A 69,983-nucleotide genomic window follows, 5' to 3' on the forward strand; every position below is an offset into this window, starting at 1 on the left:
TGAGCGTGTGCGACTCTCGGTAAAGGTACCGATCGGGCAGGGAGACGGGAGCGAGGGCCACGCTGGTCTTCCTCAGCAGCGTGGATCTGATGACCGATCTGGCATGTGAGGCATACCGGAGGAATCGACAGTGTCGGTGTCTCCAGACGGATCGAGCCGAGCAGCATGTCTTTCTGCACTAGAGGCTCTCATGGTGTTGGCGGTGAGCCACTCGGGTCGACCCACCGCCCTCCTGACTCACCCTCCGTGTCCGGTGCCGTGTTGATCGTCAGCTCAGAGTCCGTCCTCCGGCCCAGTTTACTCGAGTTCTTCGTCCACCATCTGGATGCAGGTTTCACGGCCACCTCAAAGTCGTCCTCCTGCTCCTCCGTCCTGTTGGCTCCTCCCGGGGAAGGGAACGCGCCGCTGCCCTCCATGCTGTCCAGAATGTCTTTGCTGGACGGCTTCCTGGAGAACTTCCATCCGGCCCACCCCTTCTTGTCCTGCGTGACTTTGACGGGCTTCTTGAAGATCTCGCCCGGGTCTTCTGAGGGCAGCGGACTCATCCGGTCCTGCTTCAAACTGCTGGTCACGCGTGGCCTCCCCGGGTCCATCTCCTCAGGAACCTCAGCCAGAGCCGACCCTCTCGTGGGTCCCGGCTCCTGCAGGGACGCCGGCGGCCGTTGGACGTCCCCAAACGCCAGTGAGTACTTGGGGTTGTAGTATTTGTGCACCGGCACCTGGATGGCTTTACGCGAATCCCCAAGGCTCACCTGGAAGCGGGACGTGGTCGCCGGGAGCGGCGGTCGCACGGTGCCCACTCTGGGGCGGAGCGGCGCGGCGGCGGCGGCCGGCGGGTCCACGTGGAACTCCTTGTAGAGGTCCAGCTTCTCGGAGACGGCGTAGAGCTCGCGGAAGTCGCGGTCGAAGGACTCGACCACCTGACCCGTCATCACGGTGATCATGTTCCGGTCCATACGGGACGTACACCAGGAGAAACTGGGGCGGAGACAAGTTCAACAACAGTTCACTGGAGTCCGAGTCCTGATCCAATACATTTACTAAAGGTCCGGATGTGGAAATACACAAGACCACCGAGGCATGCGGACCAGGAGGGTTCCGTTACTAGCTTGGATCAGTTAAAGGATCTCAGGGACTCTTTGCTCGGTTCAGCGAGGATCAACCGTTAACACACACATGCAACACGTTGTATTCACATGCCAGGGAGGCAGGCGGGATGACATGAGGAGGCCTCACCTGTACGAGCCGAACACCACCGTGTCCCCGTCAACCAGCATGTACTTGTTACAGAGGGAACCGGGCAGCCGGCCGAAGGACAAACCGAAGCCAGTGCCCTCCAGAGTTCTGGTTCGGATGTTCTGCAGCCACAGAAGGTCACAGTGAGAACACGGAGACCACAACGGCCCAGCAGAACCAGCAGAACCAGCAGAACCAGCACATTGAGCTACGATGCTAATGATGATATGTTGATATGTACGACGAATGTCAGGACACCTTCGCATAAAACATACAGGAATTGCCCTGATGTCTAGACGGCAACCTCTGGTTGTATAGAAGTATATGCCTCATGTGTTAACGCTGCATTCTCTCTCCTGACCACCAGGGGGCGACTCCTCTGGTTGTATAGAAGTATATGCCTCATGTGTTAAAGCTGCATTCTCTCTCCTGACCACCAGGGGGCGACTCCTCTGGTTGTATAGAAGTCTATGCCTCATGTGTTAACACTGCATTCTCTCTCCTGACCACCAGGGGGCGACTCCTCTGGTTGTATAGAAGTCTATGCCTCATGTGTTAAAGCTGCATTCTCCCTCCTGACCACCAGGGGGCTCCTCTGGTTGTATAGAAGTATATGCTTCATTTGTTAAAGCTGCATTCTCTCTCCTGACCACCAGGGGGCTCATCTGGTTGTATAGAAGTCTATGCTTCATGTGTTAAAGCTGCATTCTCTCCTGACCACCAGGGCGCTCATCTGGTTGTATAGAAGTCTATGCTCATGTGTTAAAGCTGCATTCTCCTCCTGACCACCAGGGGCGGCTCCTCTGGCTGTATAGAAGTCTAAGCTCCATTTGTTAAAGCTGCATTATCTCTCCTGACCACCAGGGGCTCATCTGGTGGTTGTATAGAAGTCTATGCTTCATGTGTTAAAGCTGCATTCTCTCTCCTGACCACCAGGGGGCTCCTCTGGTTGTATAGAAGTCTATGCTTCATGTGTTAAAGCTGCATTCTCTCCTGACCACCAGGGGGCTCCTCTGGTTGTATAGAAGTCTATGCTTCATGTGTTAAAGCTGCATTCTCTCTTCTGACCACCAGGGGGCTCCTCTAGTTGTGATGGTAACACTGATTTCCAGCTTTAACCCTTTCCTGAGTCTCTGGCTGTAAAACCCGAGTTCAGACACGAAGTGAACAAACTGCTTCAGCGACATTCTTCTGACGTACTTGCTCTCGACTTTGTGGTCGAGCCGTGTGGTGTGTAGTGTGTGGTGTGTAGTATCTAGTGTGTAGTATGTGTAGTGTGTAGTGTGTAATGTGTAGTGTGTGGTGTGTAGTGTGTGTGGTGTGTAATGTGTGTGTAGTGTGTAGTATGTAGTGTGTAGTGTGTGTAGTGTGTAGTGATGTGTAGTGTGTGTGATGTGTAGTGTGTGGTGTGTAGTGATGTGTGGTGTGTGTAGTGTGTAGTGTGTAGTGATGTGTAGTGTATGGTGTGTAGTGTGTAGTGTGTGTGTGGTGTGTAGTATGTAGTGTGTGTGTGTGGTGTGTGTAGTGTGTGGTGTGTAGTGTGTGGTGTGTGTGTAGTGTGTGTGTGTGTAGTGTGTAGTGTAGTGTGTGTGTGTGTGTGGTGTGTGTGTGTGTAGTGTGTAGTATGTAGTGTGTGTGTGTGTAGTGTGGTGTGTGTAGTGTGTGGTGTAGTGTGTAGTGTGGTGTAGTGTAGTGTGTGTGTGTGTAGTAGTGTGTAGTGTGTGGTGTATGTAGTATGTAGTGTGTGGTGTGTGTGTAGTGTAGTGTGTAGTGTGTGTGTAGTGTGTGTAATTGGTGTATAATTATAATTATTATAGTGTAGTGTGTGTAGTGTGTGTGTGTAGTGTGTATATAGTGTGTGTAGTGTGTATAGTGTGTGTGTGTATAGTGTGTGTAGTGTGTAGTGTGTGTAGTGTGTGTGGTGTGTAGTGTGTAGTGTGTGTGTGGTGTGTAGTGTGTGTGTAGTGTGTGTAGTATGTAGTGTGTGTGTAGTGTGTGTAGTGTGTGTGTGTGTGTAGTGTGTGTGTGTGTGTGTGTGTAGTATGTAGTGTGTGTGTGGTGTGTGTAGTGTGTGGTGTGTAGTGTGTGTGTGGTGTGTGTGTAGTGTGTAGTGTGTAGTGTGTGTGTGGTGTGTGTAGTGTGTAGTGTGTGTGTGGTGTGTAGTGTGTAGTGTGTAGTGTGTGTAGTGTGTAGTGATGTGTGTAGTGTGTAGTATTCAATTCAATTCAATTCAGTTTATTTGTATAGCCCAATTTCACAAATTACAAATTTGTCTCGGAGTGCTTTACAATCTGTACACATAGACATCCCTGCCCCAAAACCTCACATCGGACCAGGAAAAACTCCCAAATAACCCTTCAGGGGAAAAAAGGAAGAAACCTGCAGGAGAGAACAGAGGAGGATCCTCTCCTAGGATGGACAGATGCAATAGATGTAATGTACAGAAGGACAGATTTAGGTTAAAATACATTCAATGAATATGACAGAGTGTATGAATAGTTCATAGTAGGCATATTCCACGATGGAACCTCCACGATCCATCAGGCAGATGGCGGTGGGGAGGAGGTGGGCGGAGTCTCAACAGGACAGTGGCGTGGTCATGAGCAGGAATTCCACGACCCAGGCGATCCATCAGGCAGATGGGATCTATGCCGTCTCATAGGGTCCGATGACCCCATGAGGCGTAAAGTCAAAAAGGACTTCGGGAGAAAGCAGAGTTAGTAGCGTGTGATTGAGAGATGAAAATTCATCATAAGGAGAGAAAAAAAGAATAGGTACTCAGTGCATCCTAAACGTCCCCGGCAGCTATAAGCCTATAGCAGCATATCAAGGGGCTGGACCAGGTGAACCTGATTCAGCCCTAACTATAAACTCTGTCAAGAGGAAGGTCTTAAGTCTACTCTTAAGCGAGGTGACTGTGTCTGCCTCCCGGACTGAAATTGGAAGCTGGTTCCATAAAGAGGAGCTTGATAACTAAAGGCTCTGGCTCCCATTCTACTTTTAAGACTCTAGGAACTACAAGTAGTCCCGCATTTAGTGAGCGTAGCTCTCTAGTGGGGCAATATGGTACGACAAGCTCCTTAAGATATGATGGAGCATCACCAATCAAGGCTTTGTAGGTTAAGAAGAATTTTAAAGTGATTCTTGATTTTACTGGGAGCCAGTGCAGAGCAGCTAGTGCAGGAGTGATGTGATCTCTTTTCTTAGTTTTAGTGAGAACACGAGCTGCAGCATTCTGGATCAACTGGAGGGACCTAAGAGATTTATTAGAGCAGCCTGCTAATAAGGAGTTGCAGTAATCCAGTCTCGGAAGTGAGCAGCGTGAACCAATTTTCTGCATCTTTTGAGACAAGATGTGCCTGATTTTTGAAATATTACGTAGATGAAAGAATGCAGTCCTTGAGATTTGCGCTACGTGGGAGTTAAAGGACAAGTCGATCAAAGATAACGCCAAGATTCTTTACAGTGGTGTTGGATGCCAGGGCAATGCCGTCTACAGAATCCACATCACCAGATAATTGATCTCTGAGGTGCTCAGGCCGATTAAAATTACTTGGTTTTGTCTGAGTTTAACATCAAGAAGTTGCAGGTCATCCATGTTTTATGTCTTTAAGACATGCTTGAATTTTACAGAGTTGGTTGCTCTCCTCTGGTTTTATCGATAAATATAGTTGAGTGTCATCTGCATAACAATGAAAGTTTATGGAGTGTTTCCTGATAATATTGCCCAAAGGAAGCATGTATAAGGTAAATAAAATTGGTCCAAGCACAGAACCTTGTGGAACTCCGTGATTAACGTTGGTGGTTATCGCGGCGTCATCGTTTACAAATACAAACTGAGATCGATCTGATAAATAAGTTTAAACCAAATTAGTGCCGTGCCTGAAATGCCAATCGACTGCTCCAGTCTCTGTAACAGGATGTCATGGTCAATGGTGTCGAATGCAGCACTAAGGTCTAACAAGACCAGGACAGAGAGGAGTCCTTTATCTGCTGCCATTAGAGGTCATTTGTAATTTTCACCAGTGCCGTCCCGGTGCTGTGGTTTTTTCTAAATCCTTATTGAAATTTTACAAATAAACTATTATGATGTGAAAAGTCGCACAACTGATTTGCGACCACTTTCTCAAGGATCTTGGAGAGGAAGGGAGGTTAGAGATCGGTCTGTAGTTAGCCAATACCTCTGGATCCAGAGTGGGCTTCTTCAGGAGAGGTTTAATAACAGCCACCTTGAAGGGTGTGGTGCGTGGCCTGTTAGCAGAGACACATTGATAATATCTAATAGAGCCGCCAATTAAAGGCAAAACGTCTTTAAGCAGCCTCGTCGGGATGGGGTCCAAGAGGCAGGTAGGCGTGTTCGAAGTAGAAACCGTTGAAAATAATTGGTCACGGTTGATAGGACAAAATCCCTCAAATATACACCAGGGCATACAGCGGTTTCCAAGGCCATTCCACTTGAGGACAGATTGGCACTGGTTATGGGCAAGAGATTATTAATCTTGTCCTAATAGTTAAAATCTTTTCATTAAAAGAAGTTCATAAAGTCATTACCACTAAGGTTTATAGGAATGCTCGGCTCCACAGAGCTGTGACTCTCTGTCAGCCTGGCTACAGTGCTGAAGAGAAACCTGGGGTTGTTTATTTTTCTATTATTGATGAGTAATAGGCTGCTCTGGCATTACGGAGGGCCTTCTTATATGTTTTAAGACTATCTCGCCAAACTAAGCGGGATTCTTGAGATTAGTTGAGCGCCATATGCGTTCAAGCTTTAAGTGACGTTTGCTTCAGTTTGCGGGTCTGAGGGTTATACCAGGAGCAAACCTCCTCTTCCTCACTGTCTTCTTCTTCAGAGGGCTATCGAGTCCAGTGTCATTCTCAGAGCCTATGGCACTATCGGCAAGATGATCAATCTGGGACGGACTAAAGTTAGACCAGGGGTCCTCTGTTATATTGAGGCGTGGTATCGAATCAAATACAGAAGAATCGCTTCTTTAAATTTAGCTACAGCACTATCAGTTAGACATCTAGTGTAGAAACTTTTGACTAACGGTACACTCCGGTAGTATAAATTCAAAAGTTATGAGGTTGTGGTCTGACAGAAGAGGATTCTGTGGGAAGGCGTTCAAATGCTCAATGTCAGCGCCATAAGTAAGAACAAGATCAAGCGTGTGGCCAAAGCTGTGAGTGGGTTTCTGTGCTCTCTGACAGAAGCCAATCGAGTCAACAAGGAGATGAATGCAGCACTAAGGCAATCATTATCAACATCCACATGGATATTAAAATCAAAAACCAAACTTGATATAAATTCTGAGAATTCAGATATAAACTCTGAATATGGACCTGGTGGCGGTACAGAATCACAAATCGAATTGGCTGTAGTGTTTTCCAGGTTGGATGTGAAAGACTAAGAACAAGGCTTTCAAATGAGGTGTAGTGTAATTTTGGTTGAGGATTAATTAATAGGCTCGATTCAAGATGGCTGCTACTCCACCTCCTCGACCCGTGCCTCGAGGAATGTGAGTATTAATATGACTTGGAGGAGTCGATTCATTCAGGCAGACATATTCTTCATGGCTCAGCCAGGTTTCAGTTAGGCAACATAAATCAATGTGATTATCTGATATTAAATCATTCAGTAACACAGCTTTAGATGACAGAGATCGAATATTTGGAGACCATTTAATAGACCTATTTTGTTGCACTGCTGAAATAATTGTGTTAACTTGTATAAAGGTTATTGTGTACGACTCCTCTTCTGCTTACTTTTGATTTATTTAATTGAAGTGGCCGTGGGACAGACACAGTCTCTACTCTAAAGTCATGGGTGGGTAACTGCTCGAATGGAAGAGCAGAGAAGGGTGTTAAACTACAACTCTGCTCGGTTCCTGATCTGAACCCTGGGTTGTCATAGATTAAGTCCGGTGATCAACTTGGTCATATTCGCAGAAATGAGGCGCTCCGTCCAAAGCGTGGGATGAATGCCGTCTCTCCTCATCAGATCAGGTTTTCCCCAGAAAGTCTTCCAGTTGTCTCGTAGCCCACATTAAGCTGGGCACCACCTCGACAGCCAGCGGTTGAAAGGCGACATTCGGCTATACAATTCGTCTGTCTGCAAATTTGGGAGAGGGCCAGAGAAAATTACGGTGTCGACAACGTCTTGGCATAACACACCGATTCACATTAATTTTAGTGACTTCCGTCCGACGGACTCAGGCGTCATTACCACCGGCGTGTATTACAATCTGACTGTATCTCCGCTTATCCTTAGCCAGCAGCTTCAAACAAGACTCACGTCGCCCGCTCTGGCCCCGGGAGGCCTGCGACTCTGGTCCGTGGCCGCTATTTTCCGTTCTGACTATAGAGCTCCCGATAACCAGGGTGTGTTCCTCAAAAACCCCTTCCCCCCTGCCCCGGGGCACCCTCTGGTTGTTGAATTAGTTCGGGTTTAAAGCTCTTTTCCCCTTGCCCCAGGGGGTCCCTGGGAAAAGTTACTAGTGTTGCTCCCTTTTTCCCCCTTAAACCCCCGGGGGGCCCCTCTTTTTAAAATTTTGCCTCAGGTTTTAAAAGCCACTCCCCTGCCCCCGGGGGCTCTCGGTGAAAGAAGTCTATGCTTCATTTGTTAAAGCTGCATTCTCTCTCCTGACCACCAGGGGCTCATCTGGTTGTATAAGTCTATGCTTCATGTGTTAAAGCTGCATTCTCTCTCTGACCACCAGGGGGCGGCTCCTCTGGTTGTATAGAAGTCTATGCTTCATGTGTTAAAGCTGCATTCTCTCCTGACCACCAGGGGGCGGCTCCTCTGGTTGTATAGAAGTCTATGCTTCATGTGTTAAAGCTGCATTCTCTCTCCTGACCACCAGGGGGCTCCTCTGGTTGTATAGAAGTCTATGCCTCATGTGTTAAAGCTGCATTCTCTCTCCTGACCACCAGGGGGCTCCTCTGGTTGTATAGAAGTCTATGCCTCATGTGTTAAAGCTGCATTCTCTCTCCTGACCACCAGGGGGCTCCTCTAGTTGTGATGGTAACACTGATTTCCAGCTTTAACCCTTTCCTGAGTCTCTGGCTGTAAAACCCGAGTTCAGACACGAAGTGAACAAACTGCTTCAGCGACATTCTTCTGACGTACTTGCTCTCGACTTTGTGGTCGAGCCGTGTGGTGTGTAGTGTGTGGTGTGTAGTATCTAGTGTGTAGTGTGTAGTGTGTGTAGTGTGTGGTGTGTAGTGTGTAGTATGTAGTGTGTAGTGTGTAGTGTGTAGTGTGTAGTGTGTAGTGTGTAGTGATGTGTGTAGTGATGTGTGTAGTGATGTGTGTAGTGATGTGTGTAGTGTGTGGTGTGTGTAGTGTGTGTGTAGTATGTAGTGTGTGTAGTGTGTGGTGTGTAGTGTGTAGTATGTAGTGTGTAGTGTGTGTGTGTGTGTGTGTAGTGTGTGTGTAGTGTGTGGTGTGTAGTATGTAGTGTGTGTGTGTAGTGTGTGATGTGTGGTGTGTGTAGTGTGTAGTGTGTGTAGTGTGTAGTGTGTGTAGTGTGTGTGTAGTATATAGTGTGTAGTGTGTAGTGTGTAGTGTGTGTGTAGTATGTAGTGTGTAGTATGTAGTGTGTAGTGTGTAGTGTGTCTCACCCGAAGGTGCTGGGAGCCGATCTGCAGCCGGGAGCAGAGGTCCAGGAAGTGTGGCGCCCCCTTGTGGTCCAACAGGACGTAGACGGCCACGGAGCGGCGGGCCGCCGCGTCCATCAGGTCCTGCAGGATGTGGACGTCCGTGAGCATGTCCATCACCACGGCGATCACCTGCAGGACAGCAGGCGCTCGTCACGCTCCTCATCGTCACGACGACTCGCTTGACAAGTGGACCGTGTCCAGGTGTCCCCCGCGGACCGGGAGCGTCTCCACAGGTGTGAGGCGAGTCCAGTGGACCTTCTCAAGGTCAGCAGGCTCACGAGCCGACTCCCTCTCAGCAGGTCAAAGGTCTCCTCAGTGGTGATGGGTATCGTTAGCTAGCTGAACCATGTTTATAATGGCTCGTGTATTATTTATTGGCCTTCTTTTATGAATGCAAGACATGCAGTCAACGTCACGTCCTCCTCTGAGTTCAGGCTCTGGCCTTCATCAGGGGGACCGTCTCCCCACATGGGGGCCCGACCCTGGATTCACTCTTCAGAAACGCTTCCACACCAGACGACTTCTACTCAAAGATTTGGGCCACGAAAAACTCCAATCCCATCCTGAACTGGTCTTATCTCCAAGGAGAGTTCAAAGTCCAGAGATGAAGGTCGACGACGAAGAGTTCAAGATTGAGTTAGTCTGAGTGGAGGACCCAGAGAGCGTCCTTCGTGACCCGGGTTTAGGACCCGGGAGCCGCTCCATTCTTCCACCGCTCCCAGAAAGGCTGAGTCATGGGAAGAGAACGACTCACTCTTTAAAACGAGCACAGAAGTTAGTTTCACTGAGCGTTACCACGGAGACGCGAGGCGGCTGTCACCGGGCCGGTGGCGCAACACACGTTATCTCAGTGAGAGGGAGTGTGTGTGTGTGTGTGTGTGTGTGTGTGTGTGTGTGTGTGTGAGTGTGTGTGTGTGTGTTTGGCAGTCTCACTATCACTCCCTGCCTTTCTGATAAGTGATAATAAAGCTCTTTATTTCACTCTTTTTATCAGACCCACAAAGATAGAAAATCATTTTTTATAAATATATAATTGAGTTTGCGTGTATCATATCAAGTAGTTCCTGTGTTACAAGAGGAACAACCAGGAAGTAAAGATCTGTGGCTGGAGATCTTTATTTATGTAACTTTATATGAACGCTTCTCACCACCGGGGGGCGGAGCGTCTCACCACCGGGGGGCGGAGCGTCTCACCACCGGAGGGCGGAGCTTCTCACCGGCCGGCAGCTCAAAGCAGGAAGAAGAGAAGAAGAATGAGAGCCAGAAACAGAAAACAAAAGAAAGGGTGAGGCGAGTTTATGTGAGGAGCACCTTAAACCACACAGGAGAGACAAGGAAAGGCAACAGGACCGTCTTCAGGCTGGATCTAAAGGAGCTGGTGGTCTCTGAAGGTCTCTGAGGGTCTCTGAGGGTCTCTGAAGGTCTCTGAGGGTCTCTGAGGGTCTCTGAAGGTCTCTGAGGGTCTCTGAAGGTCTCTGAGGGTCTCTGAAGGTCGCTGAAGGTCGCTGAAGGTCTCTGAGGGTCTCTGAGGGTCGCTGAGGGTCTCTGAAGGTCGCTGAAGGTCTCTGAGGGTCTCTGAAGGTCTCTGAGGGTCTCTGAAGGTCGCTGAAGGTCGCTGAAGGTCTCTGAGGGTCTCTGAGGGTCTCTGAAGGTCTCTGAAGGTCTCTGAGGGTCTCAGTAGACCTGCAGCTTTCAGAGCAGAGCAAAGAAGACCTGAACGCTGGTTCTCCTTGTTTACTTCTGACTCTTGGACCAGGAAGTAGACCAGTCCCAGACCAGCTGAGGGGTCTGCAGCAGATCCCACGTGGGTTCAGGCCCGGAACCACTCCGGGCTTTATAAACGATCACTTCCACTTCCGGACTCGAGCTGCAGCTTTCTGACTGACTTTTCACAGAGACCAGTGAACGCACCGTGACAGTCTCCTGAATGTCCTCGGCCTCTGATCCCTGATACGTTCTAAAAGTGATAGGAGGCGGGTTTTGTGGTTTGTGGTTTGGTTCAGGTCTGAATCCATAACTCCACCTGGACTTCTGGCTCGTTTGTCGTCTTTAACTTCAGGGACTGAAGCTCAGCGCTGACTTGAATAATGTCTGACACAGAACCGGGCCGAGGCTCCAAGAAGGTTGTGGACCGCTGGTCTAGAGGTCCAGTAATACTACGACATACACACACATGTACACACACTAATAAGAGTACTACGACTGTCGGTGTCGACGGGGACGAGAAGGAGCTTCTTCAACTAGAAGCTGAGTCCACAACGAGCTGCGGGGTTACATACAACCTGTTTGAAGGAACCGGAGTGAGAGCAGATGAGTCAGCGGAGCTCCGGCTGCCCACGAGCCAACATGACGACACGCCAGGGTGTGTGTGTGTGTGTGTGTGTGTGTGTGCAGGGTTTTTCCTGCATAGAGAAAATGTGGGCGCGCGCCGAAGCCGTTTTCCCGAACGCCGATGACAAATCCCGAACGCCTAAGGCAAAAAAAAGGCCGCGATGTGCACGTCAGCGAATATGTTCTCAATAGGGATGCATCGATCTGATCGGCGCCCATCTATATCGGCCGATATTCCCATTATCGGTTTTGATCGGCGTTCTCAAAACGGCCGATCAGATGACGTAACATCTGAGAGAAAAACTATCAGAGACGTTTCAATCGCGGCGCAACGGAGACGATGCGCCCGGCGAGGGCCGCAGAGGTCAGAGGTCAGAGGGGATCCTCACCACCGAGCGGCGTCCCCGTCCCCCGAGTTGAATCTCTGGGTCGACTCAGCCGACTCTCACATGTCTGCCCCTAGAGATGCTCACGCTAAACACATTCCATCGGGAGCAGAGAGGGTTTGATCAAGTTAGCGGAAGGATTGGTTCACGCGTTCGTTACTTCGAGACTGGATTACTGCAACTCCTTATTATCAGGCTGCTCTAATAAATCTCTTAGGTCCCTCCAGTTGATCCAGAATGCTGCAGCTCGTGTTCTCACTAAAACTAAGAAAAGAGATCACATCACTCCTGCACTAGCTGCTCTGCACTGGCTCCCAGTAAAATCAAAGAATCACTTTTAAAATTCTTCTTAACCTACAAAGCCTTGATTGGTGATGCACCATCATATCTTAAGGAGCTTGTCGTACCATATTGCCCCACTAGAGAGCTACGCTCACTAAATGCGGACTACTTGTAGTTCCTAGAGTCTTAAAAGTAGAATGGGAGCCAGAGCCTTTAGTTATCAAGCTCCTCTTTATGGAACCAGCTTCCAATTTCAGTCCGGGAGGCAGACACAGTCACCTCGCTTAAGAGTAGACTTAAGACCTTCCTCTTGACAGAGCTTATAGTTAGGGCTGAATCAGGTTTGCCCTGGTCCAGCCCCTTGATATGCTGCTATAGGCTTATAGCTGCCGGGGACGTTTTAGGATGCACTGAGTACCTATCTCCTCTTTTTTCTCTCCTTAAGGATGAATTTTCATCTCTCAATCACACGTTACTCACTCTGCTTTCTCCCGAAGTCCTTGACTTTACGCCTCATGGGGTCATCGGACCCTATGAGACGGCATAGATCCTATCTGCCTGATGGATCGTCTGGGTCGTGGAATTCCTGCTCATGACTACGCCACTGTCCTGTTGAGACTCCGCCCACTCCTCCTCCTCACCGCCATCTGCCTGATGGATCGTGGAGGTCTCCATCGTGGAATATGCCTACTATGAACTATTCATACACTCTGTCATATTCATTGAATGTATTTTAACTCTAAATCTGTCCTTCTGTACACATTACATCTATTGCATCTGTCCATCCTGGAGAGGGATCCTCCTCTGTTGCTCTCCTCCAGGTTTCTTCCCTTTTTTTCCCCTAGAGGGGTTATTTGGGAGTTTTTCCTGGTCCGATGTGAGGTTTTGGGGCAGGGATGTCTATGTGTACAGATTGTAAAGCAGTCCCAGCCAAATTTGTAATTTGTGAAATTGGGTTTACATATAAACTGTATTGAATTAAATTGACGTGACAACATCCGGTTTAGCAAAGTTAGCGGAAAAAACCCACGTGAAACAACATCCGTTTTTCAAAATAAGATGTCGACAAATCATACACAAGTAAACAATGAACTGATTTTGTATCTTTATAGATCGTTTCTGAGATTTAGCTTAAATTATGCTAACATTAAAACATTTTTACTGTACCAAGGAAGAGTTTATAAAAATAAAGGTCAGACTTTTGTATGTTAAAAAAAGTCCTGTAAATGGATTTCCCCAAGAGTTCCAGGAAATGAATGATGCAGATGTGTTCCATACATATCTGAAATCCCCTACACTGGCAATTAATCAATTTTAATGTATCAATTAGGACATTTTTCAAAGTAAAAGTCCTAAATGTTTAAAGAAATCGGTAATTTCTTTAATATTTGAAGTGCTTTTTATATGTATTTCCTCATAGTCCTCGGCAATAATGCTACACAATAAATAGAATGCTTCAATCGACACCGTGATCGGTGATCGGAATTATCGGATCGGCAGGTACTGATTTCAGTGATCGGCACCAAAAAACCTGATCGGTGCATCTCTAGTTCTCAATAGTATGTTTCAAGTCGGCTACAGCCGAACCCTTGTTCTGTTTTGATCAATAGAAATCGAGTTGATAAGCGTGTCTTCTTATCTGATCAATACGCAACTGTGAGGTGCGAATAGTTAGCAAGCCTCATAACGCCAACATTTTTTTTGGGGAGCACCGAAGATCCATTTTGACCCAGGAATAACCCTGTGTGTGTGTGTGTGTGTGTGTGTGTGTCTGTGTGTGTGTGTGTGTGTGTGCGTGTGTGTGTGTCTGTGTGTGTGCGATCAGCATGAGACATCATTCCCCGTTTCTTTGAAGACAGAGGACAGAAAGTCATGGAGGATATTTGCGTTTTAGAATTTTATTCTGGCTGGAGAGCAGCTTGATGTCCCACAGATGACGTCATGTGGTGCGTGTGGTGTACGGGCAGGGGGGGGAGGTCATGCTGTGTTGTGACGTAAGGGATTGACAGGAAGCTGGTGGACAGTGAACGCATCAGCTCTGAGCTCTCCGACAGTAACACTTTGATTGAATGTGATTGAAACTCGTATGTCTTTGTATCTCTATGTGATCTTCATGCCTGAAGGATTCCTCTGGCCTCTGGGTTCTCGTGTTCCGACAGGCGTTTATTGGTGAGTCTTTACCTGTAGATGCCTAGGTTCACCTTGCGGGCCAGCCGATGCATGGTCGCGCACTCGAGCTCACATTTGATGTGAGGCCCTATCTAAACTTTGAGAATGGCTGACGGCCACGCGCGTTGACCCTTGCGAAGAACCCCCGTGCACAGCCGTGTTCAAGGAGTGGCAGTGTCGACATCATGACCGACATGAGTGATTTGGTCTTCCCTTAGATCGCGATCTTGAAGGGCCTCAGCCGGCGAGAGTCCATAACGGTCTGGCTTTGCTGTCGCTCCTGAAGTTCCCGGTCCGTCCGAATAATGGCAGATGTCGTCCTCTACGGAAATCCTCACTGGCTCAGTCACCAGTTCACCTCCTGGACCGATTCAGGAAGTCCTTACAGAGTGGTTTCCTCCAGGGAGTCTTGAAGTGCTAGACCGTGTCCTCAGGCAATGATGCTACACAATAGAATGAATGGTCGCGACACCGTGAACGTAGAGAAACATCGGCAGAATGTTCTCAGTGTCGGCACCACTGATGGTTCTCTAGTGTTGGTTTACATGCTGCAGCTGACTCGTCTTTCATATAGAAATGCAGTCCTGACAAGCGTGTCTTCTTACTGTCAATCGCAAGAGGTGGCCGAATACGATGAGGTCTACACTGACCGTGCGCCTAACCACAACATTTGGACACGAAGGATCTGAACATGTTACTGACCGAATCCTGTGTTGTTGATGTGTGTTGTTTTGTGTTGCCTGTACCTCGTGTCTGTGTCAATGTAAAAGTGTGCGTGTATAAGCTAGTGATCAGTGTGTAAACGATAGCAGAGAACTCATGTTACTCTGAAGTCAGTCTGAAATCATGTATTTGTGTGTTAGAATTGTCATTTCTGGACGAGAGCAGTGATGTCCTCTGAAATACTCATGGGTGTATCAATGTAGACAATGGACACTTTTAAATGGAATAGCATGTTAGCCCTGACAGCTAACATGTTTTGAATGTGATTGAAGTGTCATAGTTTCTAGTCTTGTGTGTTCTGGTGTGTCAGGTGAGTCTTATCGATGATATAAACATATCACCTTGTGCCCTGGATGGCAATCTGATGTGGGTTCAGTTTGCGGTGTTCCACGCCTGGACCCTCAGTGAAGAGACTCGCGGTAGCGTGTCCAGCGGGTGCATCCTGGTGTCGAAGTTGGGCCAGTGTGGAGTGACTCGGAGTCCGCAGTGGGGCACGTCGGTGACGTCGCGTGCAGTTGGTTGCTTGGGTGTGTCCGGTCCCGTCCGGTGAGTCGTTGCATGGAGTAGCAAGTCACCGTCTGGCCGGACGGAAGTCCTATCAGTGTGGTCGGGTCTCAGGGGTACTTGAAGGCGCACGTTGCGTAGTGCGCATGAGTGTGTAGTGGTCGTGGTCGCATGCTTGGTGTAGTAGAAGGGTGGCAGTTGCGTGTGGGCCGTCTCCAGTCACGGTGCAGTGGGTGGCCATGGCTGCGTCGTGTCCTCCGGGGTCGTTCAGGAGGTCGCAGTCCGGTGTAGTCTGGCTGCAGTTCCTGTCATGTCGGGTGCAGTGGGCTGCGCGTCCCGGGTGCTTGGGTGCAGCGGGATGCATCGGTGAGATCTGGGTGCAGTGGCACTTGGTGTTCTGGGTGTAGTTGGGTGCAGTTGAGTGTAGTCGGGTGCAGTTGGGTGTAGTTGGGTGCAGTTGGGTGTAGTCTGGTGCAGTTGGGTGTAGTTGGGTGTATTCAGGTGCAGTTGGGTGTAGTTGGGTGCAGTCGGGTGCCAATCGGGTGCAGTTGGTGTAGTTAGGTGCAGTTGGTGTAGTTGGGTGTAGTCGGGTGTAGTTTGGTGCAGTTGCGTTATGGTGTAGTTGGGTGCAGTTGGGTGTAATCGGGGTGCAGATCTTAGTCGGGTGCAGTTGGGTGAAGGGTGTAGTTGGGTATGAGTCGGGTGTAGTCGGGTGCAGTCGGGTGCAGTCGGGTGTAGTTGGGTGCAGTTGGGTGTAGTCGGTGCAGTTGGGTGCAGTCGCAGCAGTGGGTGTAGTCGGTGCAGTCGGGTGTAGTTGGGTGTAGTCGGGTGCAGTTGGATGCAGTCGGGTGCAGTTGGGTGCAGTTGGGTGTAGTTGGGTGTAGTCGGGTGCAGTTGGGTGTAGTTGGGTGTAGTCGGGTGCAGTTGGGTGTAGTCGGGTGCAGTTGGGTGTAGTCGGGTGCAGTTGGGTGTAGTCGGGTGCAGTTGGGTGTAGTCGGGTGCAGTTGTGCAGTCGGGTGTAGTTGGGTGCAGTTGGGTGTAGTCGGGTGCAGTTGGGTGCAGTTGGGTGTAGTCGGGTGCAGTTGGGTGCAGTTGGGTGTAGTCGGGTGCAGTTGGGTGTAGTTGGGTGCAGTTGGGTGCAGTTGGGTGTAGTTGGGTGCAGTTGGGTGTAGTCGGTGTAGTTGGGTGCAGTTGGGTGTAGTTGGGTGCAGTTGGGTGCAGTTGGATGCAGTCGGGTGCAGTCGGGTGTAGTTGGGTGCAGTTGAGTGTAGTCGGGTGTAGTTGGGTGCAGTTGGGTGTAGTCGGGTGCAGTTGGGTGCAGTTGGGTGTAGTCGGGTGCAGTTGGGTGTAGTTGGGTGCAGTCGGGTGTAGTTGGGTGTAGTCGGGTGCAGTTGGGTGTAGTCGGGTGCAGTTGGGTGTAGTTGGGTGCAGTTGGGTGTAGTTGGGTGCAGTTGGGTGTAGTTGGGTGCAGTTGGGTGCAGTTGGGTGTAGTTGGGTGCAGTTGGGTGTAGTCGGGTGTAGTCGGGTGCAGTCGGGTGTAGTCGGTGTAGTTGGGTGTAGTTGGGTGCAGTTGGGTGTAGTTGGGTGTAGTCGGGTGCAGTCGGGTGCAGTCGGGTGTAGTTGGGTGCAGTTGGGTGTAGTCGGGTGCAGTTGGGTGTAGTCGGGTGCAGTTGGGTGTAGTTGGGTGTAGTCGGGTGCAGTTGGGTGCAGTTGGGTGCAGTTGGGTGTAGTTGGGTGCAGTTGGGTGCAGTTGGGTGTAGTTGGGTGTAGTTGGGTGCAGTTGGGTGCAGTTGGGTGTAGTTGGGTGCAGTTGGATGCAGTCGGGTGCAGTCGGGTGTAGTTGGGTGCAGTTGAGTGTAGTCGGGTGTAGTTGGGTGCAGTTGGGTGTAGTTGGGTGTAGTCGGGTGCAGTTGGGTGTAGTTGGGTGTAGTCAGGTGCAGTCGGGTGTAGTCGGTGTAGTTGGGTGCAGTTGGGTGCAGTCGGTGTGTTGCGTAGTTGGGCAGTCGGGTGCAGTTGAGTGTAGTCGGTGTAGTTGGGTGTAGTCGGGTGTAGTTGGGTGCAGTTGGTGTAGTCGCGTGTAGTTGGGTGTAGTTGGGTGCAGTTGGGTGTAGTTGGGTGCAGTTGGTGCAGTTGGGTAGTCGGGTGCAGTGGTGTAGTCGGCAGTCGGTGCAGTTGAGTGTAGTGGGTGTAGTTGGGTGTAGTTGGGTGTAGTTGGGTGCAGTTGCAGTTAGGTAGTTGGGTGCAGTCGGGTTGGGTGCAGTGGGTGTAGTTGGGTGCAGTTGGGTGTAGTCGGGTGCAGTTGGGTGTAGTTGAGGGTGTAGTTGGGTGTAGTTGGGTGCAGTTAGTGCAGTTGCGTGTAGTTGGGTGCAGTTGGGTGCAGTTGGGTGTAGTCGGGTGCAGTCGGATGCAGTCGGGTGCAGTCGGGTGTAGTCGGGTGCAGTCGGGTGTAGTTGGGTGTAGTTGGGTGCAGTTGAGTGTAGTCGGTGTAGTTGGGTGCAGTTGGGTGTAGTTGGGTGCAGTTGGGTGCAGTTGGGTGTAGTCGGGTGCAGTCGGGTGCAGTCGGGTGTAGTTGGGTGTAGTTGGGTGCAGTTGAGTGTAGTCGGTGTAGTTGGGTGCAGTTGGGTGTAGTCGGGTGTAGTTGGGTGTAGTCGGCGTCCTCTCAGACGGGTTGGGTGTAGTTGGAGGGGAACAACGGCCTCGCCACTCTAAACGACAACTCATCCGCCTCCTCAGCCTGGAAACTGTACAGAGCTCTGACCTGAGGAGGAGGAGGAGGAGGAGGAGGAGGAGGAGGTGTCTCAGCAGTTTTAATAATAATTCATTCATAAAGATTTGAAGTCTCATGAAGAACCAACAGGATGTTCTACCTGTCGGCAGCCGGCAGGTGGAGGTGGGCAGGAGGAGGAAGGAGGAGCAGGAGGAGGAGGAAGAGGAGGTGCATGGTGTGAGCCGTGATGCTGTTGACACAGAAGACTTTCCTTTTTACTTATGTCATGTATTCATGATTCACCAGAGGAGGAGGAGGAGGAACATCTGGCCCTCACACAGGTTCTTACCAGAGGAGGAGGAGGCGCCTCCAGGAGGAGCAGCTGTTCCTGCTGGGAGATGGAGGTGTGCTTGTAGTGCTCCACCAGCTGGTTGAGTGACGGGAACTTCTCCGCCCAGAGGAAATACTGCCCCCTGCTGTCCCGGAGGACCTTGAAGTGCTGCACGTCTGCCGGGTGTCTGCAGGGGAGGAGGCCTTATTCATGTTATATATATATATATATATATAATATATAATGTATGTATGGAGAGCTGCAGACCTGACGGAGAGGGAGAAGTCCCCCCTGGTGGTGCTCCTGCTCCCCCGGAGGAGGAACGCCCCGACGGGCCGCTGCATCAGCTGCTGCTGGGCGTCTCCACGGCTGACCTCCTCCTGGAGCCAGCTGGAGACATGCGACACGGAACGTTGGGAGAGGAACCCAGAGGAACCGAGGGGAACCCAGAGGAACCCAGAGGAACCCAGAGGAACCGAGGCAAGATGGGAGGAAGGAAGGAGCCGTCAGTCTGGACGTCCAAGGGGAGAACGTGCTCTAAAGCAGGGGTCCCCAACCCCCGGGCCGCGGCTTGGTTGGAAAACTATATTATTTTGAAAAAGGACCGGATCCACCCGTGTCTGAGCCGCGTTCAGGAGTCTTAAAGTTCGGGTTTATCGCTGCAGGCGAGTCTCACGCAGACCCTCTGCTGGCGGCACATTTCAGTGACAAAGAATCTTCAAACAGATTCAACCTGCTCAATGAATTCTGTCAGGGAAATGACAACTGTTTTCAAGTTGGCCGATAAAGTTGCTGCTGAGTGGGCGAGTGAACAGCGGAACATTCTACATGTTTCAGACGTTGACCGGTGGAAGAGGCTTTTAAAAGAGTTTGAGCGGTACTCCAACCACAAAAGACCCGACTGCAAAAGAATAGACCTGCAACCCATTTGTAAACAAACCCACCCGGCGAATCGAGCCGTCCGAGCTAGAAGAACATGTGTTGGAGATGCAAATGACGGTGGCCTGAAGGGACATTTCACACAACAACTCTGCCTGTTCTAATGACAGCGACCAGAACTCGGTTAGGAGCAGCGGACCAAACACACGTCTGTGTCACCGTCTCCATCAGCGGCTCTTTGCAGGTAAACAAGCACGGCTCACACTCATTCGGCGTAATGAGGAGTTGTAGTTTTGGCACTTTATGCCCTTAGTATAATTGTATGACGTCATATTTATTACGTCATTTATATTGCCGGTCCGTGAAAATAATTTCTGACACGGAACCGGTCCGTGGCTCAAAAAAGGTTGGGGACCGCTGGTCTAAAGGGACGTGTGAACGTGTTGCTGCCCTCTAGTGGTGAAGCTGCAGGCTGCAGCCACACCGGAGAGACCGTGTCGCTGTGTCTCTGTGTCTCTATGTCTCTGTGTCTTTGTGTCTCTATGTCTCTGTGTCTTTGTGTCTCTGAGTCTTTGTGTCTCTGTGTCTTTGTGTCTCTTTTTCTGTGTCTCTGTGTCTCTATGTCTCTGTGTCTCTGTGTCTTTGTGTCTCTGTGTCTTTGTGTCTCTGTGTCTTTGTGTCTCTGTGTCTTTGTGTCTCTTTTTCTGTGTCTCTGTGTCTCTATATCTCTGTGTCTTTGTGTCTCTATGTCTCTGTGTCTTTGTGTCTCTATGTCTCTGTGTCTTTGTGTCTTTGTGTCTCTGTGTCTCTGTGTCTTTGTGTCTCTTTTTCTGTGTATCTGTGTCTCTATGTCTCTGTGTCTTTGTGTCTCTGTGTCTCTGTGTCTTTGTGTCTCTTTTTCTGTGTCTCTGTGTCTCTGTCTTTGTGTCTCTGTGTCTCTGTGTCTTTGTGTCTCTGTATCTATCTGTGTCTTTGTGTCTTTGTATCTATCTGTGTCTCTGTATCTATCTGTGTCTCTGTGTCTTTGTGTCTTTGTATCTATCTGGGTCTCTGTGTCTCTGTGTCTTTGTGTCTCTGTGTCTATCTGTGTCTCTGTGTCTTTGTGTCTATCTGTGTCTCTGTGTCTCTGTATCTATCTGTGTCTGTGTCTTTGTGTCTTTGTATCTATCTGGGTCTCTGTGTCTCTGTGTCTTTGTGTCTCTGTGTCTATCTGTGTCTCTGTGTCTTTGTGTCTCTGTGTCTATCTGTGTCTCTGTGTCTCTGTGTCTCTGTGTCTTTGTATGTCTCTGTGTCTCTGTGTCTTTGTGTCTCTCTGTGTCTCTATGTCTCTGTGTCTATCTGTGTCTTTGTGTCTCTATGTCTCTGTCTCTGTGTCTTTGTGTCTCTGTGTCTTTGTGTCTCTGTGTCTCTATGTCTTTGTGTCTCTGTGTCTCTGTGTGTAACACCCTGTTCTGTTTCTCCTGTGTCTCCTCTGTGTCTTGATTGTTTAATTCCCTTCACCTGCCCTCAGCCCCTCTTGTCTCGTTAGTCTGATGTCGTACACCTGTGTTCCTCCCTGTATATTGTGTCAGTCTTTCCCTTGTTTGCTGTCGGATTGCCGTCTCTAGTTCCGTGTCTTTTTCCCGTCGTCCTGTCTGTCGTATCTGACCCTGACCGACGATCCTCTGCCTGCCCCGTTTGGACCTTGTTTTTTTGTAAACCGTTTTGCCTCATTAAAGAGTGTTTTTTTGTTATTTATATTGCGTCCAGCCTGTCTCTCTGCGCCTGAGCCTCACCCCGTCACAAAGACCTGACACTGTGTCTTTGTGTCTCTTTGTCTCTCTGTGTCTTTTTGTCTCTGTGTCTCTGTGTCTTTTTGTCTCTGTGTCTTTGTCTCTTTGTGTCTCTTTATCTCTGTGTCTTTGTCTCTTTGTGTCTCTGTGTCTTTGTGTCTCTTTATCTCTGTGTATCTGTGTCTTTGTGTCTGTGTCTCTTTATCTCTGTGTATCTGTGTCTTTGTGTCTGTGTCTCTTTATCTCTGTGTATCTGTGTCTCTCTGTGTCTCTGTGTCTCTTTGTCTCTGTGTCTCTTACCTGGGCAGATGAATGTTGATGAAGTTTTTGGGTATGAAGCCTTCTCGTCCGTTGAGCTCAGCTTTGTACCAGTTACCAGAGGTCTGGAGGACCTGACACACACAACGTATAAAACAACACATCTTATAACACAACATCACAACACAACAACGTATAACACAACAACACATCTTATCACACAACAACACAACATCACAACAATGTATAACACAACAACACATCTTAGAACACAACAACACAACAACTTACAACACAACAACATCAGAGAACAGATGATCACTGTCTCACTTATTTACATCAACATGTAAATGTTCCTCTCACGAGAGTTATTAATAACCTGTGTGTGTGTGTGTGTGTGTGTGTGTGTGTGTGTGTGTGTGTGTGTGTGTGTGTGTGTGTGTGTGTGTGTGTGTGTGTGTGTGTGTGTGTTCGTTCCTCACCAGCAGCCTCTCTTCTCTCCTGAAGCTCAGCTCGTCTTTGGCTGAAGCTTCATAGTCGTACTTGGCCGTCGCCTCCATGTTGAAGCTGAGAGACATGTTGACATGTCAACGAGCCATCGAATCAACGTGTCAACATGTCAACAAGTCAACGAGCCATCGAGTCAACATATCAAAAAATCAACATGTCAACGAGCCATAGAGTCAACATGTCAACATGTCAACAAGTCAACATGTCAACATGTCAACGAGCCATAGAGGCAACAAGTCAACATGTCAACAAGTCAACATGTCAACGAGCCATCGAATCAATGTGTCAACAAGTCAACAAGTAAACGAGCCATCGAATCAATGTCAACAAGTCAACGAGCCATCGAGTCAACATATCAAAAAGTCAACATGTCAACGAGCCATAGAGTCAACAAGTCAACATGTCAACGAGCCATAGAGTCAACATGTCAAAAAGTCAACATGTCAACGAGCCATAGAGTCAACATGTCAACATGTCAACAAGTCAACATGTCAACATGTCAACGAGTCATAGAGTCAACAAGTCAACGAGCCAACATGTCAACAAGTCAACATGTCAACGAGCCAGAGAGTCAACAAGTCAACATGTCAACGAGCCATAGAGTCAACATATCAAAAAGTCAGCATGTCAACGAGCCATAGAGTCAACAAGTCAACATGTCAACGAGCCATAGAGTCAACATGTCAAAAAGTCAACATGTCAACGAGCCATAGAGTCAACATGTCAACAAGTCAACATGTCAACATGTCAACGAGTCATAGAGTCAACAAGTCAACGAGCCAACATGTCAACAAGTCAACATGTCAACGAGCCAGAGAGTCAACATGTCAACAAGTCAACATGTCAACAAGTCAACATGTCAGCAAGTCAACAAGTCATCTAGTTGACAAGTCAACAAAAACAACAATCAAACTATCAAACTAACAAACCAACAAACAAGACAACAAATCTACAAGTCAACAAACCAACAAACCAACCACCAGCAAGTCAACAAGAGAAGGATCCCTCGTGTCACTCACCAGACGAGCTGTCCGACTGACCTCTCCCTGCTGCAGGTGTGTGAGTGCAGGTGTGTGTGTGTGTGTGCAGGTGTGTGTGTGTGTGAGTGCAGGTGTGTGTGTGTGAGTGCAAGTGTGTGTGTGAGTGAGTGCAGGTGTGTGTGTGTGTGAGTGCAGGTGTGTGTGTGTGTGTGTGCAGGTGTGTGCGTGAGTGCAGGTGTGTGTGTGTGTGTGAGTGCAGGTGTGTGTGTGTGCATGTGTGTGCAGGTGTGTGTGTGTGCATGTGTGTGCAGGTGTGAGTGTGTATATTTAAAGTTAGAGACTCACAGGAAGTGAAACTGGGTGAAACTATATGTTCAATGTTGCTGCAGCTGAATGTTTTTAAACTGTTAATGACGTCATTCATGAACAGTTGAATGTTTATCTACTTTAAAGTTTATAGTTAGAATATTTATAGAAACAGACATTTGAATGATTACGAAATGTTTACATCTGTAAACTTTAACTGGGAGAACCCGAGGGAGGCTTCTAGCTGCAGTACCTTTATCTGCCGCTGGAGGGCAGCAGACTGTAAGGAGAACCATGACTGAGGAGTTGATGGGGGGGATGTGTGTGAGGGGGGGGGATGTTTTTTAATCAAACAACTAATATATATATATATATAAGATAAAATAAATTAGCAATAACAATTCTAAAATGAATTAAATGAATAAAATAAAATAAATCATAATATTAATAATGTAAAAAAAATTATAATACACATTTTTTTTTAGAAGATAAAATAAAATAAACAACATAATAATAACTGGTAAAGTCGACGTGCAGCTCGAGGTCCTGATGTCATTTACATGAGCAGCTGGGAACCAGTTTAACTTCCACCAGGAACCTCCATGGTGACCCCCACAGGGCTGAAGGTCAGGGGGGGGGGGGGGAGAGAGAGAGAGAGAGAGAGAGAGCGAGAGAGAGAAGCTGACATTTGAGGGAGCAGCTGGTGTTTGAAGCTCTTTGTTTCAGACTCGATCCCAGAGAAGAAGAGGAGAAAGTGGAGAAAGAGGAGTAGCCCAGTGGAAGTGGGTGAACTGAAGAGTACTCTCTCTCCTTCTCTCTCTCTTTTGGCACGCCCGCGCACGCACACCTCCCGTTAAAATATTCCTTCCCGACACCTCCCGTGGCCCTTTTCTTGTCCGCGCGTCGGGTCTTCCTCCTCCTGGACTTCTGGAAGCTTCTGACTCCTCCTGCGGACCCCCCCCCCCCCCCCCCCCCCACACACACACACACACCTGGACCCGCCAAACCACGCAACAAGCTGAAGCCTCGGCGGAGGAATTCCCCGAGTTTTTGGAGATCCGAGCCGCGCGCAACGAGAGAGGGAGAGAGACAGAAGGAGAGAGAGGGAGAGAGAGAGGGAGAGAGACAGAAGGAGAGAGAGAGAGACAGAAGGAGAGAGAGAGGGGAAAGGAGGACACGCGGACACGTGGCTCCGGAGGCGCACAGTCGGACCCGGATCCGATGCGCGCGGATGCCCCAGTTCATCCGTTCATTCCTCAGTGTGTGTGTGTGTGTGTGTGCGCGCGCGTGCGCGTGGAACCTCTGGAGGTGTGAACATGGCGGAGAGGGAGACCTCCAACCGGGAGCCGAGGACTCAGGGAGACCTCTGAAGGATACCGGACTCTGGACTCCAGAGTCCACCTGAGACCCGCGGATTACCAAGACCTCCTTCTGAAGCACCGACGCTCTTCTTTGATGTCTGACCAGGTAACGCCCCCCCCCCACACACACACACAGCCTCATGGATCCAGACCATTAATAACTTTAGAGTGAGAACTGAAGCTGCGCACCACGCACCTGGAGTGTGATCCAGATGCGTTGCTGGGTGTCACGTGATGGTTTTGGGGCTTCGAGTCTTTGTTGGTTATTGAAGGAAAAAGGAGGAAATAAAAAATAAAATAATAATAAGATGCTTTTTAATCATCAGACGCCTGAAGGTCCAAAACAGAGCGGGAGAATATTTATGTTTTATTTCTAGCTCTGGGTCAACAGGTCTCCCTCTCCCTCTCTCTCTCTCCCTCTCTCCCTCTCTCTCTCTCTCCCTCTCCCTCTCTCTCTCCCCCCCTATCTTTTTGATGCGTCTGTATTGATTCCTTCACTCTGGACCACCAGGGGGCGCTCTAACGGCCACCAGAATGCAGCTTTAACACATGAAGCACAGACTTCTATACAACCTGAGGAGTCGCCCCCTGGTGGTCAGGAGAGAGAATGTGCCCTTAAAACAAATCGCCCACGAACACGGCCATCTTTGTTTTGGCCGCCTGCACGACTCCGTCCAACTCTCTTCTTAAAGCGACAGCGCTCTCTTCTAAAGGCTCAATTCAATAACCGACCGGTCGGTCATGTTTCCAAACATCGGAATAATAATATATGAATTAACTTAAACACACATTTTGTTACCAGATAGATGAGTCCTTAATAACGTCTACACTTCTACCTCTTCATGCGTCCTCGTTCCCTTGAATCCTCCTGCCTTAGATCCTTTCCTTGGTTTAGTTGGTCCTCTTTTCAAACACACACAGCATCAAAGGTGCGTGTGTGTGTGTGTGTGTGTGACCCAAACTCACCATGGAAGCGTGAACGTTGATGTGTGTAAAAATACAGTTAATGACTATAATTCTAAGTCTTTGTGTGAGTCATTAATCCAGAGAACCAGCAGCGCTCATTATTCTGATGTCGGGAAGGAGTTGAGTTGTCTCTTGAAGTAGAGACTCCTTCTGACGCAACACAAAGAAACACAAGGAGACACAAGGGAGGGAGGAAGGGAGGAAGGGTCGGCAGGCAGGAGGAAGGAAGGAGGGGTCGGCAGGAGGAAGGAAGGAAGGGTCGGCAGGAGGAAGGAAGGGTCGGCAGGCAGGAGGAAGGAAGGAAGGGTCGGCAGGAGGAAGGAAGGAAGGAAGGGTCGGCAGGCAGGAGGAAGGAAGGAAGGGTCGGCAGGAGGAAGGAAGGAAGGAAGGGTCGGCAGGCAGGAGGAAGGAAGGAAGGGTCGGCAGGCGGGAGGAAGGAAGGGTCGGCAGGAGGAAGGAAGGAAGGAAGGGTCGGCAGGAGGAAGGAAGGAAGGAAGGGTCGGCAGGAGGAAGGAAGGAAGGGTCGGCAGGAGGAAGGAAGGAAGGAAGGGTCGGCAGGAGGAAGGAAGGAAGGAAGGAAGGGTCGGCAGGCAGGAGGAAGGAAGGAGGGGTCGGCAGGAGGAAGGAAGGAAGGAAGGAAGGGTCGGCAGGCGGGAGGAAGGAAGGAAGGAAGGGTCGGCAGGCGGGAGGAAGGAAGGAAGGAAGGAAGGGTCGGCAGGCGGGAGGAAGGAAGGAAGGGTCGCAGGCTGAGGTCGACCAAAAGAGGTCACCGAGTGTTGGAGCTGTCGCATTCGTGTCTGGTGGAGCTGACGGTCTGGCAAGGCGTGAGACGAGAGGACATCAAGCCTGGAGCTGCACCAGTCAATCAGTGGGAGGAGCCCAGACCAGACCAGCCCGGCCCAGACCAGACCAAACCAAACCAGACCAGACCAAACCAGCCCGGCCCAGACCAGACCAAACCAAACCAGCCCAGACCAGCCCGGCCCAGAGCAGACCAAACCAGACCAAACCAAACCAGACCAGACCAGACCAAACCAGCCCGGCCCAGACCAGCCCAGACCAGCCCAGACTAAACCAGACCAGCCCGGCCCAGACCAGACCAGACCAGACCAGACCAGACCAGACCAAACCAGCCCGGCCCAGACCAGACCAGACCAGGGTTTAAGGTGCAGTGCTCATATGTAATTTTCGATCTATCTCTTAATAATTCATCAAAGCAAAGGACTTAATATTGCAGTTAGAGTAATTTCCTAACAGCTGACAGGTGATTATTTAAGGTGTTTCGTGCACACTGCACGTGCACACGCCTCACCGTGCACACGCCTCACCGTGCACACGCCTCACCGTGCACCAGTGTTGCCATGTCCGCGGTTTTCCCGCGGAATTGGGCTACTTTTGAAGTGTTGCCGCGGGTTGAATTTTTTGTCCGCTGGTTCGGGTAGACCTATTTTGCATGCAAATTACATGAATATCTTTAAATAAAAATCCATATTTTAAATGAAATAATTTATTTATACCCAAATCCTACCAAACTGACTCCAGATCAGCACGTACGCGCCGACACATCCGCTCGCAGTGGGTCACTTTCCTATCTCGGGGAAATCATGAAGGAGTTATGGGCATATTTTGAGTTCTGATATTGGGCTGGTTTTTGGGCTGGTTTTGATTGGCCATTGGGCTTGTTTTGTCACACAGACCTGGCAACCCTGCCGTGCACACGCCTCACCGTGCACACGCCTCACCGTGCTCACGCCTCACCGTGCACACGCCTCACCGTGCACACGCCTCACCGTGCTCACGCCTCACCGTGCACACGCCTCACCGTGCTCACGCCTCACCGTGCACACGCCTCACCGTACACACTTATTCTAACAACAACAATATCTACATTCAGCCTTCTGGGAAATAAGTCAGCTGCAAACTTCCTTCTTTTCTTAGCGGTCATGTTTTTATCTGAAGGTTTGCGTCAATAATAAACTTCTCGAATGGATCAGTGGAGAATTATTATATTTATTTAGTGAAGCAGAATATGGTTGACAGCACACCCACGAGGTAATCAATGGCTGCTGCGTAGCTCTGCTCCCACTCAAGACGCTTGAATCAAGCTCAAGCAGAGGCGTCTGGATGTCAGACATGATCCAGTATCATCCGGCGCCGGGACGGATGTCTCATCGGTGATGGGGAATCTGTCAACCGGGTTCAAACAAATATCGCCATCGCTGAAAAATATGCAGTTTCAAGATTCAAGATTCAAGATTCAAGATTCAAGATGTTTTATTTGTCACATACACACACAGGGTGTGCAGTGAAATGAAAGTGGCAATGCTCAGCAGGAATGTGCAAGGGCAACAATTACACACTATTTACAATAAAAAACAACACAATATTTACAGTAAGTGTGTGTGTGTGTGTGTGTGTGTGCCTAAGAGGGGCAGTTGTGTGGGTCTATGTGGGGGTCCTGGTGAGGTCGGAGTTCACAGTCCTGATGGCCTGAGGAAAGAAACTCCGTCTCAGTCTCTCTGTTCTTGCAGCGTGACTACGGAGGCGCCTGCCTGACCGCAGCAGCTGAAACAGTCTGTTGTTGGGGTGGTGAGGATCCTTCATGATCCTGCCGGCTCTGGTTCTGCACCTCCTGGTGTACAAGTCCTGCAGGGTGGGAGTGTAGTTCCAATAGTGCGCTCAGCCGAACGCACTACTCTCTGCAGAGCCTTCCTGTCCTGAGCGGAGCAGTTGCCAAACCAGGCTGTGATGCTTCCTGTCAGGACGCTCTCTACAGCTCCAGAGTAGAAGGACTGAAGGATCCTCTGGGAAACTTTAAATTTCCTCAGCTGCCTGAGGTGGTAGAGGCGCTGCCTTGCCTTTCTCACCAGAGTGTCTGTGTTTGTTGACCATGTCAGATCCTCGGTGATGTGGACTCCCAGGTATTTATACCGCTCACCCTCTCCACAGTAGTCCTTAATCCCCAGTGGTGAGTACGTCCTCTGTTGTTGTACCTCCTAAAGTCCACAATCAGCTCCTTAGTTTTGGTGACATTCATGATGAGGCTGTTGTCCTGGCACCAGAGTGACAGATCAGCAACTTCCTCCAGGTAGGCCTTCTCGTCGTTGTCGGAGATCAGGCCCACCACCACTGTGTCATCCGCAAACTTGATGATGGTGTTGAGCTGAACCTGGCCACACAGTCATGTGTGTACAGGAGTACAGTAGGGGCTGAGGACGCAACCCTGGGGGATCCTGTGTTCAGGGTGAGGGATTTGGAGGTGTGTCTGCCCACCCTGACCACCTGTGGCCTGGCGGTCAGGAAGTCCAGGATCCAAGCACACAGGGGGGCGTTCAGACCCAGCTCAATCAGCTTGCCGCCAGTCTGAGGGGACTATGGTGTTGAAAGCTGAACTATAATCAATGAACAGCAGTCTCACATAGCCCCCTCTGGCTGTCCAGATGAGAGAGTGTGGTGTGCAGTACCTGGGAGACAGCATCATCCGTGGATCTGTTTGGGCGATAAGCAAACTGCAGCGGGTCCATGGAGGAAGGAGGAAGGCGCAGATGTAGTCCTTTATCAGCCTCTCAAAGCATTTCATGACCACCGAGGTGAGGGCCACCGGTCGGTAGTCATTCATACATGCTGGAGAAGCATTCTTGGGCACAGGGACAATAGTGGATCTCTTGAAGCAGGCGGGACCACGGACTCAGCCAGGAGAGGTTGAATATTGTGGTGAACACTGAGCTAGCTGGTTAGCACAGGTCTTCAGTACTCGCCCAGATATGCCATCTGGACCTGCAGCTTTCCTGGTGTTCACCCTCAACAGAGCCCTCCTCACACTGTGCTCGGTCACAGAGAGTGTGTGTTCATCCCCAGCGGTAGAACTCACCGCCACGCTAACGGTGTTGTTGTTAGCGCGAGCTAGCGCTGTTGTTGCTAGCCTCAAACCGCATAAAATGAGTTCAGGTCGTCCGCTAGGGATGCGCCGGCACTCACCATAGCGCTTGGGTCTGCTCTGGTAGTCTGTGATAGTCCGTAGCCCCTGCCATAGGCGCCTGGTGTCGCGCTGCTCCATCTGTGATTCCACTCTGTCTCGGTACCTCCTCTTGGCTTCCTTCACCGCCCTCCTCAGTCCATAGACCGCTGCCTTGTACTCGCCCATGTTGCCGGATACAAGACCGGAGTTATAGGCAGCAGTGCGGGCGTTCACAGCTTCACGGATGGATCTATCAACCCACGGCTTTTGGTTAGGAAAGACCCTAACTTTACCGTGGGGACGATGGTGTCCGTTAGCGTTGCTATGAGGCTCATTGCTACTTCCACAAACTCGCTGACGTCACTGGAACTGGATTGGATCATGTCCCAGTCGACGACACGCAGAGCGCCCTGTAGCTCAGCCTCTGATTGGTCAGACCACCGCTTCACGCCTCGTCACTACCGCTTCCGCGCGATCTTTTTCCGCGGTACTCGAAGCAGAAAAATGGCGGCATGGTCCGATTTGCGAACGGAGGAGAGAGACAGCCTTGTAGCCTCTCTTGAATGGCGTATAGCAGTGGTCCAACGTTCTTTCCTCTGGTAGCACACGTAATGTGCTGGTGAAAGTTCGGCATGACTTTTTAGGTTTGCCCTATTAAAGTCCCCAGCCACCACCACAGCCGCCGATACTTGTTCTGATGCCGACATAACACATCATGTAGGTCCGATAGTGCTACGCCGGTGTCCGCTTGTGGTGGAATGTAGACGGCTGTGGTGATGACCGAGCTGAACTCCCGGGAAAGGTAGAATGGACGGCATGAGATCGTCAGATGTTCCAGGTTCGCGAGCAGGAACGAGAAAGAGTCTTAATGTTCTTGGGGTCGCACCACATGTTGTTAGTCATGAAGCAAACCTCCACCCTTAGATTTACCAGACTCTTCCGTTCTGTCTGCACGGAAAACAGAGAAGGACTCGGTTGGGCATATGACTCGATCCGCACCAGCGGGTCAGCCATGTTTCCGCCAGACAAAAGATATTACAGTCCTCATGTCCCGTTGGAATCTGATCCTTGCCCTAACATCATCCATCTTATTTTCCAGAGACTGGACGTTAGCAAGAAGGATGCTGGGCAGAGGTGGGCGGTGGGCTTGAACTCTCAGTCTGTTCCGAATTCCGCCCGCTTCCTCGATGTTTTCGTCCCCCGTAGTAGCGGCTCCACTGTTGTTGTTGTGGTTCGCTCATACGATCTCGCCGCCACGCTGGATCGATGGAAAAAGTGGACAAAAACCCTTGTTTTGCGCAAAAGTTTATGTCCAAAAGTGTGCTGCGGTCGTATGCTGTTCGTGCCGATGTGTTTGTGGCAAAGAAAACATTAAAAATAAACACAAAAACTAAAAGAGCGCACAATCTCCGCGGAGCTACCTCGACGGCGTCTGGACACAGCCGCGCCATCTTCTTGGCGCGGCTGTGTTTTGAGTCGAACGAAGAAGAAGTGGAACTTTCTTCTGCTGTTTCCGCGTGACACGAGAGTTTCTGCGTGATACGAGAGTTTCTGCGTGACACAAAAGTTTCTTCGTGACAAGAGAGTTTCTGCGTGATACGAGAGTTTCCGCGTGATACAAGAGTTTCTGCGTGACACCAGAGTTTCCGCGTGATACGAGAGTTTCTGCGTGATACAAGAGTTTCCACGTGACATGAGATTTTCTACGCGACACAAGAGTTTCTACATGAGATTCACTTTCCGAGTTTCCGTGCAGGTTTCAGTCACCAGGTTTTCTCGTGTCAGAGTTTCCGCACCAGAGCTCTGACACCAGAGTTTCTACGTGAGACGAGAGGAGTTTCGTTTCGAGTTTCAGAGTTCCAGACAACGAGAGTTTCATGACACGAGAGTTTCTACGTGAGACAGAGTTTGAGTTTCGTGAGGACGAGTTTCCTGAGGACAGAGTTTCACGTGACACCAGAGTTTCGTGAGACCAGAGTTTCATGGACACCAGAGTTTCTACGTTTTCTACGAGAGTTTCTACGTGACACCAGAGTTTCTACGTGAGACGAGAGTTTCTACGTGACACCAGAGTTTCTACGTGACACCAGAGTTTCTACGTGAGACGAGAGTTTCTACGTGAGACGAGAGTTTCTACGTGACACCAGAGTTTCTACGTGACACCAGAGTTTGTACGTGACACCAGAGTTTCTACGAGACGGAGATTTATTAATTCTCTTTACCAAGACAAAATAGTTTTGCAGCGGAATGGAGAATAAAGTCTGAAATATTTATCAGGAGTATCATTTTAATTTGTATTTGTTATCGGGGGAGTCTGTGATGAAGTATTCTGACATGCAGCCTCGCTCGTGTTCTTTATTAGTGTTTTTCTTTCAGGTTTTTCTATTTGTTTTTGTGTCCTCAAGAGAAATACTAACTGTGTGCTTTGGTTTATCGTCTGTCACGGACACATGCAGAATTAGTTTGAGATGTTTGGTTCCACTTTATTTGATGTAAGGTCTTCTTTGCACTTTTAGTTTTTCGTTTAATTTCCTTTGCTTGAGTTTTGAACTCCAGCTTCTCAAACGTCTCCAGACGATGTGGATCTTTTGGTGGGAAAGCGTTTGTCTCCTGACGATCGACGTATCCGACGGTTTCAAGACGACAAAGAAGCTTCAGGTGTTTCATTCACTTGTCAAACCTTTCATTGTTGCTTTTTCTATTTCCTGCTCCGCCTGTGTCGCCTCCATCTGTTCCCCCGTCACATCTACCTCCTCATCGCTCGCTGGCAGCTAAAGCAACGTTTTATTTTCAGTGCCGTCCAAGATGACAAAACGTTGCCAGAAACTGCGTTTAAAAATAGTCAGCCAGGGAGCTGATGTAATAAATATGATTAAAGGAATGAAGGCAAAGGGGAGTAGGTGTGTGTATGACTGGACTTCCAACGATCACGAATAATTTAGGTGCTTCTCTTTTTCTTTTGTCGTTGTCGTCGACATTTTAAATAACCTTTTATTAATTAATAATCACATATAACATGGCTGGGTGCTATATGCTATAGGAAGCGTCCGCTAGCAGCGAGCGTATCGCTACATTCTTTAAGCCTAGAGTTCAGTGATCTTACCGTCGCCATCTTGGATTACGGCTATGTTGCTTTTTTCGCAACCAGTAACGTAAGTGAACGCTGTACACGTCTGTGGTGTTGACCTGTCAATCACCTGTAGCCCCGCCCCTAAAGCGTCCCCTGATTTACGGTCTTTTTTACTCTAAATGACCGTAAAGTATAAATGATGACATCATGCTGTCTAGAAGAAGACTTGAAACTAGAGACTGAGACATAAACTCATGTTGACAATGTTTACTGAGGGAAGTAGTCACGATATAGACTTCTATACAACCAGAGGAGCCCCCTGGTGGTCAGGAGAGAGAATGCAGCTTTAACACATGAAGCATAGACTTCACATCCGACCGACTCATAGCTGCCGCCGCCTCCTCCTCCTCCTCCTCCACCTCCTCCTCCTCCTCCTCCTCCTGCCTCCTCCTCCTCCTCCTCCTCCTCCTCCTCCTGGTCCTCTCCAGGCTCGTCGTGGCTCAGTGGTAATCGGTGGCGATGGATGTCGGAGCGTTTCATGTTTCACTCGTCATCCGGCGGGAGGGGGCGGAGCCTCCCGGGTGATGCGATGGCTTCACGTGTTCCGCTCCGTCAGGTGGAGCCGAGGCTCATTCAAGGTCTCCAGACAAAAACGAAATCAAACACATTCGAAAAGCAGAAGAACATTCTGAGCCCAAAATATATTTAAACTAAACCAAATATACGTCGACAGAGCCGCAGGTAACTCATCATCTATATGTGCTTTAGTCCGTTCAATCAGACTCTCGTTCTTTTAGAGAGAGAGAGGAGAGAGAGAGAGAGAGAGAGAGAGGAGAGAGAGAGAGAGGGAGGAGAGAGAGAGAGAGAGAGAGAGAGAGAAAGAGAGAGAGAGAGAGAGAGAGAGAGAGAGAGGGAGAGAGAGAGAGAGAGGAGAGAGAGAGAGGGAGAGAGAGAGAGAGAGGAAGAGAGAGGGAGGAGAGAGGGAGAGAGAGAGAGAGAGAGAAAGAGAGAGAGAGAGAGAGAGATTCAAGATTCAAGATTCAAGATTCAAGATGTTTTATTTGTCACATACACACACAGGGTGTGCAGTGAAATGAAAGTGGCAATGCTCAGCAGGAATGTGCAAGGGCAACAAGTACACACTATTTACAAATAAAAAACAACACAATATTTACAGTAAGTGTGTGTGTGTGTGTGTGTGTGTGCCTAAGAGGGGCAGTTGTGTGGGTCTATGTGGGGGTCCTGGTGAGGTCGGAGTTCACAGTCCTGATGGCCTGAGGAAAGAAACTCCGTCTCAGTCTCTCTGTTCTTGCAGCGTGACTACGGAGGCGCCTGCCTGACCGCAGCAGCTGAAACAGTCTGTTGTTGGGGTGGTGAGGATCCTTCATGATCCTGCGGCTCTGGTTCTGCACCTCCTGGTGTACAAGTCCTGCAGGGTGGGGAGTAGTGCGTTCAGCCGAACGCACTACTCTCTGCAGAGCCTTCCTGTCCTGAGCGGAGCAGTTGCCAAACCAGGCTGTGATGCTTCCTGTCAGGACGCTCTCTACAGCTCCAGAGTAGAAGGACTGAAGGATCCTCTGGGAAACTTTAAATTTCCTCAGCTGCCTGAGGTGGTAGAGGCGCTGCCTTGCCTTTCTCACCAGAGTGTCTGTGTTTGTTGACCATGTCTGTTGTCTCTCTCCCATTAGCCCCGCCCCTAAAACACACCCTGCGATGACCTCACTGTATGTCTGAGTGCGTTAAAAGATTAGCCACCGCAGTGTGTGTGTGTGTGTGAGTGCGTGTGTGTGTGAGAGTGTGAGTGTGTGTGTGTGTGTGTGTGTGTGTGTGTGTGTGTGTGTGTGTGTGTGTGTGTGTGTGTGAGTGTGTGGGGTGTGTGTCCAGGTGGTGTCCATGGGGCTGTACCTGGGCCAGAAGGCCTACCTGAGGAGCAGCTGGAACGTTCTGGACGGCTTCCTGGTCCTCGTGTCCCTGACCGACATCGTGGTGTCGGTGGCCGGCGGCGCTAAGATCCTCGGCGTGCTGCGAGTCCTCCGGCTGCTCCGGACGCTGCGCCCCCTCAGGTCAGGAGGAGCAACTGCAGTCGGATGAGAAGATCCTCATCGCTCTCGCATCTGTCTGCCGGTGCACAGGCGTTAGCTTAGCTTAGCATAAGGACCTGTTACCGGTCTGAGAAACAGTGCAGCGCTATGTGTAGTTTGTGCTAAGCTAATGGCGTTAGCGTCATGAGGCATGAGGTCCATCTGAGGCCTCTCGTCCTCCATGAGTGAACCGAGTGTAGAAGATGAACGTCAGAGACCTCGGCCCCCCCCCCCCCCCTCCAGGGTGATCAGCAGAGCTCCGGGGCTGAAGCTGGTGGTGGAGACCCTCATCACGTCCCTGAAGCCCATCGGCAACATCGTCCTCATCTGCTGCGCCTTCTTCATCATCTTCGGGATCCTCGGAGTCCAGGTGACCTTGTGACCTTGTGACCTTGTGTTCTGATCAATCAAAAGGAACGGGGGGGGGGGGAGGTAGAGAGAGACAGAGTTCTCTTAATGCTATCTCAGACTGTTTCTTGCATCGTACGGCTGACTTTTTATTTCCTCAGTGCGTTTCCTGCTAGTCGTATCCTTCTCATCTCCTCCTTTGTGTGTCTGTGTGTGTGTGTGTGTGTGTGTGTGTGTGTGTGTGTGTGTGTGTGTGTGTGTGTGTCTCCAGCTCTTCAAAGGGAAGTTCTTCTACTGCTCCGGCTTCGATGTGAAGAACATCACCAACAAGTCCGACTGCCTGGTGAACAACTACCACTGGGCTCACCACAAGTACAACTTTGACAACCTGGGCCAGGTACGGGACACGGAAATATATACATATATATATATATATATATATATATATATATATATATAATATATATACAGGCACGTGCACAGATAGAGCCCTAGTGGTGCTCAAGCTCCTCCCCTTTTGCCCTGGATGAGTAAAGTGCCCTTTTTGCTGGAGACACTTTTTTCATTCATAAGTATTTAAGAATAAAAGTTTCTCTCTCTGTCATCAAGTCCCCCAAATGTGTTTTAATATCCGACGGGGCATTTATTTGAGTTCCTGTGAGAATTTTGCCCCGACATGCTCCGCGACGCTCTCCTCTCTCCTCTCCTCTCCTCTCCTCTCCTCTCCCCTCTCCTCTCCTCCTCTCCTCCTCCTCTCCTCTCTCCTCTCCTCTCTCTCCTCCTCTCCTCTCTCCTCTCCTCTCTCCCCCTCCTCCTCTCCTCTCCTCTCCTCTCTCCTCCTCTCCTCTCTCCTCTCTCCTCTCTCTCCCCTCCTCTCTCCTCCTCTCCTCTCTCCTCCCCTCCCCTCTCCTCTTCCCCTCTCTCCCCTCCCCTCTCCTCCTCTCCCCTCTCCTCCTCTCCTCCCCTCTCTCCAGAGGCTCAGAAGCTCCCGTACTACTCGTCGTATGGCGCCGGCCGGCTGGCAGTCCACTCTCTGGTCAGCAGCCATTACCTGGACCTGTGGGTCACCGGCATCATCTGCATCAACGTCACCACCATGTCGCTGGAGCACTACGGGCAGCCCAAGGTCAGGGGCGGGGCTAACGACGGGGGGCGGGGGCTAACGCCGGGGGCCATGAGCAACCAGGGGTAGCATTGATAAGATCTCTCCCTCTCTCTCTCTGTCTCTCTCTCTCTCTCTCTCTCTCTCTCTCTCTGTCTCTCTCTCTCTCTCTGTCTCTCTCTCTCTCTCTCTGTCTCTCTCCTCTCTCTCTCTCTCTCTCTCTCTCTCTCCTCTCTCTCTCCTCTCTCTGTCTCTCTCCTCTCTCTCTCTCCTCTCTCTCTCCTCTCTCCTCTCCTCTCTCTCTGTCTCCCCTCTCCCTCTGTCTCTCTCTCTCCCCTCTCTCTCTCTCTCTCTCTCTCCTCTCCTCTCTCTCTCCTCTCTCTCTCTCTCTCCCTCTCTCTCTCTCCTCTCTCTCTCTCTCTCCCTCTCTCTCTCTCTCTCTCTCTCTCTCAGTTCACGCTGAGCGTCAGAGCGACAGGGTGTGTGTTTGGGAGCTGCGGAGCGTTGTCTGTGTGTTTCTCTCTTTTCTGTTCTTTCTTAGTTGTGTGTATTTAGTTTATGTGGTTTATTAGTTGGTTTCACAGTAGTTTAATTTGTTTGGTGGTTATTTGGGTTTTTCTCTGAGTGTCTTCCCGCTGCCGGTGCCTCACCGGGCTCGGTGCGTGGCGGAAATGTTTGCCCCGGTTCCCCCCCCGCTGCTCACGAGGAGACACGGGATTAAGATCTCCGGTGACTCCTCGTGCAGCGTGAAGGAATTGTCTCGGGCAGTCGGGAAGAAAGTCGGGTTCAGCAGCGTGAAGTCCGCCGCCAAGATGAACGGCTCGGTCGTGATCTTCCTGGATCAGGTGGCGAAGGTGAGCCGCGTGGTAGAGGAGGGTCTCTCGGTGGGAGATTTGTTTGTGGAGGTGTTTCCGCTGGATCAGCCGTCCACCAGAGTCCTCGTTTCAAACGTCCCTCCGCTCATCTCCGATGAGTTTCTCAGCAGAGAGCTCTCCCGGCACGGGAAACTGGTCTCCCCGATCAGAGAGATCTCATCGGGGTTCAAGGAAAGCTCGATGAAGCACATACTGAGTTACCGTAGATCGGTTTATATGATACTCAACGACCGGAGCGCGGAGTTAAACCTGCGCTTCAGCGTCAGAGTAGATGATTTCAACTATAACGTCTACGCGTCTTCATCGGCGATGAAGTGCTTTCATTGCGGGGAGGAGGGGCACACCGCGAGGGTCTGCTCGAAGCGCGGCGACCCGGCGCCAGCTGGTCCGGGCGGCTCGGGTCCGTCCGGAGCGCCGCGTCGCGCTACACCGGCTTGGGGCGCCGCGAGCGGCGTCACTGCTGCTGTATCTGACACACATGTGGTGAGTATGAATGAGGGAGTGAGTGATGGGGGTGATGGTGGTGATGGTGGCGATGGGGGTAAGGGTGGCGAGGGTGGGGAAGAGGGTGGGGAGGCTGGACAGGGCAGTGAGAAGCAGGCTGTGGGTGGAGTCGGGAGCGACGAGAGGAAAGGGAAAAAAGGAAAAGCGGACCAAGAAAATGGAGGGGATGTGGGTGGATCTGCCAAGAGCAGTGGGGTAGAGGCTGTGGGTGAGGTGGGAAGTGGGGAGGAGGAAGGAAAACAAGAAAAAAAAGGGGGAAAAAACAAACAAAAAAAGATTTAAAAAACAAACAAAAAATATTGGTGATGGTGGTGATGGTGGCACGGGCTTAGAGGTGGAAGTGGGAAGTGGGGTGGAGAATAATGAGGAAAGTGAAAAAGAGGAGGAAAAGGGAAAAAAAGATGAGGGCAATGGTGGTGAGAAGCCCATAGAGGGGGTAGGACAAGTGGGTGGAGTCGAAGATGTGGAGGAGGACGGTGCAGGGGAGGAGGGGGCGGAGCAGGTGGAGATGGACGAGGAGGAAGCAGGGGAGCAGAAAGGTGCCCCAAAAAGGAAAAAGAGCGGCCAGAGTGCTGGCAGCGAGGCCAAAGCCAGCAGGGTGGAGGAGAGGAGGAGGAGTCAGGGGGCGAGGCCGGTGGAGGATAGCAGTGATGAGGAGGGGTCAGAGGACAGCGACTCTCCTCTGATTTTAACAAATAGTCAGGAACAAAAGCTGTATACAGCCGACGAAATAAGTTTGTTTCTACATAAAACAAAAAACAACAAAAAAGTAGAGGTCAGGGATCACTTCCCTGACCTCGTGGCTTTTGTACAGTCGTGCCACTTCCACATGAGAAAAAATAAACTAGACAAACAAGAGGTTTTTAGAATTAAAAAGTTTTTACCCAAAGTAAAGGAGTGCATCCAGCAGGGGGAGGTGGAGAGCTCCAATGTGTGTTTTAATTAATTTGTTGGTTTTAAGTTTTATTTGTTTTTTAAACTTTTCTTTTAATGAACACATTCAGAGTCGGAGTTTTAAACGTAAATGGAGCGAGGGACAGTAAGAAGAGAACATCAATTTATGAATTTAACAAGATGAAAGCCAACGATGTTCTCTTCTTACAAGAGACGCACAGCGACAGCACCAACGAGGCGGACTGGAGGAGGGAGTGGGGGGGGGAAGTCCTCCTGAGCCACAACACCAACCTCAGCGGAGGAGTGGGCTTCCTCTTCTCCAGGGCCTTCAGCCCGCGGTCACTGGAGGTCAAACACATCGTGGAGGGGAGGCTGTTCTTTGTGAAAGCACGGTTCGACCTTTTTAATGTTGTTTTAATTAATGTCTATGCTCCAACAACTGGGACAGAGAGGAAGCTGTTTTTATCCAAAGTTAATGATGTTTTAAATGACTGTGCCTCGGAGGATTTTTTATTCTTGGGGGGGGATTTTAACTGCACAGAGGATGATTTTAATGACAGAAACCACACAGAGCCACATCCAGCTTCACAGCAGGTTCTGAGGAGGCTGGTCCATTCTCATGGCCTGGTGGACGTGTGAAGAAGGATGCATCCGGACTGCCGACAGTACACATGGTCCCACGTTAGGGAGGGAAGGATCTCCTCAGCCAGGTTAGACCGTATTTATGTTTTTAAGCACCATTTTAATATTTTTAAAATGTGCAGCATTGTTCCGGCTGGTTTTACTGATCACTCTTTGGTTTTATGTCATGTTTTTATGAGGAACTTTTTACCCAGGAGCGCATATTGGCATTTTAATACAGTTTTAACTTTCGATAGGAGTTTTAGAGAGGTGTTTTATTTTTGGGGCATTTTTAGGCTGAGGAAGAGTGATTTTAATAATCTTAGGCAGTGGTGGGACCGTGGTAAGGTAGAAATTAAGCTCCTTTGTCAGCAGCACACTTTCAACGTCACTAGAGACGTCACCAGATCTATGAAGGACCTGGAGACTGAGATAGTGGACCTAGAAAGTTTGAGAGAGTCCACAGGAGATCGAGGACATATTGAAGTCCTCAAAAGTAAAAAGGCGGCTCTCGCCGACCTGTTCGAAGTTAGAGTACAAGGCGCACTGGTCAGGTCCCGATTCCAGACCATCGCGGAGATGGACACTCCCTCTAGCTTCTTCTTCGGCCTGGAGAAGAGGAGGGCAGGCGAGTGATCCACTCACTGCTGACGGACGCAGGGCAGCCGGTTGTGGAGCCAAGCCAGATCCGGAAGCGAGCGGTGGGGTTTTACTCCTCCCTTTATGCCACTGAGTATAGGGAGGAGGGAGAGTCGACGGAGGGGCTCTGTGGGGAGCTGCCTCAGGTCTCCGAGGAGACTAATGAGGAGCTCGACAGACCCATAACCCCCCAAGAGCTGAAAGCTGCCCTGCAGGGAGGGCGCGCCCCCGGGATCGACGGCCTCCCCGCTGAATTTTACAAAAAATACTGGGATGTCCTCGAAGGGGACATCCTAGACATCTTCAACGAGAGTCTGGCCTCTGGTTCCATGCCGATGTCCTGCCGGAGGGCAGTGCTAACGCTACTGCCTAAAAAGGAAACCCGCAGGACATCGGTAACTGGCGCCCTGTGTCTCTGCTGTGTGTGGATTACAAGCTTCTGTCCAGGGTCCTGGCCTCCAGGCTGAGGGGAGCTATGGAGCAGGTCCTCCATCGGGACCAGACCTACTGTGTGCCCGGCAGGTCCATGGTGGACAACGTCCACCTCATTCGGGACGTTTTGGAGGTCTCCAGCTCGTTGGGTATGGATACTGGTCTGATTTCTATAGATCAGGAAAAGGCTTTTGATCGCGTTGAACACGGCTTCCTCTGGAAAGTTCTGGGGAAGTTTGGGTTCAGCGCTGGCTTCATAGCTAAGATCAAGGTGTTGTACAGTAATGTTGAGAGTGTGCTGAAGATAAACGGCAGGCTGTGTGCTCCTTTTAGAGTGGGTAGAGGGGTCCGGCAGGGCTGTGCTCTGTCCGGGATGCTCTACGCACTCTCCCTCGAGCCCCTCCTCATTAAAATACGCTCTAGCCTACATGGTTTGGTTTTACCTGGTTTTAGTAAAGGAATGATTTTATCGGCATATGCCGACGACGTTGTTGTTTTTATTAAGAATCAAAATGATGTAAACCTTTTAAATCAAATAGTACATGATTTTAGCACAGCATCATCAGCGAGGGTGAACTGGAAGAAAAGCGAAGCCCTCGCTGTGGGGGAGTGGCGTGGCGGCCTCCCGGTTCTTCCACAAAAGCTCATATGGAAAAAGGACGGTTTTAAATATTTAGGAATATACCTGGGGAAACCGAGCATGGTCCAGAAGAACTGGGAGGGCGTCACATAGAAGATAGAGGGGAAACTTTCCAAGTGGAAGTGGCTGCTCCCCCAGATGTCTTTTAAAGGCAGAGTACTGGTTTTAAACAATCTTATTGCATCCCAACTGTGGCACAGGTTGACCGTTTTAGACCCTCCCTCGGGCTTCTTAGCCAATATACAAAGGAAAATGGTGGATTTTTTTTGGGAGGGTCTACACTGGGTGCCACAGGGGGTGCTGTTTTTAGCCAGAGAGGAGGGGGGACAGGGCCTTGTCCACCTGGCCAGCCGGACGGCCACTTTTAGATTACAGTTTGTTCAGAAGTTTTTAACGAGTCCGTGGTTTTTAGTGTGGCGAGACGTGGCCAGCTGCATCCTCAGACGTGCTGACAACCTGGGGCTGGATACTGCTCTGTTTTTAATAGACTCCAGCATTTTAAAGTTAAGTGGGCTGCCTCCTTTTTATCAGGGTGTTTTTAAGTCGTGGGCCCTTTTGCACGAAGGTGCCCACAGTCTGACTCTCTGTTCTGGTTGTTGAGAGAACCATTAATTTATAAAACAAGAATGGACATTAGCAGCAGCGTCACCCCTGAACTAACGGGGGCGCTGCTGCGAACAAAGACCCTTTCTCTGCAGCAGTTGGTGGATGCAGTGGGGCCGACGCTGAGCGACCCCCCGGCCCTGGGCTCCCTGCTGGGGATGCATTCCGACCGGGTGGCGAGCAGGCTCCTGGAGCTGTGGAGGCAGAGGCTGACCGGGTTGGAGAGGAGCCTCAACGACTACAGCCAGCAGAGAGCAGAGCCGGACCCTGCAGACCCCTTCCCAGACATCTCCCTCAGCCCGGAGCTAGGGGGACTCACCGGCCCCCTGCTAAGAACGAGCCACCCAGAAACATTTACAGTAAGAAAAGCAGACAAAAAGACACTGTATTTTAACCTCGTGAAGAGCATCAACAGGTCCGGACTGTGCAACAGACCGCCCACTGTGTGGTCAGAGAGACTTGGGCATGGAGGCCCTGGCCCGCAGTGGGGGGTCCTATACAAGCCTCCCCTGAAGAAAAGGACCGCTGACCTCCAGTGGCGGATTTTACACGGTGCTGTCGCGTCCAACGCTTTTATTTCGGTAATCAATCCCGCTGTCCTGAGCCAGTGCCCCTTCTGTGACCTCCGGGAGACTATTTACCATGTTTTTAACGAGTGTAAGAGACTTTTGAGTTTCTTCGCTCTTTTAACATTGGTTTTAGTCTTTTAATGTGGTTTTACAGAGAAGGTTTTTATCATGGGAGCTGCCTACAAAAACGGAAAAGAAAAGTGGCAGCTCCTTAATTTTTTATCCGGCGAAGCAAAAATAGCCATTTATTTAACTAGGAAGTCCCGGGTGGAAAACAGAGAGGGGCAGGAAGCCAGGGCAGTGTGGCTCTGTAACATCAGAGCCAGACTCTGGCTGGAGTTCAGATTTTATAAACACATTGGAGACCTGGATGCTTTTAAACAACGCTGGTGTTTTAAAGGTATTGTTTGTTCTGTGGTGGAGGAGGAGCTGGTGTTTGCACCACTTTTTATTAGGTAAAGCATGTGTTTCTGTTTTTTTTATATTTTGTTTTGTTTGTTTGCTTTTATTTTAAACAACCCGATTTTTTAAAAACACTTCATTTTTAAAGAAACGTAATGGTTAAAAAAATGTAAATAAAGTGTTTTTCAAAAATCAAAAAAATCTCCCTATGTCTCTCTCCCTCCCTCTCTCTCCCTCTCCCTCTCTCTCTCTCTCCCTCCCTCTCCGTCTCTCCCTCTCTCTCTCCCTCAGTCTCTGGAGACGACCCTGAAGTTCTGTAACTACTTCTTCACCTCCACCTTTGTGATCGAGGCGTCTCTGAAGCTGGTGGCCTTCGGGTTCAGGCGCTTCTTCAAGGACAGGTATGGAGGAGGGGGCGGGGCCTGTATAAGGCTGGTGGATGGGAGGGGGAGGAGCCTGTATGAGGCTGGTGGATGGGAGGGGGCGGGGCCTGTATGAGGCTGGTGGATGGGAGGAGGCGGAGCCTGTATGAGGCTGTTAGATGGCCGACAAGTTACAGCAGGTGAGGTCATCTCATCCTGAAGGTCACAACATGTGAAGGACGGAGCGTCTGAACTGTGTGTGTGTGTGTGTGCGTGCGTGCGTGCGTGCGTGTGCGTGTGCGTGTGTGTGTGTGTGTGTGTGTGTGTGTGCAGGTGGAACCAGCTGGACCTGGCCATCGTGCTGCTCTCCGTGATGGGCATCACGCTGGAGGAGATCGAGATCAACGCCTCGCTGCCAATCAACCCCACCATCATCCGCATCATGAGGGTGCTGCGGATAGCACGAGGTACACACACACACACACACACACACTCACACTCACACTCACTCACACACACACACTCACATCAATCACCACCACCAACCATTGGCCGAGGGACCTTTGTGGGCGTGGTCTCTGCTGCCGACACGTTCCTCCAGGAGCTGGATCCCTGATGGAGGTCGTGAACCTCTCGCATGTCGATGGTGTGGGGCACCCTGGGGTGGGGGGGGGGGGTCTGTGGACTTCCTGTCCGGCGTGGCGCCCCCTCTCACTCTGCTGTCTCTCTCTAAAGTGTTGAAGTTGTTGAAAATGGCCACCGGGATGAGAGCCCTGCTGGACACCGTGGTGCAGGCCCTGCCTCAGGTACGTGTGCTCACACACAGACACACACACAAATACAGACACACACAGACACACACACACACACACACACAGACACACACACACATACAGACACACACACACATACAGACACACACACATACAGACACACACACACAGACACACACACACACACATACAGACACACACACATACACACACACACACACACACATACAGACACACATACAGACACACACATACAGACACACACATACAGACACACACACATACAGACACACACATACAGACACACACATACAGACACACACATACAGACACACACACACATACAGACACACACACAGACACACACACATACAGACACACATACACACACATACAGACACACATACACACACACATACAGACACACACACACAGACACACACACATACAGACACACACACACATACAGACACACATACAGACACACACACACACATACAGACACACACACACATACAGACACACACATACAGACACACACACACACATACAGACACACACATACAGACACACATACAGACACACACATACAGACACACACACACACATACAGACAGAGGTGTCCTCTGCTTGAGCGTCGACCTGAAGAGAGCGAGACCTTCTAACCTTCTGACCTCCACTGGAAACACATTCCATGAACACTGATTTCGTTCTAGGATTAGAAAAACTGAACATTTAGAAAATCATATTCGAGGGTGACCGATGGATTTCCATGACCTTTCCATGACCTTTCCATGACCAAACGTTTGGTGACACCTCTGTGTTTAATCTTGAAGCTCACCTTCTCTCCAGGTGGGGAACCTCGGGCTGCTCTTCATGTTGCTCTTCTTCATCTACGCCGCTCTGGGGGTGGAGCTGTTCGGAGAGCTGGGTGAGTCACTGGAGCGATGAAGACCACGTGGTCTGGAGCGATGAAGACCCCGTGGTCTGGAGCGATGAAGACCACGTGGTCTGGAGCGATGAAGACCCCGTGGTCTGGAGCGATGAAGACCACGTGGTCTGGAGCGATGAAGACCCCGTGGTCTGGAGCGATGAAGACCACGTGGTCTGGAGCGATGAAGACCCCGTGGTCTGGAGCGATGAAGAGCCCGTGGTGACCGGCGGTCTCTCCCCAGTGTGTACCGCTGACTCCCCGTGTGAAGGGATGAGCCGACACGCCACCTTCGAGAACTTCGGCATGGCGTTCCTCACTCTGTTCCAGGTCTCCACCGGCGACAACTGGAACGGCATCATGAAGGTACCATCATCATCATCATCATCATCACCACCATCATCACCATCACCACCATCATCATCACTATCATCACCTTCATCATCATCACCATCACCACCATCATCATCACCACCACCATCATCATCATCATCAACGCCGAGCTCAATGTCGCCCTGACCTCTCCCCTGACCTCTCCCCTGACCTCTCCCCCCTGACCTCTCCCCTGACCTCTCCCCCCTGACCTCTCCCCCCTGACCTCTCCTGACCTCCCCTGACCTCTCCCCCCTGACCTCTCCCCCTGACCTCTCCCCTGACCTCTCCCCTGACCTCCCCCCTGACCTCTCCCCTGACCTCCTCCCTGACCTCTCCCCTGACCTCTCTCCCCTGACCTCTCCCCTGACCTCTCTCCCCTGACCTCTCCCCTGACCTCTCCTCTGACCTCTCCCCCCTAACCTCTCCCCTGACCTCTCTCCCCTGACCTCTCTCCCCTGACCTCTCCCCTGACCTCTCTCCCCTGATCTCCCCCCTGACCTCTCCTCCCTGACCTCTCCCCCTCAGGACACCCTGAGGGACTGCCCTCGGGGTCACCCGGCCAGTGACCCCGGCTGCCACGCCGGGCTGCAGCTGGTCTCTCCGCTGTACTTCGTGTCCTTCGTGCTGACCGCTCAGTTCGTGCTGATCAACGTGGTCGTGGCGGTGCTCATGAAGCACCTGGACGACTCCAACAAGGAGGCGCAGGAGGACGCCGAGATCCAGCTGGAGCTGGCTCAGGGCGGCCTCTGCTGCGCGGCGGGCGGCGGGGGGGTTGCCGTAACGGCGGCGGCGGCCGGGGGTCCGAGCGTGATGGCACCGTTACGAGATATAGGAGGAGCGGGAGGCGGAGCTGCTCACAATGGACACGCCCACCACCGGTGTCGCCTCTACTCTCCGGCTCAGGTGAGGCGAGGTGGCCTGTGGGGAGGTGTGGGGGAGGGTGTGTGGGGAGGTGTGTGTGTGGGGGGTGTGGGTGTGTGTGGGGAGGTGTGTGTGTGGAGGAGGTGTGTGTGTGTGTGGGGAGGAAGTGTGTGTGTGTGTGTGTGGGGAGGAAGTGTGTGTGTGTGTGTGGGGAGGCGGTGTGTGTGTGTGTGTGGGGGAGGTGTGTGGGGGAGGTGTGTGTGTGGGGAGGTGTGGGGAGGTGTGTGGGGGAGGTGTGTGTGGGGAGGTGTGTGGGGGAGGTGTGTGGTGGGGAGGTGTGTGGGGGAGGTGTGTGTGGGGGAGGAGGTGTGTGGGGAGGAGGTGTGTGGGGGAGGTGTGTGGGGGAGGTGGGGGAGGTGTGTGGGGAGGTGTGGAGGAGGTGTGTGTGTGTGGGGGGAGGAGGTGTGTGTGTGTGGGGAGGAGGTGTGTGTGTGTGTGGGGGGGAGGAGGTGTGTGTGTTTCAAGTTTCAAGTTTCAAGTTTCAAGTTTTTATTGTCACAGGCCTTTTATACAAGTATAATCGGTTCGTGAAATTCTTATGTGCAAAACACCCGACAGCAGTAGCAGACTAAAAAAAGAATAAGAATGAGAATAAACTATACAATATCCACACACAAAAAGAAGAAAGTATTAACAATATATATATAAAACAGTGTAATAGAATATACATCATGACAATATATATATATAAAACAATGTAATAAAATATACACTTTTTGAGACTATATATATATATATATGTATATATACAATATATATATACAATATATATATATATAAACAATGTAAAAATATACACCATGGCCATAGATATTCACAGAATATGTTCTGGTGTGTAGTGTGTGGGGAGGAGGTGTGTGTGGGGAGGTGTGTTTGTGTGTGTGTGGGGAGGAAGTTTGTGTGTGGGGAGGAGGTGTGTGGGGAGGTGTGTGGGGGAGGTGTGGGGAGGTGTGGGGGGTGTGTGTGGGGAGGTGTGTGTGTGGGAGGTGTGTGTGTGTGTGTGGGGAGGAGGTGTGTGTGTGTGTGGGGAGGAAGTGTGTGTGTGTGTGTGTGTGTGTGTGAGTGTGTGGGGTGTGTGGGGGGTGTGGGGTGTGTGGGTGTGTTTGTGTGTGTGTGTGGGGGGGGAGGTGTGTGTGCGTGGGGGGGGAGGTGGGGGGGGGGTATCTCTGATCCCTGATTGTTGATCTCAAGCAGTGATTGTCACAATCACGCTCCTGTCGTTGAGTGATTCAGGAGCGCAGAAACAAACAAATAAACAAACAAAGAATTAAACAAACAAATGGAGGCAAAGAGATGTCACATTATTTTGTTACATTACATTATATTATATTCATTATATTGTGTGTAAGTGTATGTGTATGTGTGTGTGTGTGCGTGTGAGTGCGTGTATGTGCGTGCGTGTGTGTGCATGTGCGTGCGTGTATATGTGTGTGTGTGTGAGTATGTATGTGTATGTGTGCGTATGTGTATGTGTGTGTGTGTGCGTGTGAGTGCGTGTATGTGCGTGCGTGTGTATGTGTGTGCATGTGCGTGCGTGTATATGTGTGTGTGTGTGAGTATGTATGTGTATGTGTGCGTATGTGTATGTGAGTGCGTGTATGTGCGTGCGTGTGTATGTGTGTGCATGTGCGTGCGTGTATATGTGTGTGTGTGTGAGTATGTATGTGTATGTGTGCGTATGTGTATGTGTATGTGTGTGCGTGTGCAGGAGAGCCGGTGGCTGGACAGTGTGTCTCTGCTCATCAAAGACTCTCTTGAAGGAGACATGATTGACAACCTCTCCGGGTCGGTGTTCCACCATTACTGCTCCCCTCCCCCACTCTGCAGGGACTGCAAGGGCCACACACAGGTGAGCACACACACACACACACATACATACTCACACACACACACACACATACTCACACACACACACACACACACACACACACACACACATACACACACACACACACACACATACTCACACACACACACACACATACTCACACACACACACACACATACTCACACACACACATACTCACACACACACACATACTCACACACACACACACATACTCACACACACACCCTATCTCCCCTTTCACCTGTTGCCATGGTGACTCGTGGATGTATGCATATATATAAATAATTGTTTAATATATATTTATTTATTTAATTTATATTTTTTTAGGGAAATGGTGTGATCCTTCAAATATGTTCATGTTGCTGTATAAACTGTAAAAAAAAAGTTAAACTGTGTGCGGTGACATCACTTCCTGTGCGGTGACATGACTTCCTGTGTGGTGACATCGCTTCCTGTGTGCAGTGACATCACTTCCTGTGCGGTGACATCACTTCCTGTGCGGTGACATCACTTCCTGTGTGCAGGGTTTTTCCTGCATAGAGAATATTTGGGCGCGGGCCTACGCCGTTTTCCCGAGCGCCTAAGGCAAAAAAAGTCTGCGATGGAAAAAACCAACAAAAAAAACCTGTGTTCATCACGTCAGCGAATATGTTCTCAATAGTATGTTTCAAGTCGTCTCCAGCCAAACCCTCGTTCTGTTTGGATCAATAGTCATGGAGTTGATAAGCGTGTCTTCTTGTCTGATCAATGCTGTGAGGTGAATGGACAGAGCGGCCGGCTGCTGGTCACTCACCAGCTGACCTGCACCAATACACCTGGACTATATAGGGATGCACCGATCTGATCGGCGCCGATCCATATCGGCCGATATTCCCATTATCGGTTTTGATCGGCGTTCTCAAAACGGCCGATCAGATGACGTAACATCTGCGAGAACTATCAGACGTTTCAATCGCAGCGCAACGGAGACGATGCGCCCGGCGAGGGCCGCAGAGCGAGAGGTCAGAGGTCAGAGGATCCTCAGCACTGCGGCGTCGCCGTCCCCCGAGTTGAATCTCTGGGTCGACTCAGCCGACTCTCACATGTCTGAGGCTCTGAGCCCCTAGAGATGTTCACGCTAAACACATTCCATCAGGAGCTAAGAGGGTTTGATCACGTTAGCGGAAGGATTTACGTGACAACATCCGGTTTAGCAAAGTTAGCGGAAAGAACCACGTGAAACAACATCCGTTTTTCAAAATAAGATGTCGACAAATCATACACAAGTAAACAATGAACTGATTTTGTATCTTTATAGATCGTTTCTGAGATTTAGCTTAAATTATGCTAACATTAAAACATGTTTATTGTACCAAGGAAGAGTTTATAAAAATAAGTCAGACTTTTGTATGTTAAGAAAAGTCCTGTATATAGATTTCCCCAAGAGTTCCAGGAAATGAATGATGCAGATGTGTTCCATACATATCTGAAATCCCCTACACTGGCAATCAAACAATTTTAATGGATCAATTAGGACATTTTTCAAAGTAAAAGTCCTAAATGTTTAAAGAAATCGGTAATTTCTTTAATATTTGAAGTGCTTTTTATATGTATTTCCTCATAGTCCTCATAGCAATAATGCTACACAATAAATAGAATGCTTCAATCGACACCGTGATCGGTGATCGGTATTATCGGATCGGCAGATACTGATTTCAGTGATCGGTGATCGGCACCAAAAAACCTGATCGGTGCATCTCTAATTGTCAATCTATTAGCCGATCTATTTTAGCAAAATTTCCTCAAGCATTGCCTCCATTATTTCTGAAAAAAACCCCAAAAAACATAGATGTCTGCTAATTACGGTGACATGGTAATATAGACCATGCGCGCACAGCGCGCCAACATTTTTTTTGGGGAGCACCGAAGACCCATTTTGACCCAGGAAAAACCCTGGTGTGCCGTGACATCACTTCCTGTGTGCCGTGACATCACTTCCTGTGCGGTGACATCACTTCCTGTGTCCTCAGATCCAGCTGGCCGAGGTGGAGCTGGCGTCTCTGATGTCCGAGCCGCTGTCAGACAAGTCGTCGTCTCCGGCGCTGCCCGACGACCTCAGCCTGGACGAGCACGCCAGCTACCAGCTGCTGGTGGGAGGGGCCACGCACACACACACACACACACGCACACACACACACTGGGGAGTCATCCTCCAGCCAATCATGGTTAATTACTATTGACACGCTTAACCTCCTGATTAAAATGCCTGCCTCAGGGGCATGCTGGGTAAGTGTGTGTGTGTGTGTGTGTGTGTGTGTGTGTGTGTGTGTGTGTGTTTGAGGGTCAGTGTGTGTGTGTGTGTTCACCGAGCGGCTGGAGAGCTTCGAGGTTTCTTTTCTCTGGAAGCCCATTTTCACCTCCTCGTCTCCTTCATCTCACCTCCTCGTCTCCTCCATCTCACCTCCTCGTCTCCTTCATCTCACCTCCTCGTCTCCTCCATCTCACCTCCTCGTCTCCTTCATCTCACCTCCTCGTCTCCTTCATCTCACCTCCTCGTCTCTCCATCTCCCTCCTCGCCTCCTCCATCTCACCTCCTCGTCTCCTTCATCTCACCTCCTCGCTCTTCATCTCACCTCCTCGTCTCCTCCATCTCACCTCCTCGCTCCTTCATCTCACCTCGTCTCCTCCATCTCACCTCCTCGTCTCCTTCATCTCACCTCCTCGTCTCCTTCATCTCACCTCCTAGTCTCCTCCCTCCTCGTCTCCTCCATCTCACCTCCTCGTCTCCTCCATCTCACCTCCTAGTCTCCATCTCACCTCCTCGTCTCCTTCATCTCACCTCCTAGTCTCCTCCCTCCTCGTCTCCTCCATCTCACCTCCTCGTCTCCCCCATCTCACCTCCTAGTCTCCTCCATCTCACCTCCTCGTCTCCATCTCACCTCCTCGTCTCCTCCATCTCACCTCCTAGTCTCCTCCATCTCACCTCCTCGTCTCCTCCATCTCACCTCCTCGTCTCCTTCATCTCACCTCCTCGTCTCCTTCATCTCACCTCCTCGTCTCCTCCATCTCACCTCCTCGTCTCCTCCATCTCACCTCCTCGTCTCCTTCATCTCACCTCCTCGTCTCCTCCATCTCACCTCCTAGTCTCCATCTCACCTCCTTGTCTCCTCCATCTCACCTCCTCGTCTCCTTCATCTCACCTCCTAGTCTCCTCCCTCCTCGTCTCCTCCATCTCACCTCCTCGTCTCCTCCATCTCACCTCCTAGTCTCCTTCATCTCACCTCCTAGTCTCCTCCCTCCTCGTCTCCTCCATCTCACCTCCTCGTCTCCCCCATCTCACCTCCTAGTCTCCTCCATCTCACCTCCTCGTCTCCTCCATCTCACCTCCTCGTCTCCTTCATCTCACCTCCTAGTCTCCTCCATCTCACCTCCTAGTCTCCTCCATCTCACCTCCTCGTCTCCTTCATCTCACCTCCTCGTCTCCTTCATCTCACCTCCTCGTCTCCTCCATCTCACCTCCTCGTCTCCTCCATCTCACCTCCTCGTCTCCTTCATCTCACCTCCTCATCTCCTCCATCTCACCTCCTAGTCTCCATCTCACCTCCTTGTCTCCTCCATCTCACCTCCTCGTCTCCTTCATCTCACCTCCTCGTCTCCTCCATCTCACCTCCTCGTCTCCTCCATCTCACCTCCTCGTCTCCTTCATCTCACCTCCTAGTCTCCTCCATCTCACCTCCTAGTCTCCATCTCACCTCCTCGTCTCCTTCATCTCACCTCCTAGTCTCCTCCCTCCTTGTCTCCTCCATCTCACCTCCTCGTCTCCTCCATCTCACCTCCTAGTCTCCTCCATCTCACCTCCTCGTCTCCTCCATCTCACCTCTTCGTCTCCTCCATCTCACCTCCTCGTCTCCTCCATCTCACCTCCTCGTCTCCTCCAACTCACCTCCTCGTCTCCTTCATCTCACCTCCTCGTCTCCTCCATCTCACCTCCTAGTCTCCTCCATCTCACCTCCTCGTCTCCTCCATCTCACTTCCTCGTCTCCTTCATCTCACCTCCTCGTCTCCTCCATCTCACCTCCTCGCCCTCCAACTCACCTCCTCGCCTCCTTCATCTCACCTCCTCGCCTCCTTCATCTCACCTCCTCGCCTCCATCTCACCTCCTGCTCCTCCATCTCACCTCCTCGCTCTTCATCTCACCTCCTCGTCTCCTCCATCTCACCTCCTCGTCTCTTCCATCTCACCTCCTCGTCTCCTCCATCTCACCTCCTCGTCTCCTTCATCTCACCTCCTCGTCTCCTCCATCTCACCTCCTCGTCTCCTCTCCTCTTCCTCCAGAGGAGCAGCGGTGACTCCCACAGTTCAGAGGAGGTGGGCGTCTCCCGGAGGCTCCGCCCCTCAAGATTCAAGATTCAAGATTCAAGATTCAAGATGTTTTATTTGTCACATACACACACAGGGTGTGCAGTGAAATGAAAGTGGCAATGCTCAGCAGGAATGTGCAAGGGCAACAAGTACACACTATTTACAAATAAAAAACAACACAATATTTACAGTACAATATTTACACTAAGTGTGTGTGTGTGTGTGTGTGTGTGTGTGTGTGTGTGTGTGTGTGTGTGTGTGCCTAAGAGGGGCAGTTGTGTGGGTCTATGTGGGGGTCCTGGTGAGGTCGGAGTTCACAGTCCTGATGGCCTGAGGAAAGAAACTCCGTCTCAGTCTCTCTGTTCTTGCAGCGTGACTACGGAGGCGCCTGCCTGACCGCAGCAGCTGAAACAGTCTGTTGTTGGGGTGGTGAGGATCCTTCATGATCCTGCCGGCTCTGGTTCTGCACCTCCTGGTGTACAAGTCCTGCAGGGTGGGAGTGTAGTTCCAATAGTGCGCCAGCCGAACGCACTACTCTCTGCAGAGCCTTCCTGTCCTGAGCGGAGCAGTTGCCAAACCAGGCTGTGATGCTTCCTGTCAGGACGCCTCTACAGCTCCAGAGTAGAAGGACTGAAGGATCCTCTGGGAAACTTTAAATTTCCTCAGCTGCCTGAGGTGGTAGAGGCGCTGCCTTGCCTTTCTCACCAGAGTGTCTGTGTTTGTTGACCATGTCAGATCCTCGGTGATGTGGACTCCCAGGTATTTATACCGCCACCCTCTCCACAGTAGTCCCGTTAATCCCCAGTGGTGAGTACGTCCTCTGTTGTTGTACCTCCTAAAGTCCACAATCAGCTCCTTAGTTTTGGTGACATTCATGATGAGGCTGTTGTCCTGGCACCAGAGTGACAGATCAGCAACTTCCTCCAGGTAGGCCTTCTGCGTTGTCGAGATCAGGCCCACCACCACTGTGTCATCCGCAAACTTGATGATGGTGTTGAGCTGAACCTGGCCACACAGTCATGTGTACAGGAGTACAGTAGGGGCTGAGGACGCAACCCTGGGGGATCCTGTGTTCAGGGTGAGGGATTTGGAGGTGTCTGCCCACCCTGACCACCTGTGGCCTGGCGGTCAGGAAGTCCAGGATCCAAGCACACAGGGGTGTTCAGTCCCAGCTCAATCAGCTTGCCGGCCAGTCTGGAGGGACTATGGTGTTGAAAGCTGAACTATAATCAATGAACAGCAGTCTGACATAGCCCCCTCTGGCTGTCCAGATGAGAGAGTGTGGTGTGCAGTACCTGGGAGACAGCATCATCCGTGGATCTGTTTGGGCGATAAGCAAACTGCAGCGGGTCCATGGAGGAAGGGAGGAAGGCGCAGATGTAGTCCTTTATCAGCCTCTCAGCATTTCATGACCACCGAGGTGAGGGCCACCCGGTCGGTAGTCATTCATTCATGCTGGAGAAGCATTCTTGGGCACAGGGACAATAGTGGACCTCTTGAAGCAGGCGGGACCACGGACTCAGCCAGGAGAGGTTGAATATTGTGGTGAACACTGGAGCTAGCTGGTTAGCACAGGTCTTCAGTACTCGCCCAGATATGCCATCTGGACCTGCAGCTTTCCTGGTGTTCACCTCAACAGAGCCCTCCTCACACTGTGCTCGGTCACAGAGAGTGTGTGTTCATCCCAGCGGTAGAACTCACCTCGCCACGCTTAACGTGTTGTTGTTAGCGGCGAGCTAGCGCTGTTGTTGCTAGCCTCAAACCGTGCATAAAATGAGTTCAGGTCGTCCGCTAGGGATGCGCGGCACTCACCATTGCGCGGGTCTGCTCTGGTAGTTTGTGATAGTCCGTAGCCCCTGCCATAGGCGCCTGGTGTCGCGCTGCTCCATCTGTGATTCCACTCTGTCTCGGTACCTCCTTTTGGCGCCCCTTCACCGCCTCCTCAGTCCATAGACCGCTGCCTTGTACTGCCCATGTTGCCGGATACAAGACCGGAGTTATAGGCAGCAGTACGGGCGTTCACAGCTTCACGGATGGATCCATCAACCCACGGCTTTTGGTTAGGAAAGACCCTAACTTTTACCGTGGGCACGATGGTGTCGTTAAGCGTTGCTATGAGGCTCATTGCTACTTCCGAAACTCGCTGACGCCACTGGAACTGGATTGGATCATGTCCCAGTCGATACGTAGAGCGCCCTGTAGCTCAGCCTCTGATTGGTCAGACCACCGCATTACGTTCCTCGTCACTACCGCTTCCCGCGATCCTTTGTTTATACTCCGAAGCAGAAAATGGCGGCATGGTCTGATTTCCTAACGGAGGGAGAGAGACAGCCTTGTAGCCTCTCTTGAATGGCGATAGCAGTGGTCCAACGTTCTTTCCTCTGGTAGCACACGTAATGTGCTGGTGAAAATTCGGCATGACTTTTTTAGGTTTGCCTTGTTAAAGTCCCCAGCCACCACCACAGCCGCCGGATACTTGTTCTGATGCCGACATAACACATCATGTAGGTCCGATAGTGCTACGCCGGTGTCCGCTTGTGGTGGAATGTAGACGGCTGTGGTGATGACCGAGCTGAACTCCGGGAAGGTAGAATGGACGGCATGAGATCGCCAGATGTTCCAGGTTCGCGAGCAGGAACGAAAGAGTCTTAATGTTCTTGGGTCACACCACATGTTGTTTGTCATGAAGCAAACCCTCCACCCTTAGATTTACCAGACTCTTCCGCTCTGTCTGCACGGAAAACAGAGAAGGACTCGTTGGGCATATGACTGATCCGCACCAGCGGGTCAGCCAAGTTTCCGTCAGACAAAAGATGTTACAATCCGCATGTCCCGTTGAATCTGATCCTTGCCCTAAAATCATCCATCTTATTTTCCAGAGACTGGACGTTAGCAAGAAGGATGCTGGGCAAAGGTGGACGGTGGGCTTGAACTCTCAGTCTGTTCCGAATTCGCCCGCTTCCCTCGATGTTTTCGCTGCCTCCCGTAGTAGCGGCTCCACTGTTGTTGTTGCGTTCGCCGCAATCTCTGCCGCCACGCTGGATCGATGGAAAGTGGACAAAAACCCTTGTTTTGCGCAAAAGTTTATGTCCAAAAGTGTGCTGCGGTCGTATGTTGTTAGTGCCGATGTGTTTGTGGCAAAGAAAATATTAAAAATAAACACAAAAACTAAAAGAGCGCACAATCTCCGCGGAGCTGCCGCGACGGCGACTGGACACAGCCGCGCCATCTTCCAGCTCAGGGAGCGAGGAGGTTGTCCAGGACCCGGAGGACCCGGCTCTTTGCTCAGGTACTGAAGTCCACGAGCCTCTTCTATACAACCAGAGGAGTCTGGTTGTATAGAAGTCTAGCGTACGCCGTGTGAGGAAGGGGAGGAGCCTGTTCTCTTTACTGTTTGAATACCTTGACGTGAATATGTAATTCACGCGCTTCCTCCCTGCAGGAGGAAGCGGCTCCTGGTCCAGACCCCCCAGACCCCCCAGGCCCCCGGCCTCATGGGCCTGCCTGCGCTCCCCCAGCAGGACCCCGACCCCCCAGGTACTGGACTCGTGCACCAGAACCACAGACGGGTTCTCAGCTGCTCTGAGCCCCAGAGCATCCTGGGAGTTTGTGTTATTGTATTTTTTGCTCCCGTCTCGTTTTATTTCCTAGAATAAGTAAAGTTTCTGCTCCTGTGGAACCAGAACCAGAACCAGAGACTCTGAACCAGAACCAGAGACTCTGAACACGGCGTTACGTCACAGTCTTATCATGAAAGAATCCTCATTTAATGAGATTAATTTAACAAACAATTCATTCTAAATAATCTATGACTGTTTCCACCTCTCGTCTCAGCGGAGATCATTCAAACTGAGGAAGAGATTTTCATATATCGAATAAACAAATATCTAATATATTTTAAAATATCTCCCGTTTGATCTCTTCCCCGGTGAACGGTTCTTCGTGATGCGTTTAAGGACTGTCGGGAAGTCAGAAACTCTCACGCGTAATGTAGGAACACGAAAAATGAATTTAATAAGGCGTGACTGTAGTTGCCGTGTAACCATGGCGACGGGCTCCTCTCCAACGCTCAGCTGCCACAGAGAGGCTCCGAGGCTCTCGGGTAATTACCCAGAGCTCCTCCCCCTCCTCCTCTTCCTCATCTTCCTCCTCCTCTTCCTCCTCCTCTTCCTCCTCCTCCTCCCCTACAAATCACACTTCAAAAGCAGGGGTTTCATTTCACGATTCCGTTGCACAAAAGGATTTAGTGTAACAGGTTTACTTTTACGTTTCTATTTCATCTCTAAAAATAACTTTACGTCTCCTCTTCCTCCAGTTATTGCAACACAGGGTCATCTTTATTCTCTTAAAACCAATTTAACAAACATTCACTGGAGACGTGGAAGTGTTGAAGGAGAAACGATGAAGTGTTTCATCAAAGCGTCAGCCGGCTGCATTCTGCAGCGTGGCCACTAGATGTCGCCACATGGTCATACAGAGTCAATGCAAAGACGTGATAAGCCACGCCTCCTCTCTGGCGGAATGAAGCGAATGTAGAGTGAAGCGAATGAAGAGTGAAGCGAATGAAGAGTGAAGCGAATGAAGAGTGAAGCGAGTTGACTCATGAGATCACGTCGTTGTGATTATGTGTTGATGTGTTGATGTGATTATGTGTTGATGTGTTGATGTGATGATGTGATGATGTGATGATGTGTTGATGTGTTGATGTGATTATGTGATGATGTGTTGATGTGATTATGTGTTGATGTGTTGATGTGATTATGTGATGATGTGATTATGTGTTGATGTGTTGATGTGATTATGTGATGATGTGATTATGTGTTGATGTGTTGATGTGATTATGTGTTGATGTGATTATGTGATTATGTGATTATGTGTTGATGTGTTGATGTGATGATGTGATTATGTGATTATGTGTTGATGTGTTGATGTGTTGATGTGATGATGTGTTGATGTGTTGATGTGATTATGTGTTGATGTGATTATGTGATGATGTGATTATGTGTTGATGTGTTGATGTGATTATGTGTTGATGTGTTGATGTGATGTGATGATGTGATGATGTGATGATGTGTTGATGTGTTGATGTGATGATGTGATGATGTGTTGATGTGATTATGTGTTGATGTGATTATGTGATGATGTGATTATGTGTTGATGTGTTGATGTGATTATGTGTTGATGTGATGATGTGATGATGTGTTGATGTGTTGATGTGATTATGTGTTGATGTGATTATGTGATGATGTGATTATGTGTTGATGTGTTGATGTGATTATGTGTTGATGTGATGATGTGATGATGTGTTGATGTGTTGATGTGATTATGTGATGATGTGATTATGTGTTGATGTGATTATGTGTTGATGTGTTGATGTGTTGGTGTGTTGATGTGATTATGTGTTGGTGTGTTGATGTGTTGATGTGTTTGTGTGTTGATGTGTTGGTGTGTTGATGTGTTGGTGTGTTGATGTGTGTTTGTGTTGATGTGTTGATGTTGATGTGTGTTTGTGTTGATGTGTTGATGTGTTGATGTGTTGATGTGTTGGTGTGTTGATGTGTTGATGTGTGTTTGTGTTGATGTGTTGATGTGTTGATGTTGATGTGTTGGTGTGTTGATGTGTTGGTGTGTTGATGTGTTGATGTGTTGGTGTGTTGATGTGTTGATGTGTTGATGTGATTATGTGTTGATGTGTTGGTGTGTTGATGTGTTGGTGTGTTGATGTGTTGGTGTGTTGATGTGTGTTTGTGTTGATGTGTTGATGTTGATGTGTTTGTGTTGATATGTTGATGTGTTGATGTGTTGATGTGTTGACGTGTTGATGTGTTGATGTGTTGGTGTGTTGATGTGTTGATGTGTTGGTGTGTTGATGTGTTGGTGTGTTGATGTGTTTGTGTGTTGGTGTGTTGGTGTGTTGATGTGTTGATGTGTGTTTGTGTTGATGTGTGTTTGTGTTGATGTGTTGATGTTGATGTGTTGACGTGTTGATGTGTTGGTGTGTTGATGTGTTGATGTGTTGGTGTGTTGATGTGATTATGTGTTGATGTGTTGATGTGTTGGTGTGTTGATGTGTGTTTGTGTTGATGTGTTGATGTGTGTTTGTGTTGATGTGTTGATGTGTTGATGTGTTGATGTGATGATGTGATGATGTGTTGATGTGATGATGTGTTGATGTGATGATGTGTTGATGTGATGATGTGATTATGTGATGATGTGATTATGTGTTGATGTGATTATGTGTTGATGTGTTGATGTGATTATGTGTTGATGTGTTGGTGTGTTGATGTGTTTGTGTGTTGATGTGTTGATGTGTTGGTGTGTTGATGTGTTGGTGTGTTGATGTGTTGATGTGTTGGTGTGTTGATGTGATTATGTGTTGATGTGTTGATGTGTGTTTGTGTTGATGTGTTGATGTGTTGATGTTGATGTGTGTTTGTGTTGATGTGTTGATGTGTTGATGTGATGATGTGATGATGTGTTGATGTGATGATGTGTTGATGTGATGATGTGTTGATGTGTTGATGTGATTATGTGTTGATGTGATTATGTGATGATGTGATGATGTGATTATGTGATTATGTGTTGATGTGATTATGTGTTGATGTGTTGGTGTGTTGATGTGTTTGTGTGTTGATGTGTTGATGTGTTGGTGTGTTGATGTGTTGATGTGTGTTTGTGTTGATGTGTTGATGTGTTGATGTGTTGATGTGTTGATGTGTTGTTGTGTTGATGTGTTGTTATTGTTGATGTGTTGATGTGTTGTTAACGTGTTGATGTGTTGTGTTGATGTGTTGATGTGTTGTGTTGATGTGTTGATGTTGATGTGTTGGTGTGTTGATGTGTTGATGTGTTGATGTGTTGGTGTGTTGATGTGTTGATGTGTTTGTGTGTTGGTGTGTTGATGTGTTGGTGTGTTGATGTGTTTGTGTTGATGTGTTGATGTTGATGTGTTGATGTGTTGATGTGTTGATGTGTTGATGTTGATGTGTTGATGTTGATGTGTTGATGTGTTGTGTTGATGTGTTGGATGTTGATGTGTTGTTATTGTTGACGTGTTGTTGTCGTTGATGTGTTGATGTGTTGGTGTGTTGATGTGTTGATGTGTGTTTGTGTTGATGTGTTGATGTTGATGTGTGTTTGTGTTGATGTGTTGATGTTGATGTGTTGATGTGTGTTTGTGTTGATGTGTTGATGTGTTGGTGTGTTGATGTGTTGATGTGTTGATGTGTGTTTGTGTTGATGTGTTGATGTGTTGATGTGTTGATGTGTTGATGTGTTGATGTGTTGATGTGTTGATGTGTTGGTGTGTTGATGTGTTTGTGTTGATGTGTTGATGTGTTGATGTGTTGATGTGTGTTTGTGTTGATGTTGATGTGTTGGTGTGTTGATGTGTTGATGTGTTGATGTGTTTGTGTTGATGTGTTGATGTGTTGATGTGTTGATGTGTTGATGTGTTGGTGTGTTGATGTGTTGATGTGTTGATGTGTTGATGTGTTGATGTGTTGATGTGTTGATGTGTTGATGTGTTGATGTGTTGATGTGTTGATGTGTTGATGTGTTGATGTGTGTTTGTGTTGATGTGTTGATGTGTTGATGTGTTGATGTGTTGATGTGTTGATGTGTTGATGTGTTGATGTGTTGATGTGTTGATGTGTTGATGTGTTGATGTGTTGATGTGTTGATGTGTTGGTGTGTTGATGTGTTGATGTTGATGTGTGTTTGTGTTGATGTGTTGATGTGTTGATGTTGATGTGTTGATGTTGATGTGTTGATGTGTGTTTGTGTTGATGTGTTGATGTGTTGGTGTGTTGATGTGTTGATGTGTTGGTGTGTTGATGTGTTGATGTTGATGTGTTGATGTGTTGGTGTGTTGATGTGTTGATGTTGATGTGTTGATGTGTTGATGTGTTGATGTGTTGATGTGTTGATGTTGATGTGTTGATGTGTTGATGTTGATGTGTTGGTGTGTTGATGTGTTGATGTGTTGGTGTGTTGGTGTGTTGATGTGTTTGTGTTGATGTGTTGATGTGTTGATGTTGATGTGTTGGTGTGTTGATGTGTTGACGTGTTGATGTGTTGGTGTGTTGATGTGTTGATGTGATTATGTGTTGATGTGTTGATGTGTTGATGTGTTGATGTGTTGATGTGTTGATGTGTTGATGTGTTGGTGTGTTGATGTGATTATGTGTTGATGTGATTATGTGTTGATGTGTTGATGTGTTGATGTGTTGGTGTGTTGATGTGTTGATGTGTTGATGTGTTGATGTGTTGATGTGTTGATGTGTTGATGTGATTATGTGTTGATGTGATTATGTGTTGATGTGTTGATGTGTTGATGTGTTGATGTGTTGATGTGTTGATGTGTTGATGTGTTGATGTGTTGATGTTGATGTGTTGATGTGTTGATGTGTTGATGTGTTGATGTGTTGATGTGATTATGTGTTGATGTGTTGATGTGTTGATGTGTTGATGTGTTGATGTGTTGATGTGTTGATGTGTTGATGTGTTGATGTGATTATGTGTTGATGTGATTATGTGTTGATGTGTTGATGTGTTGATGTGTTGGTGTGTTGATGTGTTGATGTGTTGATGTGTGTTTGTGTTGATGTGTGTTTGTGTTGATGTGTTGATGTTGATGTGTTGATGTGTGTTCTGCAGCAGCCGTCCCCCAGTGGCTCCTCTCTGGCGTCGGGCATCTCCGCGGGCAGCCTGCACCCCACTGTGGAGGACCTCCCCGCGCCCCTCCCCCCCTCTGGGGACCGGGACCACCTTTTACTTCAGAGACACGGCGCGTTCCCCCTCCGAGCCACCAGGGGGCGCCAGAGGAGCCGGAGCTCTGTGGGCCCCCCGGACTCGGGCCTCCGGACCCTCCACGGCGAACACTCCCCGGAGCCGGCGTGCAGCCGCTCGCTGACGTCGCTGCTCGCCCCGCGCTGCAGCGGTGACGTGTCCGACCTCTGGACGGAGGGGAGGGAGGAGGAGGAGGAGGAGGAGGAGGAGGAAGACATATCTGGCTGCAGGAAAGACAGATGAGAAGACAGTTGTTGGAGGGACAGACCCCCCCCCCCCCCCCCCCTGGATGCTGGTCCAGGCTTCACAGCTCAGCCACAACAAATTGGAATTGATTGGACATTACTTTAGTGTTCATATGAAAACTGCAGAGGGGGGGGGGGGGCAGCCGACGCTCCTCGTGGACGTGCTGGACAGAACCCCCAGAACCCCGGAGCCTCTTCGGGGAGCAGCACCGAGCGGCTCGGCTCAGATGAACCAGAACTGGACCAGAACCAACTCTGTGTTTTTTTGGTCCATCCAGTACTTTCAAAGAAGCTTCTGATGCTATAAGAAATACATATGTATGTATACAGGACTGTCTCCGAAAATTAGAATATTGTGATAAAGTTCTTTATTTTCTGTAATGCAATTAAAAAAACAAAAATGTCATGCATTCTGGATTCATTACAAATCAACTGAAATATTGCAAGCCTTTTATTCTGATTTATTGCTGATTATGGCTTACAGCTTAAGAAAACTCTAAAATCCTATCTCATAACATTTTAATATTTCCTCAGACCAAGTAAAAAAAAAGATTTATAACAGCTGAGTGTTTGTCAAGGCTCAGGAAACCCTTGCAGGTGTTTCGAGTTAATTAGACAATTCAAGTGATTTGTTTAATACCCTACTAGTATACTTTTTCATGATATTCTAATATTTAGAGATAGGATATTTGAGTTTTCTTAAGCTGTGTTATAATCAGCAATATTAAAAGAATAAAAGGCTTGCAATATTTCAGTTGATTTGTAATGAATCCAGAATGCATGACATTTTGTTTTTAATTGCATTACAGAAAATAAAGAACTTCATCACAATATTCTAATTTTCTGAGACAGTCCTGTATATATATATATATATATATACATAAATACTTTTCTCATATTTCCCCGATATTTATTTAACATAATTAGAAATTACGTTTTCATGATGAAAATACCTTTTCTCAGCTCTTCTTGGGTGGGGGGGGGCAGTGATTCCTACAGGTCAAATATATATATTATTTATATATATATTTATATATCAATATATGTATATACATACATATGTATATACAAATATATGTGTTATATATAAACATATATAAACAAATATATATATATATATCAATATATATAGAGAAAATATATATATGTATGTATATATTTATATATAAATATATATATATGGATGATATCAAATAACTCGGCAAAACCCAAGATTCAGACGAAGGGATTAAACCCAAATGATCATTTGATTGCTTGAGTGTAGCAAGATAGTAGACCCCTCTGACCCCCCTGACCTCTGACCCCTGACCTCTGGCCTCCATACTACGGCAGGCAATGTGGTCCAGACCGGTGTAACTTGTAACAGATCGTGACGACCCGTCAGCAGGTCGACCTCAGGAGGACCTATTCACACACACACACACACATACACACACACACATACACACACACACATACACACACATACACACACACACACATACATACACACACATACACACACACATATACACACACATACACACACACACACATATACACATACACACAAACACATACACACACATATGCACACATATACACACACACACATATATACACACACATATACACACAAACACATACACACACATATGCACACATACACACACATGTACACACACACACACACACATGCATACATATACACACAAACACATACACACACACACACACAAAGATGTTGATGTCAACACACGGCAGAATGTTTGAGACCTCAACTCTCCCCCCTTGGCCCCTCCCTCTTTTTTCCCATCCAATCGTCTCATCTGTACCCCCCCCCCCCCAGTAGATGTTCAGGTGTTTGATCCTTGTGGAGATTCTATGATTATGTTCATGAATCTGTGTCTGAGAATGAAATGTCACCGGGGTTCAAAAGGTCACCGAAAGGTCACCGACGTGGTCGTGTGTTCCAGTGTCAGAATGCCCCCCCCCCCCTCCATCGCCATCACCCCCACCCGATATGTCCCGTTCTCCAAATAAATGCATGTGTGTGTTTATTTATTTATGTCATGTTTAAATGTCATAAAAGTAAAATAACTTTTCAAACCGACGTCTCTTCTGTTTGGGGCTCTGCAGCGAGATCAGAGAGGAAGAAAGAGATGAAAGGAAAACGAGGGGCATCAGAGGGGAGGGGGAGGGGCTTCGTGTGGATCTGAGGGTTAAAGAGGACATCATTAGAAAAAGAGAATATGGACATTGAAGAAACGCAGGAGCTCTTAAAGTCTAAACACGTGTTGTGTTCAGGCGCCGGGAGGCGGAGGAGGAAAGAAGAGCGACGAGAGTCCGTGTCTGGCCTGGTGCTGCAGGTTGACGCCTCATGAGGGGGTGGAGCCACCAGGAAGGCCTTCATGGGGCACATCTCTCCGTCATGTTCATTGAACTGTTGCTCAGCACGCCATGACCTTTAGATTCTGAGGTCACCGAGGCGTCGGACCTCTCATCACCACTTTGTCCAAGAACAATCAGTCTGATTGTTCACGCGGTCTTTTGATCCGTCCTGTAATCTTCAGTGAAGTCCTGAATCAGTGACGTTACATCCAAGATGACCTTTGACCTCGGACACGGAGGACGAGTCTCCGTGTTGAAGAGGCCTGATGGAGCCGAGGAGGCCGCGTCCTCACCGACAGGAGAAACCAGATGGGGACGTCTCTCCACGGGGAGACGTATGGGCCGGCTGATGAAGAGGAGGCTGATGGAATGATGGGTTGATGAAGATGGGCGGTCCCCCGTCCTGCTGCAGCAGAGTGACACGTCCCAGATTGGCTCCACGAGGGCAGCCAATGGGCTCGCCTCTCGTGGAGCCGCTAATTGGCCCCGGCGCTCTGACCTCTGACCTGTGCGGTCGGCAGCTCCATCCCCTCAGGACCGCACAGCGCTCGACCTTCATGGAGTCATTGTTATCATCTGACACCCGGTGACCTCTCGACCTCTGAGGCTACGGCATCCGCCTGGAAATGAGAGAGCTCCGGAGGTATGAGAGGACCGACTCCTCTGGTTGTATAGAAGTCTATGTTCATGTATTAAAGCTGCATTCTCTCTCCTGACCACCAGGGGGCGACTCCTCTGGTTGTATAGAAGTATATGCTTCTCCTGTAGTCGAGCACCGTTTGAATAAATGTGATCAAACAGAATTGGTACGCGGCCGAGTGCTGACGCCCGGTGATTACAGAGGAGGGGAGTCTTCTTCTTCTTCTTCTTCTTCTTCTCCTCCTTCTTCACACCTCTTATTTAAAGTGATGGCGTCCTCTTTGGCTCGCCTGCATTCGTGCAATAAGACACCCACCCACACGTGTGTGTGTCGTGCATCACACTCGCCCCCCCTCCTCCTATATAGCCATATGTGATGTGCAGCCTCTCCTGAGGGGTGAAGTCTTTAGCCCACGTTCTCCTCTCGCCTGCAGCTCTCCTCCTCTTCATCACGTCGTTTTGCAATATCGGTTCATATTTCAGCGTTTCTCACCGGCGTGGGGGGGGGGTCTTCATCAGAAAGACTCAGAGAGACTCAGACAGACTCAGACACCGGGGCTGAATAATGAGCCGAGGCCTGTGGGTCTCCATGAGAGAGGAGGAGGAGGAGGAGGAGGAGGATGTCTGGGTGAGGAGTTTAGGCGACAGAGAACCACAGGTAGAGCCGTGGGGATCTGCTGCCCCCTAGCGGCCGAGACACGCAGCTACACCGAGGCGGCGGACTGACGCAGCGGGACGTCTGCAGACTCTCCTGAGGTTAAACATGTAAACATGACGTCACTGCTCACGCGCTGTCAGTTCGTGTCCTCACATAATGCATTGGATTACTAAATGAATTATTCATTTATTAAATGAAATGATCAGAATACAGTTGAATAACTTCAAAATAAAAATAAAATGTTTTACTTAAAAAACGAAAACAGAATAATTTAATATAAAAAACTTTTGTTTTTTATATTAAAGGCTCAAAATATGTATCTTTAATTTTTTCAGAAATACATAATCATCATAACAAATAAATACTAAATAAAGTCACAACACTGGCAATATGAAAATGACCAACATATAAATATATATATATATAAATAACATAATTTACTCCAAAAATACAAACATTTGTTTCTGTAAAATATTTTATTTTATATTTATTATTTAACTATTCTTATACTTTTTTGTTGTAATTAATGAATAATTAATGTAATTTTCCACTGGATTATGTTAGCAATTACACAATTTGTCATGTTATTCATATATATATATATATATATTTCTTTTCTTTAAAAAACAAATTATATTTTTAGTATATTGCGTTATATCCTAACAAAATAAAGTAAAACATTCAATGATCAATGAACCGTGTTGTCCTAACTTTGAGGAGACGGACAGACCTGCTGTTTATTTATGTATTTGTGTATTTATGTATTTGTGTATTTATTGCTATTGTGTAACTCAGTCATGCGGAAAAGCGAGCTGGAACGTCTCACTTCCTCCTGTGAGCTCGTTCCCGTGCGCGCGCACCTCCGCGCGCCCTGTCCGTGCCACCTGAAGGCGGCAGAGGGCTCCTGTGTGTGTGTGTGTGTGTGGGGGGGGGGGGGGGGGGGCTCATAAAGCTTCACGAAGAGGCTTTGAGTCGTTCTTCACACAGAACGGCGCGTGCCCGCGGAAGCTTACCTGTGAAGACTTGCGGAGGAAGAGACACGACTTACCTGTCTCTCTCTCTCTCTCCTCCCTCCCTCTCTCTCTCTCTCTCTCTCTCTCTCTCCCCCTCCCTCTCTCCCTCCCTCTCTCTCTCTCAGGAGGAGGAATCTGAAAAGTGGAACATGTCGGCAAACGAGAGAGCCACGCGCGCGCTGCGGGAGATCCTCCTGCAGCCCGGGAACGACGCGTGTGCGGACTGCGGCGCTCCCGGTAAGAAGAGAAGGAGAACCGTAACGGCCCAAAAGAAGAACAGCGGAATTATATCAAGTATTACATGTGTCGCGGACTCGTGACGCGCGGCAGGAGGCGCGCAGCGGTTGTATAGACGCAGGTTGTATAGAAGCGTGTTGTATAGACGCAGGTTGTATCGAAGCAGGTTGTATAGAAGCCGCTCGGTGTGTTGTGGTGTTGTATAAAACGTTCCGGACTCTTTGTGTGAGTGAGTCCGGGGGGGGGGGGGGTGGTCGACAAGTGTGGACCTGCAGCAGGAGGCTGCGGAGCTCAGACATCCCATAATAACACAAGTCACTGCCAGGCTCATGAATCTGTTTTATTTCTCTTCTTAAAACACTTTAATGATGATTATTTATTTAGTGATGTTATCTTTTGTTTTTATCTATCGATTCGGTTTTATTCTTTTATCCATTGTTGTGTTTTGAATCAGTGTGTGTGTGTGTGTGTGTGTGTGTGTGTGTGTGTGTGTGTGTGTGTGTGTGTGTGTGTGTGTGTGTGTGTGTGTGTGTGTGTGTGTGTGTGGCTGCTTTTGTTGACATTGACGGCCAGCTGATAACGCCTCTTAACCAGAAGGCAACCTCTGGTTTCTTAAAGCTGCATTCTCTCTCCTGACCACCAGGGGGCTCCTCTGGTTGTATAGAAGTCTATGCTTCGTGTGTTAGAGCTGCATTCTCTCTCCTGACCACCAGGGGGCTCCTCTGGTTGTATAGAAGTCTATGCTTCATGAGTTAGAGCTGCATTCTCTCTCCTGACCACCAGGGGGCTCCTCTGGTTGTATAGAAGTCTCTGCTGCATGTATAATATAAATACCCCCCTCCTCTCTGCAGACCCCATGTGGGGCTCCTGCTCTCTGGGCGTCTTCATCTGCCTCGCCTGCTCCGGGATCCACCGCAACCTCCCCGACGTCAGCAAGGTCAAGTCCCTGAGCCTGTCCCACTGGGAGGACCAGGAGGTGCAGGTGAGGCGCCAGTGTTAGCGGTAGCTTAGCATAAAGACTGGACTCAAAGGGGGAGGGCTAGCGTGACCCCAAACCGGCCTACGTTAGCTTCACCCTTAAAGAAACAGTACGTCACACAGGGAGGATAATAATATGACTGTCACAAACACAGGACTTTCACCCAGGAGACCTCTGTTCAGGTCCTCAGAGTTCAAAGGGTCAACATTCAGTCTCCGTTGATACATTGTATCTACAATGTAGCGTACGTTACTGGCGGATTGAAAATCTCGAAGGTATTCTTCGAGATTTTCAATCCGCCAGTAACGTACGCTACATTGTAGATACAAAGTCTCAACGGAGACCGAACGTTGATACTTTGTCACGACTCTGCAAATGTAGCGTACGTTGTGGTCCGTAACTTACGTGACATTGTAGATACAAAGTATCACCGGAGACCGAATGCTGACTCTGTGTGTTCCGTATGAACCCTGCGGCCCTGACCGCCGTGTGGGAACACGTTCCCTCAGCCGCCGGCGTCACATTCCTGCCCGGTGAGCTCGGCCTGAACCTCGTGTTTCTGCTTCCAGTTCATGAGTCAGCGCGGCAACCGGCTGATGAGGAGCCACTACGAGGCGGCGGTCCCCGTCTACTACTACAAGCCCACCCACAGGGACTGCCAGTGAGTAGCCATGGCAACGCACCACATCACACCCGTGTGTGTGAAATAAAACATTGTTTCTTTTCTTTTCTTTTTTATTCTTTTAAGGGTGCCACATCCTCACTAATATCTGAATAGCTCACAATAGGCTGTATGATAACAGGTTGTTTATTATTATATATTATATTCAGCCACTTCCACGGGAACCTCTCGTCAACCGCACGGGACGAGAGAGAGAGAGAGTCGCTCTGAAAGACGGTTCACCTTGCATTCCTCGTTTTAAACCAACTTACGATGCGGTTAGAGTTTCTTTGACTCCTCTGGTTGTATAGAAGTCTCTATAGTGACTCTACTTCTCTTGATGTTTTCCCTCAGTAAACATGTAAACATGAGTTCATGTCTCAGTCTCTAGTTTCAAGTCTTCTTATGTCGAGTCACACAGACATCGAGCAGGGGGCGCTTTAGGGGCGGGGCTCCAGGTGATTGACAGGGGTGCTTTAGGGGCGGGGCTCCAGGTGATTGACAGGGGGCGCTTTAGGGGCGGGGCTCCAGGTGATTGACAGGGGGCGCTTTAGGGGCGGGGCTCCAGGTGATTGACAGTTGGTGCTTTAGGGGCGGGGCTCCAGGTGATTGACAGGTGGCGCTTTAGGGGCGGGGCTCCAGGTGATTGACAGCTGCTTTAGGCTGGCTCCAGGTGATTGACAGTTGGTGCCTTGGGGCCGGGACTCCAGGTGATTGACAGGGGCGCTTTAGGTGTGGGCTCCAGGTGATTGACAGGTGTGTGCCTCAGGTGTGTGTGTGCCTCAGGTGTGTGTGTCTCAGGTGTGTGTGCCTTAGGGCGTGGCTCAGGTGATTGACAGTGTGTGCTCAGGTGTGTGTGTCTCAGGTGTGTGTGTGTCAGGTGTGTGTGTCTCAGGTGTGTGTGTGTGTCTCAGGTGTGTGTGTCTCAGGTGTGTGTGTGTCTCAGGTGTGTGTGTCTCAGGTGTGTGTGTGTCTCAGGTGTGTGTGTCTCAGGTGTGTGTGTCTCAGGTGTGTGTGTCTCAGGTGTGTGTGTCTCAGGTGTGTGTGTGCCTCAGGTGTGTGTGTGTCTCAGGTGTGTGTGTGCCTCAGGTGTGTGTGTCTCAGGTGTGTGTGTCTCAGGTGTGTGTGTCTCAGGTGTGTGTGTCTCAGGTGTGTGTGTCTCAGGTGTGTGTGTGTCTCAGGTGTGTGTGTGTCTCAGGTGTGTGTGTGTGTCTCAGGTGTGTGTCTCAGGTGTGTGTGTCTCAGGTGTGTGTGTCTCAGGTGTGTGTGTGTCTCAGGTGTGTGTGTCTCAGGTGTGTGTGTCTCAGGTGTGTGTGTCTCAGGTGTGTGTGTCTCAGGTGTGTGTTACCGCTCACAGACAGGAATGTGTGTCTCTGTCTGATCGGTGGTGAGGAAAAGAAAAGAGACTCAAGTCTTTGAGGAACATGCAGCGTGAGGCTCAACCTCCACGCCCTACACACACACACACACACACACACACGCCCTACACACACACAGACACACATACACACACACACACACACACACACACACACACACACACACACTCACACACACACACACACACACACACACACACACACACACACACTCACACACATACACACACACACACACACACACACACACACATGAAGCAACTTCTTTGATGGTGGAGGAATGTGTCTGAGGTGAAGAATCACTCGGCCTCTCCGTCGTGTTCGCTCTACAGAAAGAGATCAATTCACCCACCGGATCTGTACTGAGGGTTAAAGTCTGCTATCACACACACACACACACACACACACACACACACACACACACACACATCGTGGTAGAAACTAACACTTAGTACTCAGCACATCAGAGTTTTTTTGTTTGTTTTTAACACTCATGAATTAATGTGATCCATATATTTTGGGCAGAGTGGGATGTCGAATTGATCATTTCTGCTTGTGAGGATCTTTGATAGCTGCATTTCTTTCTATCTTTGCCAGTTGAACAGCTGACGGTGAAAACTAATGGAAAGTTATTATTCACTATCATAATGTATAAGCATACATTCATGAATTTTTTTTTTTTTTTTAAATAACAAATAAATAAATGGGTTTATTTCCATAAAATATGTATGCACAAACTGTCAATTTAGGAACATCATTTATTGTTCTTCTTCTTCTTCTTCTTCTTCCTCCTCCTCTTCCTCCGTGTCTTCAGGACCTTGAGGGAGCAGTGGATTAGAGCAAAGTACGAGAGGAAGGAGTTCTCTGAGCCCGGCAAGACCTTCACGTATGAGGAAGGTGAGCATGTGCACACACACACACACACACACACACACACACACACACACAGACACACACGCACACACATACAGACACACACACACAGACACACACGCACAGACACACCAGTACACACACACACACACACACACACACACACACACACACACACACACACACAGACACACACACACACACACACACACACACACACACACAGACACACCAGTACACACACACACAGACACACACACACACACACACACAGACACACACACAAAGACACGCACAGACACACCAGTACACACACACACAGACACACCAGTACACACACACACAGACACACCAGTACACACACACACAGACACACCAGTACACACACACACACACACACACACACACACACACACAGACACACACGCACAGACACACACACACAGACACACACACTCACAGACACACACAGACACACACACACACAC

General features: G+C 49.3%; 4 protein-coding genes across 5 annotated transcripts in view; 3 read left to right on the forward strand and 1 right to left on the reverse strand.

Moving 5' to 3' along the window:
* LOC130190712 (protein FAM83F-like) overlaps positions 1 to 10,313 on the reverse strand; it is a 12,194-nt gene extending 1,881 nt beyond the window's left edge. Inside the window, exons 1-3 of the mRNA XM_056410261.1 lie at positions 8,857 to 10,313; positions 1,237 to 1,358; positions 242 to 978 (exon numbers count right to left, since the gene is read on the reverse strand). Of these exons, the coding sequence (XP_056266236.1) occupies positions 242 to 978; positions 1,237 to 1,358; positions 8,857 to 9,009 (1,012 nt within the window). The 5' untranslated portion in view covers positions 9,010 to 10,313. The remainder of the gene's footprint in view (positions 1 to 241; positions 979 to 1,236; positions 1,359 to 8,856) is intronic.
* Positions 10,314 to 23,635: 13,322 nt separating this feature from the next.
* On the forward strand, positions 23,636 to 35,980 carry LOC130189724 (voltage-dependent T-type calcium channel subunit alpha-1I-like). Its single transcript, XM_056408655.1, has 5 exons — positions 23,636 to 23,659; positions 34,273 to 34,451; positions 34,713 to 34,839; positions 35,089 to 35,214; positions 35,792 to 35,980. The coding sequence occupies exons 1-5, from the start codon at positions 23,636 to 23,638 to the stop codon at positions 35,978 to 35,980; spliced, it is 645 nt and encodes a 214-aa protein (XP_056264630.1).
* Positions 35,981 to 41,108: 5,128 nt separating this feature from the next.
* LOC130189726 (voltage-dependent T-type calcium channel subunit alpha-1I-like) lies at positions 41,109 to 60,684 on the forward strand. Its single transcript, XM_056408656.1, has 13 exons — positions 41,109 to 41,486; positions 42,390 to 42,499; positions 42,794 to 42,927; positions 43,196 to 43,266; positions 44,086 to 44,164; positions 44,409 to 44,530; positions 45,065 to 45,442; positions 47,169 to 47,309; positions 49,319 to 49,438; positions 51,625 to 51,684; positions 54,883 to 54,940; positions 55,094 to 55,188; positions 60,310 to 60,684. Exons 1-13 carry the CDS (start codon positions 41,151 to 41,153, stop codon positions 60,682 to 60,684), a joined length of 2,079 nt encoding a protein of 692 aa, XP_056264631.1. The 5' UTR covers positions 41,109 to 41,150.
* A 4,630-nt stretch (positions 60,685 to 65,314) lies between these two features.
* zgc:92360 (uncharacterized protein LOC436988 homolog) overlaps positions 65,315 to 69,983 on the forward strand; it is a 12,200-nt gene continuing 7,531 nt past the window's right edge. The window contains exons 1-4 of one of the 2 annotated variants that reach the window (XM_056410241.1): positions 65,315 to 65,603; positions 66,455 to 66,585; positions 67,152 to 67,243; positions 69,437 to 69,519. In XM_056410241.1, the coding sequence (XP_056266216.1) occupies positions 65,516 to 65,603; positions 66,455 to 66,585; positions 67,152 to 67,243; positions 69,437 to 69,519 (394 nt within the window). In that variant the 5' untranslated portion in view covers positions 65,315 to 65,515. The remainder of the gene's footprint in view (positions 65,604 to 66,454; positions 66,586 to 67,151; positions 67,244 to 69,436; positions 69,520 to 69,983) is intronic. The other variant, XM_056410240.1, reaches the window with a different exon arrangement.

Source organism: Pseudoliparis swirei, chromosome 24 (assembly GCF_029220125.1).
Source record: "Pseudoliparis swirei isolate HS2019 ecotype Mariana Trench chromosome 24, NWPU_hadal_v1, whole genome shotgun sequence".
Classification (NCBI taxonomy): domain Eukaryota; kingdom Metazoa; phylum Chordata; class Actinopteri; order Perciformes; family Liparidae; genus Pseudoliparis; species Pseudoliparis swirei.

What these genes read in the sequence shown, in the direction of transcription:
- LOC130189724 (XM_056408655.1), top strand. Translation starts at nt 23,636, where the DNA reads ATGGTGACCCCCACAGGGCTGAAG. An exon ending in TGACCCCCACAGGGCTGAAG is followed by an intron (nt 23,660 to 34,272) that starts GTCAGGGGGGGG and finishes GTGTGTGTCCAG; the next exon opens with GTGGTGTCCATGGGGCTGTA. An exon ending in ACTTTGACAACCTGGGCCAG is followed by an intron (nt 35,215 to 35,791) that starts GTACGGGACACG and finishes CCCTCTCTCCAG; the next exon opens with AGGCTCAGAAGCTCCCGTAC.
- LOC130189726 (XM_056408656.1), top strand. Translation starts at nt 41,151, where the DNA reads ATGGACATTAGCAGCAGCGTCACCCCTGAACTAACGGGGGCGCTGCTG. An exon ending in AGGCGCTTCTTCAAGGACAG is followed by an intron (nt 42,500 to 42,793) that starts GTATGGAGGAGG and finishes GTGTGTGTGCAG; the next exon opens with GTGGAACCAGCTGGACCTGG. An exon ending in GCAGGACCCCGACCCCCCAG is followed by an intron (nt 55,189 to 60,309) that starts GTACTGGACTCG and finishes TGTGTTCTGCAG; the next exon opens with CAGCCGTCCCCCAGTGGCTC.